The following is a 71,202-nucleotide window of genomic DNA, read 5'->3' as shown; positions in this document are numbered from 1 at the left end:
TCACTGACCGCTGCGTGCAATCTCGAGGTGACCTGCAGCTCTGCACACTGGCTGGGCCCCACGTGGACCCCAAACGGGCTTCTTTCGCAGGCTCCTGTCCTAGCCTTCAGGCTTAGAGAGGCCCCCACTCCAGGGCACTGGGAGTCCTGGCCACTGACTCCGCCGGTCCCCACTGTGCAGCTCGCCAGGCCATTTCCAGATGCCGGCACTTCCCAAGCAGCCCCTCTCCTCCCCACCCACCCCCTGGCCCTCACAGGGGGACAAAGCTCTGAGAATCAGGCAACCCTCACCCAGGGGTCACATGACCCCAACGGACCCCATGTGAAGCCCTTGTTTTCCTCTTCCTGTCTGTCAAGTATTCAAACTGTCCACTGGCCAAGGCTGGGCCAGGTGGTGGCCTGGAGGGTGGGGGAGGAAAGATCAGCAAGTCTCCAACCTGCAACCGGGCAGCCCCTCTTCCCTCTGAGTCACCAGACACCGGCCTGAAAAAATAGGGTTTGAAAAGCAGCATCATACATTATCCTCTACTGCTTTTCTGGTTCCGTGATGCAGTGAATGGGGAGACAAGTGGCAAATCCACGGTACATTTCACACACACACACACACACACACACACACACACTCACACACACACACACACTCACACACTCACACACACACACACTCACACACACACACTCACACACACACACACTCACACACACACTCACACACACACACTCACACACACACTCACACACACACTCACACACACACACTCACACACACACACACGCACACACACGCACACGCACAGAGATAAATCTAGAGAGAACTGGTGATCACTTGGGGGATGTCCTCCACCTGCCTTGGGCGTGACTCCAACTGCCTTATTCCACTGCGGTGGGGGCACGTTACCCCCCTCACCTCAACGATGCCTGCTTCATACGTATGTGTTACATCAGTAAAATAGGGTAAGGAAGATGGCTGAACCTAAGTTTAATTTTTTAGCTTTCCAGAATTTTCTCTATTTGCACTAAAGATGCCTCTTGGAAACACGTGCTCTCCTAGGAGGTCGACATTGGCTGGAAGGGAGACACACTGCTTTGTTATTAGTCTGATTTATGTAGAATTTTTGTAAAGCACATTGTGAACATTTTTATAATCCTCTCAACATTTCAAGGATTGGGAAGCGAGAGAGAGGTCAGCAAAGCAGGGTAAAATCCATAATGCTCTGATTGTTCGGCATTCAAAATGCTAGAGGGGAAGTATTTCCACAGCCTCGTTTCCAGAAGAGCCCGCTGTGAGCCAGCTTTCACTATTCCCAAGCCAGCCAACCTCGCGGGAGAGCATCCGGCATACAACTGCAAAGGCAGAAGCATGGAAATCCACACCCCAGGTCATTAGTACCGCCGGCGTTGTTCATCAGCCAGGGCTGCGGGACATTTTCTGCATCTGAGAAAGCTGCTTAGCTGCCTCAGTTTCCCCGCCGAGGTCGGGAGCAACCAGGCACACAAAGACTCAGGCAGCAAGCGCGGGGCTCTGGGCCACTTCCCAGGCCAGCGAGGACACGATCCTGAAGTGACCCACTCTCCATTCCCAGACCTCAGGCAAGGTCACATTTGTTCCCAACACAAACACATCTGAAGCCGCAAGACAAATGGCCACACCCAGCAGCTCTTGGAACGCCGCCGCGGTCGGATTCCACCCTGAGTCCTGATCTGTGACTTTTGAAGTGTCCTTGAAGCATGCTCGAAGTCCTTGTTTTCCCCTTCCTGCCTGTCAGGTTTTGAATGGGAGGTGGATGGTGAGAGTGGGGACAGAGGAAGAGGGCATGCATAAAGGCGATGAGGTACTGTGCATCTGTCTGCCTGCTGGAGTGTTTCCATCTGGGCTTCTAGTATCCAGGCTTCCACCCTCCGGTCATTCCTTCAGTCAGTAAGTCAGGCAGTTGGGCAGTCGGCAAATTAATGAGTCGTACAACATTTGTTGAACTCCTCCCAGCTCCATGCACTATGCTAAGGTTACAAGAGGAATAGGTGTTGTTTTGGCTCTCAAGGACTTTATTGTCTAATGCAAGAGAAAGACAAATAAATAACGGCAGCATGGAAAAGGCTGCGATCACAGTACAGACAGTACATTCTAGAAGCAATGCACTTGCGGTGTCATTTTGGCATTTTATGTTAATGATATTTTTAATTAAAAATTACTTTTTAAAAAATATTTTTGATTTCTGAGAGGAAGAGACAGGGGGAGATAGAAACATCAATGATGAGAAAGAATCATTGATTGGCTGCCGCCTGCACTCTCCCTACTGGGGATCGAGCCTGCAACTCGGGCATATGCCCTTGACTGGAATCAAACCATGGCCTCCTGGTTCATAGGTCGATGCTCAACCACTGAGCCATGCCAGCTGGGATAAAAATTACTTTTTTATTAGTGATTTTAATAGACCTGCTTTAAAATATGAACACGTGTTGTGAGATTCCTAACGTGTAAAAGTGAAATGTATGAAAACAATATTACAAAAGAAGGGATGGGTAAAAGGAAGGTACAGTTACCGTTGCAAGGTTCTCACACTGTGGAGGTGAACTGGTGTGATGTTAGATGAAGGCAGACTGACGAGTTAAAGGTGCAATAAGCATAACACTAGAAACAACAGGGCTTCCACTAAGTGACAAAAGAATGAAGTAGCGCTGATAAGCCAAAGTGAAGAGAAAAATGAAATACCGAAAAGCGCTCAGTTTAAAATGCTATGTTTATTTTACTTCACACACAAAAAGATGCTTGATGCTCATTTGATCAAAATAAGGGAGGAAAACAAGGAAAAAGGAACAAGATGATAGATTTAAACCCAACCATAGCCCAAATGATCTCAACTGTTAAATGGCTAACATTTCAATTAAAAGGCAGAGACTGTCAAAGTAGACCGAAAAATAGAACCTAAATATTTAAAAAAAAAAAAAAAAACCTTTAAATATTACAACACAGACTAAAGGTAAAGGAATGGAAAAAGATATATTGTACTAGGTGTGAAATTGGCTGGAAAAGTCATATTAATACCAGACAAAGCTGACTGCAGAGCAAGGAGTATCACCAGAATGAAGATGACTTCAGAATGAAAAAGGACTAAGTTCACCACGAGGATGTACTAACCAATCCTAAATGTGTATGCACCTAATTACAGAGCTTCAAAAACACACAAGGGAAAAGATGACAGGCCTAAAAAAAGAAAGAGACAAATCTGCAATTTTAGCTGGCAATTTAAATGTTCCTCCCTCAACAATTGATAGACAGAAAATTAGTAACAGTATTGCCTTTGCTCAGGAACCAATTTGCCTGATTTATGGCTGTAGACACTTCACCAAACAATAGCAAAATACATTCTTTTCAAGTACCCATGGAACATTCAGCAAGAAACAAGTCATAATGATTCACGCAAAGTGATTCAAATGACATAATGTCTGTTCTTCAACCATAAAAATAATTAAACTAGAACTCAATAACAAAAAGTATGTGGGGAAAAATCCTGATTTGGAAATTAAATAACACACTTCTAAAAAAAACCCATGGGCCAAAGAAGAAATCACAAAAGAAATTAGAATATATCAAACTGAATGAAAACGAAATCACAACATATCAAAATGTTGGGATGTAACTACAGTACTGCTTAAAAGGAAACGTACAGTTTTCAGTACTTATGTAAAAAAAAGGACAAAGGCCACAAATCAATGATCTAAGTTTGCAAGTCAATAAACTAGGAAGACAACAGTGAATAAACCCAAATTTAAAAAAAAGAAATAACAGTCGGAAATGATTGAAAAAGAAGATAAAACAAGAACAGATAATCCAATGAAAGCAAAACTAAATTGTTGGGAAAAAATAAATATAACTGATAAATCTCTAGCCAGAAAAATCAGAACTTTTTAAAAAAGTAAAAGCATAAATCACCAGTATTAGGAATTATAAATAGGACTATACATACAATGAACATTAAAAGAATGAAGGAATATTATGAACAACTCTGTCAATACATTTGTCAAGTTATTTAAAATGAATAGATTTCTTGAAAAATAAAAATAAATGACCTGAATATCCCTATATCTATTTTTTAAATTGAATTTATAGTTATACATTTCACTCTAAGAAAACTCTAATCCCAGGTGGCCTCATTGGTGAGTTCTACTAAACATGTTAGGAAGAAATATTAATTCTGTACAAATGCTCATCCCAAATCCCGGTGGTTTCTTTCTTTCTCTCTTTCTTTCTTTCTCTTTTTCTTTCTTTCTTTCTAGAAATTGACAAGCAGATTATAAAATTCCATGAGGAAAAACAGAGAACATAGAAGAGTCAATTTTTTGGAAAATGAATTAAATTAGAGGAAGTATACTACTTGACTTTAAGACTTACTAGAAAGCTACTGTAATCAAGACATTGTAGTACTGATATAAAGATTCATGGGGGGAAATGGTTAATTAATTTTTAAAAAAGATTCCAAAGTAATTCATTGGGGGATGAGAACTTCTTTTCAGAAATGGTGCTAGAATGACAGGATGTCCATATGATAAAAAATAAATAAACCTCAAACCTTACCTCATGTTATAGTTATTGGGTGGACACTTAAAATGGATGTCCTGTTGGCTATGTAAACTCTAACTCAATAAACTTACATTTTTTAAGAGCTGTTCATTTTTAACTGATTATGTCATAATCAAAAAAAATGTCCACAACACTGGATCCCTAGTCTTGATTTTTTTAAAATATATTTTATTGATTTTTCACAGAGAGGAAGGGAGAGAGATAGAGAGACTTAGAAACATCGATGAGAGAGAAACATCGATCAGCTGCCTCCCGCACATCCCCCACCGGGGATGTGCCCGCAACCCAGGTACATGCCCTTGACCGGAATCAAACCCAGGACCTCTCAGTCCGCAGGCTGATGCTCTATCCACTGAGCCAAACCGGTTTCGGCCCTAGTCTTGATTTTTTTTAAAAATTGATTTTAGGAAGGGAGAGAGAAAGAAACATCTATCAGCCACCTCCCCTACACTCCCTGACAGAGGATCGAGCCCACAACCTGGATATGTGCCCCGACCAGGACTCAAACCCAAGACCTTCCAATGCATGGGATGATGCTCCGACCAACTGCACCAGGGCTGCATGCTTAGTCTTATGATGTCCATCTGTGAGCAAATAAATGTTGATACAGAAATATTTACCTGGCAGAAATCGATCTAATTTTTTACTTGACAAAGGAAGATATATGAATGTCTAAAAAACACATGAAAAGATGTTCAGCATTATTAGGAATCAGGAAAACCCAAATAAATCACAAAATGTCATTGCACACTCACCAGAATGGCTAACATGGAAAAGAATGGCACCCCACCCCCTGCCCCCCATTGCTGGTAAAGGCATGGTACAACCAGAATTCTCATCACTGGGAGTGAAATGGTCCATCCGCTTTGGACAAAGCCCGGCAGTGTCTTCTAAAACTAAACATCCACGCACCCCGTGGGCCAAACTTCTACTTTCCGGTATTTACCCATCAAAGGCATCGACAAGAAACAGCAGCTTTATCCAAAGGAGCCAAACACTGGAGTAGCATGGGGGCCGTCATCAGAATGAGTAAACAGATGTTGGCATATTCATACAATGCAATGCTCTTCAGTAGGAGGGGCTGCACCCACACGGCAGCAGCGTGGTTCTTAGAATACTGTGCGGAGTGGAAGACCTCGCACACAAGACTACAGGCTGTGCAGTTCCATTTGTGTGAAGGTCCAGAACCGGCCAAACGAACCGAGAGTGACAAATCGGAACTGTGGTAGCCTCAGTGGGGTGATTGGCCGGGAAAGGCCACGGGGGAACTTCATCTTGATAGGGGATGAGACTTAAATGTTATACGTTTTGCTGTTTGTACATCTTATCATTTACAAAACACCCATAAACTAGTAAGGAGTGCTGACTAATGATATGCACACTGAAGCATTTAAACAGTATGGGTTGATGAATGGGCAGAGGGATGGACAGATGGGTGACAAAACAATTATTTTAAAAATCGCTTATTTTAGATCTAGGGCAGGGGTCAGTCAACCTTTCTGTAAAGGGCCAGGTAGTAAATATTGTAGACTGTTGATCTATTCAACCAATCAATCTATGGGGCAAGAAACCGGCCATGGACGATATGCGTACCCCGTGTTCCCGCACAACCCTATTTCTAAATGCTGAAATTTGAATTTCACATAATTTTCATGTCACCAAATATTTTATCTCTTTTGACTATTTTTCAACCGTTGAAAACATAAAGCCATTCTTATCTTACAAGTCATGCAAAACAGCCAGTGGGTGAGTTTAGTTCCGGGGCCGGAGTTGGCTGACCCCTGACCTGGGGAGGCTGGATATATGAGTGTTTAGTGCACAACTCTTTCAATTTTTCTGAAACTTTTTCGTGGTTAAATATCGGGTAAATTACCCAAAAGAAAAAAGTTAACAAATAAATCACAACAGCTATTTCCTGAAAAACCTCCTATTAGTACTATGCGCTTACATATACTATCTCGTGTCTCCTTTTTTACTTTGTAGCAGTCGAGTCATTTTTGGTACATGAGTATTCATCACTGGGACAGGTTAATGTGAGTTGCCGTCTTTATTATTCTAAAGGACCCTTCTTGGTCTTGCCCAATGCTTTTCAACTTAAACTCAGCCTCCCTTGGCATTAACCACCGTCCTCGGATTTTCAACCTTTTAATAGGTGTAGGCTGTCTCCTGGACGGGGTGCGGAATTGGGTTTCTAAGATTTAAGTTCGTCCCATCCGCATTGCATGACCTGACGTGTGTGAATCGGAGTTCGCCCATGTTTGCAAAGATTATGCTTTCTCCTCTTCTAAGAAGACGTGGTGACACCCACACACGGCTTCCTGGCAGCGTGGTTTGCCAACTAATTCCTTACGTAGCCTCCATGCTCTGCTTCTCAGAACCAATCAGGTTGGGGACACGCCCTGGGCCTGCAGGTGGACCCCCTCCCCTCTTCATTTGGGGGACCTTGCCTGAGCTGTGCATTCTGCTGTGGCCTTTTCTAACCCTCTCTCCAGCTCACCCACGCCCCGCCCCCCATCGCTTCCTACACCCCTCCCCCCATCTCCAGGCCTGAGGACTCACTTCATTACAGATGGAGTGGATCCTGTGTCCTCCTGGCTCCTGCTCTCCATGGGTCTTCCTCGAGGTTAGGGGAATGCTGACTTAGGCCCCCTGTTTGTAAACCGGAAGTCTCGCAGCACCTTCTCCAAGTGTATTGGCTCTGACGTCATTTCCCTTCCTCCCATCTCTCCTTCCATCCACCCCAGGCCGGGAAGTTTCCTTCTCTTCCCAAGACTGGGAAGGGAGGCCAGGAGAGGCCTGCTCTTCGGCGGGCACCGTCCTCGGCTGTGGGGCGGGCATTTCCTGTGTGAGGGCAGCTGGGAGGCAGGCAGCTGGAGGATCCTGCTTCCCACCCGGCCTCCCCACGGCTCCAGGTGGTCTCCAAACTCCAGGTCAGGTGAGAGGAGGAACCAGGATGAGTGCCTCCACCTGGGAGTGGGGCAAGGACGGGAGAGGAGCCCGAGAGGACGTGGACAGAGGCCCTGGGAGCTCAGCAGCCCGGAGCCGGCGAGTAATGAGCAGCTGCATTAACTATCTTAAGACCAAGGGCAGGAAGTCTTCTGTGATCTCAGGGTCTAGGAGGCTGTCCCGGTGCTGACATTCACCAGGTGCAAACTTTAGTCTCCCCGCTGTAAAGAGGGTGTAATCCTGAGAGCTCCTACTCAGGCTGGTGCCAGAAGAGGGCCTAGCCCGGGCCGGGCATGGCTAGGTTCCAGGCAGCACTGCCACCATTACTGCTCCCCGACCAGGCATCTCTCCTGATGCCCTCATCAGCGCCTCCTGCTGTTTGCCAAGGAGCCCTGGTGAGGGTGGGGACAGGGCAGCCCACGAGGGCGGCTTCCACACCGGGGCTGCCTGTGCCGGGGTCCCGGGGCAGCTGTCTCCCTATCAACTGCCTCACACCAGCTCCTGTTTACCCGCTGAGCACACCTGGGGCGGGATCCAGCTCCCAGGGCCCGCTGGGGAGGACGCCGATCTGCCCTGAGTGCTGTGCTCCCTGCCTCCCACGGATCTGCACAAAGAAACTCTTTGTCAGGGATGCCGGCCTCCAGGCACAGGGGGCTGGCATGTGGCATTCCCCAGGGCCCTCCATGTGCCCAGAGAACCCATCTGCTGGGAGCCGGCTCTCTTCAGGGCTGTGTCTGCATCTGTGCTTTCTTTCTCTCTTCTGCTTCCTGCCATGTCCTGGGGGAGATTTAAAGGCTTTGCACCCAGCCAAGAGCAACTCCAGCTCCTTACGTGCGTGTTCTACCCATTCCATGGAGTGGGCGTTCATTGAGCACCTGCTATATAGGAACTGGGCTGTTCTGTACACAGCCAGGGCCGCAGGAAAGACAGAGGGCAGCCTGATTCTGGGTGTGTGTGTGTGTGTGTGTGTGTGTGTGTGTGTGTGACGTGAGCTGAGGTGGAGGGAAGCTGGGGGCAATGAGTGGCATTCCACCCAACCCGGGGTCTCCTGGGCTGTGCCTGAAGGACAAGCAGGATAGGCAGGCGATGGCACAGGGTGGAGTGGGGTGGGGTCCTGCCACCTTGAGAAACAGTGTGTGAACAAGCAGGGAGGATTCTGGGAAATTCGAGAGGTTCAGAGGGCAGAACACAGAGCACATGGTGCTGGGAGGTGAGGCTGGGGGGCGGGAGGGATGGCAGAAGGAAGCTTGTCCCTGCAGCTGCCCATCGGCTCACTCTCCAGTATTGCTATGGAGGGAGCGCGGCATGCAGCTTGCAGATAATCGTGAAACAGTGCTTTTGGTTGTAAATTCCACGTAGCCAACTAATTCACACAGAACCCTTTCATGGATCTTTGCCAAACTCTTGTATTTGTAGCCGACTAACAGTTGCTGTTCAATTATGATTTGACCATTTTTGTGCTATTCACACTGTAGCAGTTACAAACATGACAAATCATTCACAATGTAGCAATGGTGAACATGGCATATTACTATTTTCTCCATTACTTTAAATAATCAGCAACAACAAATAAAAATAAATCAAGCCCTGATCTGTAGTTTGCTCATTCCCATGGTGTGGCTACTCCCATCGTGGCCAATTTCAAGCTGCCACCATGATTTGGAAAGAGATGGGAGGTACTAGAATTCCTGCCACTTAGATATAATAGAGGCAAGTCACCTCCAGAGGGTAGATGACAGTAACATGTAGGAAAACAGTTAGAAAGTGATGAATTGGAGCATTCGTTACCTTTGTTTTAATGCAATTTATTTTATTAATTGTGTGTCTATGTAGCTTTTAATAACAGCTACTTAACTCTTGGCTCCCAAACACCCAGGTAAGCCAGCCCCAGCACATCCCACAGGGAGAGGCAGGGCCTTGGAGGGACGCCCAGCCCAAGTCACGGCATGAAAGGAGGCCCCGGGGGCGCAGACCTGAATGTCTCCCTAATCCTGGAACCTGTGAACATATCACCTTTCAGGCTGGAAGGGATTAAGGTGGCAGATGGAGCTGAAGTTGTTTATCAGCTCACCTGACAACAGCAAGATTACCCTGGTCCCCCAGGTGGGCCCGGAGCGATCACCTGGACCCTTAGATGTGGCAGAGGGAGGCAGAGACCTGGGGGTGATGTGAACTGAGGCTCTGAGACTTATCAGCCCTTCTGCCTTTGAACTTGGAGGCGAGGCCACCAGCCAGGAAACAAGGCACCTCTGGAAGCCAAACAGACAGAAAGGAAGCTCACCCCCCACCCCCCAGAATCTCCAGGCGGAACCAGCCCTTCCTGCTCCCCGGTTGTGTCCCCGTGAAACACAGGTCAGACGTCTGACCTCCCAAAGTGTGAGATAGTGCCGTTGTGTGGTTTTACACGAGCACTAAGTGTGTGGCTATTTGTCACAGCGGCCACTGGTACACCCACAGCCCTGGCCTTCCTATCTCCCATTCTGTGACCTCTGTGCCCCGCCTGGGGTGCAACAGCCAGGGCCTGGCAGGACCCCCGGGGGCCTTGGCAGCCACTTAGCTGCAGGAAGAGGAAAAAGGAGAGCGATAGTGCTCTCAGCGGCTGTTAGGATTTACTAGGATTATGAATGCCGACGAAGCTCTGCTGGCTGTGAGCCACGGCCACCTTTTCCGCCGCGGGACAGGAGGCAGGAAGGGCTGAGTCCAGAGGAAGCCGCTTCCCTGGGAAGCCTGGGGTCCTCTTCCAGAAGCCGCAGCGGTTGGAAGCCAGCCTGGTCTCAGGGCGAGGCCGGCTGTGCGTTGTCTCACACAGATGCGGCTGCGGAATGTAATTCCCGACGGTGGCCTGGCCTGTGTGTTGGTTTGACTTCGTCCTTTGGTGATTGGGGAGAAAGCCCCCTTCGGGCATCCTGTCCCTCAAACAGGTCAGCAAAGCAGGAAACGCCCCTCTCCTCTGCCGCAGCTGGACCACGAGTGCCAGCCTCCAGGGCCACATCTGGTTCCAGTTGAACGCTCACCGAACGCTCACGTGGAGGTGCCCGCCTCCAGCCCTTCAAGTGTCACCCGAGAGAAGGTGCAGGTGTAAGTGCCATCAGAGGCTGGGGCGGGGCCAGCGGGTCGTTTTCACAAACACACCTGTGGAGAGAAGGCGGGATAAAGATCACGGGCCGGACTGTTTCACGGTCTCGAGGTTCCCCCACACCTGCCTCGATCCTTCGCCATCCAGTCCCTACAAGCCAGAGATCCCAGGTTGCTCCCAGGTTCAAGGTGTGGGCGTGGAGTCTGGAGAAATGCCAGAAAGGCCTTGCTGCTGCAGGGCCGACGGAGGGCAAGGGAGGGAGCTGGGTGCCAGGCTCCCCTTTCTTCCTGTGCCTCCTGCTCCCTCCCCCGACCTGGTCTGGCATCTCCGTCTGCTGCCTCTCCCTCTGCGGTCTCATTAGCAACGGGCAGATCCCAGATCCGGGCCAGGAGGACTCGCCTCCAGGCCCACGTGTGAGGCACCAGGGAGCTGAGCCCCTGGCCCCACACCAGCCACCAGAGTGGCTCTCTCCAGGGAAGTTCAGGTCTCAGGGAGAAGACGGAGCTCTATTGCAGACGGAGCTCTATCTGGGGAGGGGGGTCCCGTGTGGCCATCAGACCCCAGCATCCAAGGCCAGGACAGCACAGTGTCCGGGGCATCCAGCAGGCTCGGCGCCAAAGGAAGAGAAACACCCTCCCATCCCTCTGCCCCGAGAAGTTGGCTGCAGCGAGCTGTGCCGTGGGATACGCACAGGCAGCGGGACACAGAAAGCTCGGCTGCCAGTCCCCACGGGGCCCGCGTGCGTGTGGGAGTGAGGGACTCTCAGGTCAGCCTTGGGCAGGGAGATCTGGCTGAGCAGATGGGCCCCTGGCAGGGCCGCCAGGTGCCAGGACACATGCCCTGCTTGCTCACGGTGGATGGGCTCTAGGGCTCTGCATTAGGCCTCCCCCGGCCCTGCTGGCTGTGCCCCCACGGGGCCCCCCAGCACTAGGGCTCCTGGGCAGTATCCTCTCCTAACTCGCCCATCCTCCCTTCTCAGCAATAAGTCCTCAGAGACACGGCTGTGGGTCTCGCTCCTTTTTCTCGCCCCAGAATGTCTCTTTGCTTTGTACATAGGAGGCTCAACAAGCATCGACTTCGCCAGCAGCTGCACAATTTACTCCACTGCGCCCCATAAAGTCCGGCCCAAGGAGCAGGGCCTCGGGGTGGCACCTCCATTCCAGTCCTCAGCAGAATCTACAGCCACGCCCGCCTGAGCTGCCCGAGCAACGAAGGTCCATGTGCATCTGGAAATCTGCAAAGAAGACTCCAGCAGTGCTCAGGCCACTGTGGGAGGGTCCCCTGAACGTTGTAAGGATTGTGGATACAGAATGAGGCTCCCTCCAGTTTATTGTATCAGAACTCTTGCAGGTGGGGCCCAGGAATCTGAGATACAACCCTCCCCCCTCCCCCACTCCCACCCCCTGGGGTTCTAGGGCTGGTGAAAGTTTGGGAAGACCCTTCTCGGGTTGGAGTGCTCCTGCGTCACCGCACATCCCATCCTCCCACAGATGACGAGGCCTGGGGGACCGGGCCAGGCTGCCTCCTGCCTGCGCACACGGGATTCGAGTTCACCGTCCTCACGGTGCCTGTGACACTGCTGCGCAGTGGCAGGCAGTGTCCACGGCCTGGGACTTCTGTCCAGGGGGTTTTCTCCAGGCCTCCCTCATCCCTGCCCCAAGCATCTGTGCTTTATTGGTATTTGTCCCCCAGATCTTGCTCTTCCTCGGGAGCAGCCTGCCTTTTGCCAGCTCGCGTTGAGAACTGAAAAACTGCCTGGCAGCGCCCATGAACAAGACCTCTCCTCCCAGCAGGACCCAGGGAGCCAGCCTCGGTGCATGGAGTGACCTGCACAGGTACCTCTCCCTCCAGAGCCCACCTCGGCTCTGAAGCCTGGTGTGCTCACTCTGGGGCAGTGGTCGGCAAACTGTGGCTTGCGAGCCACATGTGGCTCTTTGGCCCCTTGAGTGTGGCTCTTCCACAAAATACCACGTGTGGGCGTGCACGAACAGTGCGATTGAAACTTCATGGCCCATGCGCAGAAGTCGGTATTTTGTGAAAGAGCCAAACTCCAGGGGCCAAAGAGCCGCATGTGGCTCACGAGCCGCAGTTTGCCGATCACTGCTCTAGGGTCTTGTCCTGTGAAGCCATCGTGGAGATACCCGGGCTTCCCTGTGACCCAGGTCAATTTTGTTGCATGGACTCTGGACTCTTTTTGAATTTGCACAGCCCTAGATACAATCCCTTTTGATAAAAGGTCTTTGGTCCTGATTATAGGAGCGCCGTGGAATATGTAAATATATTTTCCTAATTCCATGTAAAGTTGGTGTACACTCAAAGGCAACCAGCCCACAGTACCTGCTGCTCTCTGTCCAGGCCCATGATGGGTCAGAAGGAATTGAGGGGGGGGAAGGGCGGGATTGGGAATGAGTGTCTGTTCCCTGTAGGCCAGTCAGGGGCTCAGACCCTTAGACTCATTGTAAGTTATCACTGCCAACACAGGAACAAAGCGTGTGACCTGCCCATGTGAAGCGTGACGTCATTCAAGATGCTAGTCTTGGAGTCTAGCCAACCTCAGAGCATTGGAGCTGAGCCTCAGAGCCTCGGGGAGCCGAGCGCGGCCAGCCCTGCGAGAGGGCAGCCAGCTGGGCCTCTCTCGGAGAGCCTGCCTTTGCAATCCTTGGGCACCACCTTTGTGAAAAGGAAACCTGAACGTGGTGGGTCTGGGCTGTAGGCAAGGAAGCCTGCTGGACAGCGTTCTCCCAGACCAGGGAGCTGGGCGTGGCCTTGGGCGGCCGGCCTGGGTGCCAGTGACCACAACCCCTTGTTGGGCTTCAACATTGTGATGACGTAGGGGGACAGACACCTGCGGAGAGAGGAGAGCCACAGCTCACCGGGCACCGTGCAGGTTTTCCATCTGGTCCGTTGCACCTCGCATCAAACCTGGGCAAACGCATTAAACCGCGTCCGCCTGAGGCTGTTTCTGCCCCGCGCCAAAATGCGCGTGTCACCATGGTTACTCCATGTTTGTTTTTGCTGAGCTGGTGGCAATTGCGGCTGCTCTTAAAAGAAGAGGTATAAACACTCGGAGGGAGTGTGAATGTGATGCTGCCTAAATGCCTGAGCACGCTCCTGCTGGACCAGAGTCAAGGACACGGAGCTGAGCCCCGCCCCCGCGCCCAGCTCCACCTGGGTCTCAGGCTGCAAGGCCATCTGAGCTGGAGGCAGGGCAGGGCCGGCCTCCCAGCTGCACTGAGGGCCCACGGGCAATCTCAGACACTCGCTCCCTCCCACAGGCCCCTGTGCAGTGAAGGGTTAACTCGGCCGGGTTGGGCTGTCCAAACCCTGCACCTTCCCAGAAAGCACTGGATCGCGATGGGAATGTCCCACCTGGAAGAGCGTCTCCGCACACCTGGGCCCTGACTGATAGTCCTGCCCAGCAGGTGTCCGTCAGGGGCCCCGATGTCCCAGGAGGCTGCTGGGCACTGAAAACACCTTCAAAGCTACTGACAATTTCATGTAATTATGGAGGATAATTGTTAAGAGACAATTTATTTTTCTTAAGTAAATTCAGCTCATGAATCTTTTACTTATGTGTGTTTTTCTTCCATCTGGGAACTATTAACCATCTTTCCAGGGAACATCTGGAGTTTGATGAACTCCAGTGGTGGAAACCCTCATCACCAGTCCATCCTCTTCACTGAACATCCTTGCGCATGAATTTAAACTGTGTTTACAAACTTTATGCCTTTGCTTTTCTTTGGCAGGCGCTTCGGCGGGGCGGCACCTGCACTTTAAAGAACTCCAGCGACATGGATGACAGAACGTAGGAGCGTGCAGCTCTCGGTTCTAGGGCACAATCCACTGACACATTTCGATTGTTTCTCCTCCATCTTTCAGCCTGGACCCAACAGCCCGTGAGGAGCGGCCCATTTTAAACCGGAGCCAGCTCTCCTGAGGGATAAATTCCGAAAAGCTGCGGAGCCCCTGACCCGCCTTCCTCCCCCAACCTCGTGGACACTGGGAAACAGAGACAACCTGAACCTGACAGGGGAGTGTGACTACGACGGGTTCGGCTGATCACCTGCGTCTGACTCTAAACATTGCTAGAGTGAAAAGAGGCTTCTCCTTGCAAAACAACTTCCCCATTCCAAGCAGGAACGGGCCTGCCCTCTCGCTGTGGGAGCGATTTGGGTCTGGATCTGGGACCTGGATGACATGTTCTGGATGGTTCTATCAGGCTGCTGATGAGACCTTTCATAAGAGTCGCCCTGACACTGGACTCTGTGTCCTATAGAGGAGCTGGTCTCCCAGGCCACCTTCCCGAGCTCAGGGGCCGAGCCAGGGAGCCCCAGGATCTGAAGGCTGAGAAGCCCAGAGCCAGAGTGGACCTTGGACAAGCCCGAGGCAGTGACCTTGATCCTGAGACCACCTCCTCCCCAGCCTCCAGCTCATTCCTTTCCCACCAGGTGACAGGAGTCACCTGGCTGCAGGCCAGCAGGTGAGGGAGGCGCCGGGCAGAGAGCTCCCTTGCGTCATTCCACACCCAGCACCTGCCTCCTGTCCCGAGGGATGCCTTGGGGATGGGGACATGACCCAGGAGGTGTCAATCGAGACAGTTACAGCCCCTTTGGTCCACAGCTGGAGACACCAGCTTTCTTCTGCTAGACATGCATGAAGAAGCGTGCAGCCCTGATTACTGCTCACGGCTACTTGGGGACTAAGAGGGAACTTTTCGTTGAGGCTGAAACCATGGAAGGAGAGCAGAAGATGGACAAAACCAGGTCCTTGAGATCTGCAGGACCGAACCTCACCTGACGCGCACCCTGCCTGGGACTTGTCACTGACAATCGGCCAGAAATGTTCTTCGTTGCTTGTTAAAGCCTGTGGGAGTTGATGTTTCCATTGCTTGTGGCCCGAGGCTCCCTAACCAATGCCAGGACCATCTCCATTTTACAGGCAGGGAACGGAGGCTCAGAGAGATTAAAGGCGCCATCTCTCCACATCACCCTGACAATCAATCGCATGCTACGCTGTGGGGTGCAAACTCTGAGCTTCCTCTGGTGTAAGGAACCCCCAGCGAAGGCCTGACTGCCGATTTCTTTCCATCAGAACTACTTTGGTGTCCAGTCTCCCAAGTGAGATCTGCAGTCCCTGATTAAGAGAATGACCCTCCCATACAACCAAGGCTCAATGTCCAGAGTCGTGGGGCACCCAGTGGGGCTGCAGTTCTCCTCCATGCCCTGCACACCTCCCTCCCTGTGAGACTGTAACTTCCCAGCGCTTATTCCCCCAAAGATGCTGAAGTTGTCTCCAGGCCGGAAGCACTTCTGCTCTAACACTACGCTTGCCTCCTCAATCGGCCAGATCTCCAGCTTTGCTCAGACCCTGAGAACCTGCTGCAGGAGCCACCACTGTCCCTCCCGGAGTCCTCACCCAGGGACCCTGCCACACTCGCAGAGACTGATTCTTGGCAAGGCTGCCCCTTTCCTCCCAGAAACGGAGAGGGAGGGGGAAGAAGGTGACTCCCTTTGGTGGGAAGTTGAGGGAGGGAGTGGCGTCCACACCGGCTTTGCCCACTGGCCAGAGCATCCAATAACTCCTTGTTCTGAAGATGCCGGGTCTGTCCACCCTGAATGACCAATGTCAGTTTCTGAGCCGCTTCCAGGGCACCCAGGACCCCTCCCCTACAGGACCCCAAAGCCCTGTGAAATGATTTCAAATTCCCCTTTGTTTGTTGGCAAAAGAAAACAAGAAAAGCAGGGCTGTGGAAGCTGAGGAAACAGAGCCATCTCCTGCCTGGTCTGCCCGCCATCTAGTGGTCAGAAAGGGGTGGTGCAGTCTGGGCCAGAGATGGGGAGGACCACACAGGTAACTCTCCAGATCAGACTCTCTGTCTCCGTCCAACCCGCCACCACAGAGGGGATCACAGCCTGGGCTCCTGGGCAGGGAAGGACTTGGGGCCCCAGGTGGTGTCTGAACATGAGAACTACCCAGGACTCAGAACCCCAGCTGCCTGAGGCCAACCTGCCTTGGCGAGGGCCCGGGCTATCTCTCCACCTCTCAAATGTACACTGAGTTCTAAGGCCCTCAAAGGTCCTCCCCGCACCGCCCCCCCACACCCCGTCCCTCACCAGTAAAACAACTCCGTCTTCCCTGGAGGAGCAAGAGCTTAAACTAGGAGGAAGGAGATCTGCGTTTCCATTCTGAGCCTCTTGACCCAGTAATTTAAACTTTCGGCCTCAGTTTGCTTATCTGTAAAATGGGATCCGCAACTTCTAACTCACAGGGTTAGTGTGACAACTAGACGAGTGAGGGGGGAACCTTGGTGGTCATGTTCCTGGTCCTCCCTGGGCCTGTGGCAGGAGGCGGAGTGGGAGCACGCCTTCACAGCCACACGGGCGCCGCTTTCATCCCAGCCCCTGCCTTTTACTAGCTGCTTGACTGTGGAAAAGTTGCATAATGTCTCCATTCCTCAACTGTAAAGTGAGAATAATTATACATGAAGGCTGGTAATGAGGATTCAATAAGGCAATAGCTATAAAGTACATGCATAGCTCCTACAAGATCCCCTCCCCTCCACGAGCAGGAGGACCCAGAGCCCAATGGTCTGTGAAGGGGTTTCCCAAGACCCCTGGCTCCAAGTGTGCGTGGCATCTGCACTGAAGAGCAGGAGCCATGAACAGCCTCTGCGGGTGCCCAGGGCACCGGGATCTCTCCCTTCCTCCTTCTGTTTCAGATGCTATGGATTTAGTGCCTTGAGCTCTGCCAGCAGAAAGAGTCTAGGTTAGAGGATTTGAATTGCAAGCACTATGAGTGTATTCCTACATAGCAGCCTGGACACAGCAGCACCCCAGAACCCTCCCGTAGAAGTGGCGTGAGCACAGGAGCATGTGCAGGCCCACAGGCACATACGTGCATTGTTCTGCCTCTCTCCTTCCCTCCCTGGCCTCCCTGGTGGTGGTCTTCACAGGGACTTTCTCCAGGTGGATTTTGGGTTCCTAAGGGCAAGGACTCTACCACATTCCTTTTGTCTTCCTGGTATCACTATAAGAACTGGAACTCAGTAAACATTGCTCTGTTGGATGGATGGATGGATGGATGGATGGGTGAGTGGGTAGGTGGGTGGGTGGGTAAAGGGATGGGTGATGGGTACGTGGATGGGTGTGTGGGTGGAGAGGAGGATGGTGAATGGTTGGGTGAGTAGATGGATGGACCAGGTCAGGGGTACCTCATAGCACACATGCATTTGTCCCTCTCAGCACTTGGCATGGCCATCATCATCGATTGATGTGAGTGTCTCTCTCCCCAACAAGACCATGTGCTCGACGGGGGCAGGGCTCAGTCTGCTCTCCCACAATTTCATCAGTAGCTCTGAGCCCGAGACCTGGAGCACGGTGTGTGCTCGGGAAATACTTGTTAAAGGAGAGATGGGTGACACTGTCCCTGGGGCAGGTGAGGGAAGGAGAGGGGAGACCAAATTCTCATTGTTAAGGAAAACACACATGAATACATGTAGACTCTTTCTTGAGATGCATGAAAACTGTAGAAGATTTCAAGATGGAGTTTTAAAATGCATGTCATCCCTGAAATCCAAGAGCCGCACAGACGTAGGGCTCAACGCCGGGTTATTGCACGCTCATTGTCTCTCATTCCAGGACAGTATGCCATGGGTCCTGAGCTGGTATTGGAGCAAATGGACCAGGTCAGGGGTGCCTCACAGCACACATGCATTTGTCCCTCTCAGCACTTGGCATGGCTGTCATCATCAGGAAGAGCCAGAGACATGCTCCCGGTCTCCCCAGCACAGCACTGGGCCCTCACAGATGCGAGCTGAGCATCTGAACCACAGAGCAGCCGGCACAGGCACGTTTCAATGTCAGAAGCAATTTATTCTACTTGTTCAAAACTGGTTACCCACAACAGTGCATAGCGTAACTCTTTACTGACTCTGAGAAGATACAATACATCAAAAATCCCACTTTTCCCAAATGTTTCTATTAGTGGTCGTTAATTAAAGTCAACAAAATTAATCTCATGAATTAAGAACTAAAGATCATGTTACAATTCCAAGTTCTTCAAGGAAAAACACTATACATTCAGGTGTTAACTATCAAATACAGTTCAATTTGCTTTAAATAAAGTAACGAGCATTACCTGTTAGTGTGGTGTAATGAAGAAAATTCTAAACTAAGCTATTTAGATTCTAGACTGATTTCCTCATGAATTCATGTTGTGACCTTAAGTAAATAACTCCCCCATTTCTTCTCTGGTTTCCCATTGTGTAATGGTTAAAGGGTACCTCCCCTGTAGTAGGATTATATTGTAATGGCTGAGAAAATGGAAAAATATAAAAGAGTAATATATATTATGTTATTTCTACTTATTATAAAGATTTTCATATTAATAGAGTGTCTTTTGAGTCACCACTGTGTGAATAAAATAATATCCTGGTAATGCAGGAGAAAAGTTAAGAGCATGACGTCTACTAGACAATGTATTTATTATTGACCTATTGTTAAAAAACTAACTTCAAGTGTATTGTCAAATATCTTTGAAAATTAGGAATATTACGTATTTGACAAAGAGTACCAGATAGTTGGCTGGCTGGCTGGCAGGATGAATGAATGGATGAGTGAATGGAAAGATGGTTGGATAACTGAATGGATGTCAACGGGGAGCAAAACCAGGAAGGGCCACGTGGACAAAATTAGATGGTGAAGGGTCTGGGAGCTCTGGGGTGGTGGAGGCGACTGGGTGATGGCAGAGCTGTGTCCATGCCGGGTTTGAAGATCCCTGTGTCTGAGCTCCGGGCATCGCCGACACCATGCCCACTTCTCCATCAGCTCCTCTCACCAGCCTGCTTGTCTGGAACCTACAGGCCTCCTGGGGGCGGGCAGAGGTTATGTTTTCATCATCTCTGGGGCTCATCCAAGTATGGGACAGAGTAGGCGTCCGTCAATGTTTGATGAATGAAGAACCGAGCTTGATTCACGGCGACCTGTATAGGAATGGTCAGCTGGATCAGCCGCATGCAGCAAAGGAGAGGCTCATACAGGAAACCCGTGGAGTATGGGAGTGGAGGGTCACCAGCAGCCTGAGGACACGATTCCTTTGCTGGCTGAGAGTGAGGGGCTGTGCACCAATAAAAGGACAGCAACTCCCATGAGGCACAGAGGAACCGAACAGAGGTGCCTGCGGCCTGGCCTCATGCCAGCGGCAGTTGTGCCTGGCGCACATTCCCGAGCTGGACAACACATCCTCAGGGACCTGTGTCTCTGTGCTATCTGTGGAGAACCCCGCTCGGACCCAGGGCTCCTGTGCCAGGTGCCAATCTGGTGTGTGGAGAGGTGGTTGTTTGTTTACCGTTTCTCAAAGAGCTGAGGTTTGCAGAGACCTGAACACTCATTCTAGATGGTTTTCAGTTTGGAAGACACAAGCCCCAGGAGAATAAAAATGAAGAATAAAAATAAAACACTGCCCTAACCGGTTTGGCTCAGTGGATAGAGCATCGGCCTGCAGACTGAAGGGTCCCAGGTTCGATTCCGGTCAAGGGCATGTACCTTGGTTGCGGGCACATCCCTGGTACAGGGTGTGCAGGAGGCAGCTGATCGGTGTTTCTCTCTCATCGATGTTTCTAACTCTCCATCCCTCTCCCTTCCTCTCTGTCAAAAATCAATGGAATATATTTAAACGAAAAAAAGAAGGAGACCTCGCTTTCTGAACATTAATTTAAAAAATAAATAAAACGCCATTTTCCCTTGGTGTTTTAATTTCGCGGGGGGGCGGGGGGGGGCACCCAGCACAGCCGTGGCACCAACATGCAGCTTTCCTGAGACATTTAGGACAAGCACTGGCCGGTTATCGGGATTCACACTTCACACGTTAGGTGAAATCCATGGAAATCCTTTTGGAAGTCTCCCCAGGGGAGTGACTGGCCTAGCCCTCCCATCTATCTGAGCTGTGAGGGTCCCAAGACCCCGGATCACGGGTACACAGCTGTCAGGCGTCCTCGGAGCAGAGGGGGCAGGACAAGCCATGGCAGGATCTCTCTGGCGTCTCCTCGAACAGCTCCCCCATCTCTGCTGGAGACGAAGGGCCCCGGCAGGGTCGTGGGCCTGTGGGGCAGTGTGCTGTGATCCGCCTCTGCTGTGTGACCTTGGGGAGTCCCCGGAGCTCCCTGGGACTGACTTCCTCATGCTCAGGATGTGGCCAGTATCTACCACTCTGTGCTGAGTTGTCCTGAAGATCTGCTACCTCAAGAGAAGGAGGAGCCAAGCACAGGGAGGCGGCCTTGGCTGGGGACGCTGCTGGCCCAGTGAGGAAATGGGGAGCAGGGACCAGCCACCGTGGGTGCATCCACTCGACAGTATCCAGACCGGGCACAGGATGGAACAGGGTCTTCATGGCCCAAACCTTGGGGGTCCACCCAGAGACTAAGGCACCCCACTGCGGCAGGTCGTTTTCTATGATTAGAGTGTCAGGTGAGCTGAAATTGCTGCTGTTCACTCCCCTATCTGGGTCTCTCGGCGGGGGGGCGGGGGGGAGGGGGACAGAGCACCCCAGTTAGCAGGAGGCTTCAGGGATCCCAGGAAAGCTCTTTCCTCCTGACCCCAACAGCTGCTCAGTCCACTGTCGGACGCCTGGTACCCCACCTTGAGAACTGGGGATGTCTTAGATAATTGCTCCTGGACCCCATCGTTTTTGTGTGTTTTATGGATGCTTCATCACATGGGCTTGTTTGAGTAAATCATCGGCCATTGGTGATTGATTCAACTTCCAACCCCTCCTCACCTCCCCCTGAGATCAGGCAGTGGGACCAAAATTTCCAACTCTCCAGTCACATGGTTGGTTCTCCTGGCACCCAGCCCCACCCTTAGGTGCTTTCCAAAAGTCATCTCACAACATAGTAGAAGACACCTTTCCTGCCTCCGTCGCTTAGGAAAGCCAAGGGTTTAGGAACTCTAAAACCAGGAACAGGGAACGAAGACCAGGTATATATGTCTTATTATATATCACAGGCACAACATGCTGACACCCACAAATCCAGCTTTTGCCAAAGTCCCCGAGACACACTGCACAGCCTCTATCGGTGGCGAAAGCAGGTCACGTGCACCAGCCGAGTGTGCTACCTCGCTGCTCACCCACCTTCAGCGCAGCCAGGACTCCTAGTCCTGGAACACCTGGTAGCTGAAGTTGTCCGGCTGGGTTTTGAAGTTGTACTTCCCGGTCACGCTCTGGTAGCGCACAATTAGAAGGGCAGCCGCCCCTGTCACCACGGCAAAGACGGCCACCACGATGAGGACGATGTAGCCAGGTCTCAGGCCCGGCTTCACCTCTGGAGACTCACCTGCAGGGGATGAGACGGCACAGGTGGGAGGTCGGCCCCAAGCTGGAGGAAAGCACGTCCCTGGCGGGTCTCCCTCCGGTCCCAGCATTGAGGTGTTGTTGTGAGAGTAGAGGGGCTCAGGGAGGAGCCTGGGTAGGGCGAGCTCCCCACTTTTTCAGTTACTCTGTAACATGATCGTCTGAGTGTGAGTCGTCCGAAGCCCTGTAGCAGTGAGGTGTGTGCCATGTGCCTGTGGTTCCCAAAGCTGACGAGGAAGGGGTCTGAGGTCGGGGGGAGCACAGCAGCCAGCACAGCTCAGCCTGCTCCGGGCTCTGGATAAGCGTTGGCCCAGAGGAGGAGGCCATGTGGGAGCAACAGGCCCTCCAGGAAGAGGTGGACGGCTCAGCGGGACTGCCCACAGGGAGACACAGGGGGCTCGCACACTCCGCAGTGTGGAGGAGTGCAGGCGGATCCTCCCAGGAGGGGCAAAAACCCACAAAAGCACACAGGAGTGCGGACCCAAAAGACTGACAACAGGGACTCAAATAAATACTTTCCAACCCATGTTCAAAGCAGCACTCTTCACAAGAGCCAAAGGTGGAAACAGCCCAAGTGTCCACCAAAGGATGAATGGATAAAAATGAGGTACACATCCATGTTCTAGAGAAAAAGCAGCGCCTGACATACAGTCGATAGATGAAATAGTAAGTGGGTGGGTAGATGGATGGATGAATGGATGGATGGATAGAGGATGAATGGATGAGTAGGTGAGTGGATGAATGGAAGGATAGTAGATGGATGAATGAATAAATTGATGATGGATGGATGGATGGATGGATGGATGGATGGATGGATGGATGGATGGATAGGTGGGTGAATAAATGGGTGGATGAGTGGATGGATAGAATCCAGAAGGTTCACTAATTTTCCCAAGACCACACAGCTCATAAGTATGACAGCCTAAAATCAAACTCAGGTCTCCTAATGCCAAGCCCATAGCTTTTTCCACTCTGGTTTTTACATCCTCTGTAATATCTACAAATAAACAGGAGGCATGCACAGACATGGCAATGCAATTCACATATGTTCCATTTCACACAAGGGCCCCAGCTCTGCTCAGCAATTTAAGACAATGAGGAGGGGAGGAAGAGCATGTTGTCCTAGGACCCAAGCCCAAGTCACCCGAGGGCCAGTGCCAGCGCCCAGCTCCAGAGCCCGCGAGGCCGGGCGTGGCCTGGGACCTGTGGAAGTGCGCACTGCCCAAATGCTTGGCATGAGAACCAGCAGCTGAGAATGCCCGGGCAAGGGGCCCTCCCTGTCCACGTCAGATCAGCACGCACTTCCCAGCTCAGACCCTGCATCCAAAACACCGACATTCTTGTCCCGGAAAATATCAAGAGGAAGGAGGGCCATCAAATGAGGAAGAAAAACAACAAAAAAAGGAAAATCAAGTAGGATTAAGTGTCGCTGCAAAAAAGAGGAAGACCTAAAATAGCAGTGACAAAGAATATGGAAGCTTATTTCTTTCGTGCATAAAACTGGTTAGGTCAGAGCCCAGGCCTGGCCCAGCAGCTTTGCCAAGCAGTGTCCTCGGGAGCCCGGCTCGTCCAGCTCCTGTCCCAGTGGTCCTCAGGGTCCAGGACGGGGACCGGCGGCAGCCGTCTCACCTGCGTGTCAGGCAGCAGGACGGGGAGGTGAGGAGGAAGACGGGGTGAAGCAGGGGGAAACCCTTAGGGAGTCATCACCGGACCTTCCCATCGGCATCTCATTGGCCAGCACTTACTCATATGGCCACACCTGGCTGCCAGGTCGGTTATATATTTTAAAATATATAGTTTTTATTCCCAGCTAAAAAGTTGGAGTTTTATTATTATGGAAGGAGAGGAGAACCAATATTGGGGAACAGCTAGCAGTTTTTGTCTTAATACCCAAAGCACACAATTTCTCCAAACCATTTTTTTTAAAAAATAGGATAGCCCTGGCTGGTGTGGCTCAGTGGTTGGAATGTCAGTCCATGCACTGAAGGGTTGTGGGTTCAACTTCCAGTCAAGGGCATGTACCTGGGTTGCCAGTTTGCTCCCTGCCCTAGGCCAGGGTGCATGTGGGAGGCAACCAGTCGATGTGTCTCTCTCACATCTAGGTTTCTCTCTCTCTCTCTCTCTCTCTCTCTCTCTCTCTCTCTCACTCTCTCCCCCTCCCTCCCTCCACTTTCTCTGAAAAAGCAATAGAAAAAATCCTCAGGTGAGGATTAACAAAAAATAAATTAAAAAAAATAAATATAAGCTAGATCACAAAGAAAGGAAAATGTTTTCCTAGAAAACTAATGGTGAGTTTCACATTGGCTGATGGAAGTTTTATGCTGAGAGAGAACAACAGTGCCATTTTTTTGTTTTGCATCTTCTGATTTAGCAAAGCCTAAAATTCAACAGCTTCCCCATTCACATGCATTTGCACATGCACACATCACTCACAAACACACACACACACACACACACACACACACACACACACACGTGTGTGCGCACACATGCAAATACACAGAATTTGGCCTGCCTATAGACTGAGTTCCTTCCTGGTAACAACCCACTGCATGCAATTATCCAGTGTCAGGAAAATTAACTGCCTGCCCCTTACCCAAACGTGCATTATTTAAACATGTGCACACTTGCTGAAGCCTCAGTCTTTTCATCTGCAACATGGGCATGGTAATAGCTCTGACCTTGCAGGGCTGCTAAGAAGAGCAAACTACATTCTGTGCGTACAGAACGGAGTGCAGTGCTGGGAGGTCGGGACTCTCCGTAAGCATTAGCTGGCATTGTTACTAAGTATGAGTCTTTAGGGAAAATCTTATGAGCTCTGTGTTCCAAGGAATTGCTTTTTGGTTTACATGCTAATGAAGTGGAATTGGTGGTGTCTTTTCTTTAGTTTTCTAAACCAAGGCACCAACTCACCGTCAGACCGAATGAGGGGTCCCCAGGACATCTGGTGTGTTTCCGATGGTTCACCACTTCTCAGCGACCGAAAGTCATTGCAATTCTGTTGTTTTTGTTTTTTTAAAAGGAGAGAAATTCAATTAGTGCAACAACGTTTATGAGAAATGTACCCAGTCTCTGGAATGGTACCCTGATTCGTAGATTTTTTTCCCTGCTGGAGACATGAAATCGCAATGGATGAGCTCAGCCAGGGAGAAGGAGGGCTGCATAGACCTATACCACCTGGACCGCTGGGACTGCCTGGACCACCTGGACTACCTGGACCTCCAGCAAAACCTGGACCACCTGGACCACCTGGACCACCAGGACAACCTGGACCACCAGGACAACCTGGACCACCTGGACCACCAGGACCACCTGGACCACCAGGACAACCTGGACCACCTGGACCACCTGGACAACCTGGACCTCCAGCAAAACCTGGACCACCTGGACCACCAGGACCACCTGGACCACCTGGACCACCAGGACAACCTGGACCACCAGGACAACCTGGACCACCTGGACCACCAGGACCACCTGGACCACCAGGACAACCTGGACCACCTGGACCACCTGGACAATCTGGACCTCCAGCAAAACCTGGACCACCTGGACCACCAGGACCACCTGGACCACCTGGACCACCAGGACCACCTGGACCACTTGGACCACCAGGACAACCTGGACCACCTGGACCACCAGGACCACCTGAACCACCTGGACCACCAGGACCACCTGGACCACCTGGACCACCAGGACCACCTGGACCACCAGGACCACCTGGACCACTTGGACCACCAGGACAACCTGGACCACCTGGACCACCAGGACCACCTGAACCACCTGGACCACCAGGACCACCTGGACCACCTGGACCACCAGGACCACCTGGACCACCAGGACCACCAGGACCACCTGGACCACCAGGACCACCTGGACCACCTGGACCACCAGGACCACCAGGACCACCTGGACCACCAGGACAACCTGGACCACCTGGACCACCAGGACCACCTGGACCCCTTGGACCACCAGGACAACCTGGACCACCTGGACCACCAGGACCACCTGAACCACCTGGACCACCAGGACCACCAGGACCACCTGGACCACCAGGACCACCAGGACCACCTGGACCACCAGGACCACCTGGACTACCTGGACCACCTGGACCACCAGGACCACCTGGACCACCAGGACAACCTGGACTACCTGGACCACCAGGAAAACCTGGACCACCTGGACCACCAGGACAACCTGGACCACCTGGACCACCAGGACCACCTGGACCACCAGGACCACCTGGACTACCTGGACCACCAGGACCACCTGGACCACCAGGACCACCTGGACCACCAGGACCACCAGGACCACCTGGATCACTTGGACCACCTGGACTACCTGGACCACCAGGACCACCTGGACCACCTGGACCACATGCTCTGTCCTGTTTGAAAGGGAGGAAGGGCTGGCTGCAAGGAGGTGCACAAGAGCAATGAGAGGCAGCAGCCCCTCGAGCTGTCTCTAGTTACCCGTGTTGGTCGCTTTATCCCATGGTTTGGGGATCTTTTTCAACAAAGTTCTCAGAGTCACCTTTGCATCTCTACAGCCTACTGCAACCATGTGTTCCTTTTAATGCCTTTGCCTAAACCCACTGTGGGCTCATACGTCCACAAAGGATGTTGAAGCCCTAACTCCCAGTATTTGTGATGTGACCTTATTTGGAGGCAGGGTCTTTGCAGGTGTTCAAGTTAAGATGAGCTCGCTAGCATGGGTCCTGATCCAATATGACTGTGTCCTTATCCAAAGTGGAAATCTGAACACAGACACAGACACACATAGAGGAAGAAGATGGGCTTCTACAAGCCTCAGAGATTGACCAAACAAATCCTCCTTTTCAGCCAGAAGGAAGCGGCCCTGTCCACACACTGGTCTTGGACTTCCAGCCCCCCAGACTGGAAGACAACAAATTTCTCCTGCTTAAGCCAATCCTTCCAGGGTACTTTGTACAGCAGCCACAGGAAACCAATACAATGGCCAACCTCAAGGAACTTGGGAAGGAATGTGTGGAGCTCATGTGGTAAAGAATCTGGGGACTGGCAGCTCCCTGCAGAGGCCAAGTGCCACTGTGGCTATTAATACTCTCAGCATCTCTGTGGGGCCAGTGCAACCAGGTGCAGACTCCTCCGCGCCCTTAGCTGGCTGTCATCGGGAGCCTGTGTCCCTTTCCTCCAGTGCTCCAGCAGATCTACTGCTTGATAAAAGTGACATCAACAAAACCGACCATCACTGGATTTCGCTCATCCATGACCTACTGACGCTCGGAGGTGGATTGTGCAAGAAAACCTTAGGAAAACCAGAGGGGCAGGCATAGACCTGCAGAGACACGCAGTGGTCCGATCAGCGGCCAACAGAGCCCCCTACACTGTCCTTGGCCCCAGACAACACACAACAGTCACTTCTCATACGTGTCACTGGTATGAAGGGGAGCTTTCAAATCTCAGGACTGCAAAGCACATTTTGGATTCAAAGGTCAAAGAAAATGAGAATGTAAAATTATTCATAATCCCAGCATGAATGCTGCATAGAGGAAAGAAAAAACACCTGATTGAATGTCACAGTGGCTACGAATCAGCAGTGTTCCATCAAAGTAGCTAAAAATAAAGTGAAATTAAAATAACACTTTTGCACCTAAATATGCATTAAATCGCCTTGAGAAGTGCAACAGCCTCATGACAAGGAAGCTCTGAAGTGACGGCCAGCAGAGGGTATGGCCTCAAGAAGGACTAAGGTGACACCCAGCTAAGTCGGTCCTCCCCCAAAGGCTGCCCACTGTTGAAATGCCATTTCCTGCCTTTTAGGGGCCACATCTTCAGGGCCCAGCACCTTTTCTCAGAGCCAACCACACCCTGGATAACACAGCAACCCTCCTCATAACAAGAGGGAGCGAGGACCCAGACAGAAACTTAGAACACCCAACACCTACGATTTTGCACGTGGCTCCGGGGGTCTCCATGCAGATGCGGAGTTTGCAGTGCAGGTAGACTATGGAGTTGTTGATGAAGGAAAAAATTTTCAGCTTAAACTGGGCCTTGTTGGAGTCCCCATTCTCAATCACGTTGGTATGTGTGTTGGGGATGGGGCAGCTGGGAGGAGAGAAAAGGTGACTCATTAATTATAAACTGGCCCTCCTATCCTTGTTCCAAAACGAGAGAGTTACAATACATCTGGCTGCACATGGAGCATCCCCACCAGGCTCCCTGGAAGGCAGGGATGGCTAGATCTCCAGCTCCTGAGAGGAAAGGGTCTCCTGTGGGGTGTTACCTAAAACCCAGGTCCATGCACGTACAAGTCTGGAAATTCAGAGGGCCCAAAGCAGGCCACCAGCAATGCCTAAGGCCCACCCGAACCCCTACCTGTTGTTGATGAAGCCAAACATGACCGGGTCCCTGGCGTTACTGGACGGCGTTGCCCAGCACTCAGTCAGGACCACCTTGAGGTTGCTTTTCTGTTTATAGAGCCCCACTTCGATCTTGATGTCATCGCTGGCAGACACGCTATAATTCCGAGGTATAGGAGAGTCCCCAATAAACAACTGCATCTCTGTGACAAAATTTCCAGCGCCATGGAGGTCCTCAATGATGGTGTAAACCCTGCGGAGGGAGCAGTTTGCTGGAGGGTCCTTCCTGGGATCCCTCTCATCCCCACTCCTCCCCAAAAAGCAACCTCAAAGAAGCATGGAAATAAAACCCAAATGAGGACAAGCGAGAAAGGCTATTTATTCTGAACTGGCGGCAGTGGGGGCTCAGTCCCATCGCCTGACTGATGGAGACTCAACGACAGGCAGAGTAGAGGGGGGGAAGCTGAGGGCAGGCTCGCTATAAGTGGGATGTCCTATGCGGTTGATTAGAGAAACATATATGGCTTCCTTGGGTCGGTCCTGAGTTGGAAGCGGGAACAAGGTTGAAGAAAGCTGGCCATTATTAGCCAAGTCCGGGCACCATCTGTTGTGAATTCAGTCTCTCAGATGGCCCTCAAGTGATTGGAACCCTAAGAAAACCCTCACTGTGGTGCTAGAGAGGAACGCGCACTGGGGAGGGAGGGGGGGGCCTCTCCACTCACCCCCACTCCGGGGTGTAGCCCGATGACGTCAGGAGGTCGTTGCGGAAGGCACAGCGGATGGGGCTCAGGATCTTCAGGTGGTGGATGATGCCCTCGGGGGACAGGTCGTTCCTCAGCGTGGTCCTCACCACCGTGTTCGTCATGTTCTGAGCACAAACCAAGTGGGGCATGAGCGAGCTCCTGCGCCCCAGCAGGACCCCAGCAGGACCCCAGTAGGAGTGCTGGGGAGGGGTCTTCTTAAAAGCTTTTCCCCCCAAAATATAAAAACCCAAATGTGCCCTAACCAGTTTGGCTCAGTGGATAGAGGCCGGCCTGCGGACTAAAAGGTCCCAGGTTCAATTCCAGTCAAGGGCATGTACCTTGGTTGCGGGCACATCCCCAGTGGGAGGTGTGCAGGAGGCAGCTGATCGATGTTTCTCTCTCATCAATGTTTTTCACTCTCTATCCCTCTCCCTTCCTCTCTGTAAAAAATCAATAAAATATTATAACAACAAAAAACCCCAAATGATTTTTTTCTAACGTAAACTGTCATAGAGAGGGTGAAGTCCAGGGGTTCCTCACTGGAGGAGGATAGAGGTGGCCTAGATCAGGGGGTACCCACAATAACACATCTGACCCCCCCCCCACCAGATTATCCCATGAACATTTCTGAAAATGAGAGCACAGGGCCCTCGCCGGAGGAATCTAGTTGACCTGGTAAAGGCCTGCGGCCGAGCCAGCCAGCACTCATTCTAAGTTCTCGAGTCTGGGAAACAACACCGAGCCAAGATCCAGAAGAGAAACGGAAGGAAAGAACATGATCCTGATGAGAACGAAGGTGTGCAAGTGACAGCACGGCTAAATTGTGTCCTTGAGTCTCCGGGGAGCAATGTGAAGCCCGTCAGTGTTAATGAAGTGACCGGGGTGGGGAACCTTTTCTCTGCCAGGGGCCGTCGGGTATTTATTACATCATTCCTAGGCCATACAGGCCATCACCCTAAAGATTAGCCTGCTCTATTGGGTCAAACATTTAATGGCCTCTCTCCTGCTGCCTTGGCAGGGCCAGACCAAATGATTTCTCGGGCCTTACGTGGAGGTTCCCCACCCCTGCTCTAAACAAAGGTGTGGAGCAATTGGTTTCAAGCACAAAGAGGCCTGTTCCCCTGTCTGCTGGGTTAAGTCTGGTTGCTGGCATGTAGAGGTTGAGCAGAAAGAAGAGGACATTGCGGACAGCTGGCCTGGAAATGGGCTTTTCTCAGAGACTGCAGCGAGACAGGGAAACCAGATGGAGGGCCTGAAGGGGACGGGGGGAGGGGGGAGGGGGTGTCATCACTACACTGAAGTCTGTTGTTGGACAAGATACTTGAAGTTCTATTTGTTTGAAGCACTTTGCTGGCTCATGGCCTGGACTCTGACTGTCACGGTGGTGGGTTTCCCGTGTCCCCTTACTGACACCCCTGAAGTTGTCACCAGAACAGAGCACAGGGCCCTCCGAGGGCAGCTGGTCACCTGCCGTGGTGACCAGCAGCTCGCCACAGTTTGCAGTGGGCACTGCCCTGCGGGTAGCTCGCCGGCCTCACCGGTTTAGAACTAGACAAGGGAAATTTTGTGTGAAGTCAGCAAGTCAGAACCATGGACTGAGGAGGAAACGAGGGGCAGGGTTTTTTGAAAATTGGGGACAGTGAAGAAGTCCAATTAGAGTTGTTGAAACAAGCCAAGAACAGTAGAAGCCACTGGACTTCTCGGAGGAGGCGCGAGCGAGGCCGACTGTGCACTATAAGACAAAACGTCTGACCCTGACAAGGCTGTCCGTGCAGTGTTTGCTGAAAGTAAAAATTCCCAGGCTCACCTGCCTCACAGGACCCAGGAATCCAAGAGACAAGGAGTCCAGTGGCCAGCCAGGCTCCAGCGTGAGAGGGTTTAAGAACAGAGCGCTGGAGGGTGCAAGGCTTACGGAGTGTGAGGGGAAGGGGCGGCTCTCAATGGTTCTGAAGAGGGAGCCACTGAAGAGAAGTCTCTTTCCCCTTCTGCAGCTCCGTCATTGCTACTGGACACAAAATTATAGAACGAATAGATTTTTGTTGTGTATTAAGCAGGCCTGGACAGACTTTGGTAAAGTCGATTACATCAGAGCCACTAGCATGTCTTTGAAAGCTATTAGATTTGCTTTAGGATTTTATATAAGGAGCAAAATCTGAATTACTGAAAACCAGGTTCATGTTTAGAATTCATTTCCCTGAGTAGTGGCTAGCAATGCATTAGCTTCCAAAGGTGTACAGTTCTTAACTGATGGGTCCCTCATGGAAGCCTTTCATCCCTTTTGAATTTATGCCAATCTTTTGTGTTGGCTTCTTTAAAAAAGGCCTGTGTTTGTATCTCCGTATTTGGGAGGAATTGCCTGCGAGATGCTTACAGGCCCTGTGGGTTTTCAGCCAAACAAACTCCTGTTCCTCTTAGTTTTATCTCAGTCCCGAGGCCAAGCCTTTGATGGGCCGGAAGAGAGACAGCAGGTACAGGGGGGACTCGGTCAGCATTTTGCAAAGTGTCTCAGGAAAAACAGAGAAGCCCCTTCTATCTGCGTAAGAATCTTACATGTATTTACGAAGATGATTCTGTTCTCCAGCGAAACTTTTGGGGGCATGGAGGAATTTGTGTCTCTTCATAGTCATATCTGCATGACCTGTTTAGAGTCAATCAGAGAAATGTGACCTTTTTCCTGTTTTTTCTTTTTTAATCCTCACCCTAGAGTATTTTTCTATTGATTTTTAGAGAGAGTGGAAGAGAGAGGGAAAGACAGAGAGAAATATCGATGTGAGAGAAACACATTGATTGGTTGCCTCCTGCACATGCCCTGACCAGGGCCTGAGCTGGGAAGGAGCCTGCAACCAAGGTACGTGCCCTTGACCAGAATCGAACCCGGGACCTTTCAGTCTGCAGGCAGACGCTCTATCCACTGGGCCAACTCAGCTAGGGCTGTGATCTTTTTTCTTTTAACCTGGGGGTCAATAAAATGTAAATTGCTTAATAATAAAAAAAAAGGAAGGTGGAACCTGCTGTGTGTAATCCATCAGTTTGTACAAATAAGTCTTCAAGGCAAACTTAGCTTTTGACAAACGTCAAAGAACATCGAGAACTTGTGTGGATTCCAGGGCTGGCATGACTCATAGGAGATGAATTTCCCTCTGCTCTGACCAGGCCCTGAACCCGGCTGGCTGTAAGTGCTAAGCCAGGTGATTGCCCAGCTCAGAAAACCAAAGGGAGCGAGCCCACGTGGCAGCCTTGACTCCGGGCCCCCTCGCCCACCACCGCGGCGGACCCACACTTGGGAACAGCCTGCGGGAGCATCGCCAGCAGGAGCTGGACAGCTCTGCCCATGGCAAATCCTCCAACACATGCCTGCACTCACACAACCATAGCGACATTCACCCGCGCACACTCATACAACCATAGCTACACACACATTCACACACGCACACTCATACAACCATAGCTACACACACATTCACACACGCACACTCATACAACCATAGCTACACACACATTCACACACGCACACTCATACAACCATAGCTACACACACATTCACACACGCACACTCATACAACCATAGCTACACACACATTCACACACGCACACTCATACAACCATAGCTACACACACATTCACACACGCACACTCATACAACCATAGCTACACACACATTCACACACGCACACTCATACAACCATAGCTACACACACATTCACACACGCACACTCATACAAACCATAGTTACACACACATTCACACACGCAAACTCATACAAACCATAGTTACACACACATTCACACACGCACACTCATACAAACCATAGTTACACACATTCACACACGCACATATACACACATACATATTCTCACTCATGGATGCTCACGTACACACATGGATGCTCATGTGCACACATGGATGCTCACATGCACACATAGGCTCCAGCTTCCCTCCCCCTTTCTCTCCCCACTGGCTCTGCCTGCACATCAGACTCCCCAGAGGCTGTTTTGCACCCTGACTCTCAGATGTGCCCCAGGCCCTTTGCACCAGAATCCTGGCAGGGTGGGTCTCTCAGGTCCCTCCTGGTTCTAAGGTGCAGCCCAATCTGCAGTGAGAACTCGGCCCTATCCTGACTCCTTTGCGGGTCCCGCACTTAGAGTCAGGATCTCAGGGTACAGAGGATTTCCGGTCCCCAGGTCAGTGCGGGCCCTCCCCGTATCGAGGTCCGGACAGCTTGGACGGCCCCGCCCAGGACTTACGCTTTGCACGAGGGTGCCACACTCGCTCCACGCGGCCACCAGGAACACGTGTGTGCTGTTGCTGTCACTCACGTTGCAGGACGGGTGCCCCAGGTACAGGGAGGACTCGGGGATGGACTCCTGCCGCAGGAAGCGCCTCTCGACGGCGATGGCCACCTTCTCGATCTCGCAGAGCACCCTGACCGCTCCCGTCAGGTTCAGCCGTGGGGGTGGGTCCTGGGGCGCCGGGCTGGCCCCTTGCACGGAGGCCACCCTGGTTTCTGCGGGGGTGGGGGGCTGCTCTGAGCTGGGGCCCACGGAAGACCCTGGGGCCTGGGTTGTGTTACCAGAAGAGTCACCTACAAGACACGAGGGGACCAGCAGCAGGTTGGTCTGCGTTTGGGGACTGTGATGTGAGCCTGGACTGTGAGGCCGACGCTGAGGGTGGAGAGCCCACGGGGATCCCCTGCCCCTGCAGCACACGCCTGGGAACTGCACATTCCAGCCATACTGCATGCACACACGTGTTACACGTTTCTGCCAACCCAAGTAGCTGGGCTCGGCTTGGCTACCCAGGGGCCCTGTGGGCCAGGGATTCGAGGGGCCTCCTGCCCTCCCAGCCTCTCCCAGCCTCTCCCAGGCCCAGGCTGGGCGGGTGCCAAGCCTATGGACTTGGGACCAGCCGTCTACCCTCGGGAGTCCCCGAGTCCTGTCTCTAAGATGAGTTAGTGATGTTTACTCTCCGGATCCTTGAGTCCCTCGCTCCTGCTCCAGCTCCCTGCTTCCCCCAAAGCACTCTCGGTTTCACCCTCTGGAAGAATGAAGAGGCTCCTTAAAGGCGCCCACCATTCTCCCTGGGCTCCCTCCCTGGCCTGCAGGAAGCAGACCCAAGACGCATCTCAGCTTGTCCCTGGGCCCTCCTCTACAACCTGGCCCCATTACCTGCTACCTCGGCACCTGCTATTTCTTGTCTCAAGGTGTATGTGTGTGGGGGATGGGGTGTCTCAGCCATCACTCTGCCGCCTCACCTAGCTCTCCTGGCCTCCAGCATGCAGTCCAAATCACTGCTCCTGGCGTCTGCAGCCTTCCCAACTGGCCTCACCCACTGCTCTTGGCAGCCTGCCTCCCACTCCTCCCACCCATCTTCTGCAGGCACCCACTTTGAAGCTAGCCCAGCTGCATGCCTGGACCATGCCCACCTTGAACAGTTCTGTTCTCACTGTTTCCCCCACCCACCACGGCCCCCTCTGCCCAGTGCTTATCTTAGCCATCCTTTGAGACCAGCTCTAAGGCACCTCTTCCAGGAAGCCCTCCCTGACCACACACATGGAGCTGAAACAACTTAGTCTCCTCTGGGCCTCCTGTTTCTACCTCAAGCAGTGGGGAACATTCCAGATTCCCTGTGACACTGTGTTTACTCATATAAACGTCTGTCTCCCTCCACTTGACCACAGATCACTGCCTGGCAGGCATCATTTCAGAGTCTGCGCTGAATTCACCACAGCCCCACTGGACGGGGAAAGTGCCGAGTGGAGACAGGGGCTGAGTAGAAACGTCTCGCGCATGGTGCTTGTCTCATGGGCTATACGTTTTGCAAGAAAACACACCTCGGTTCTGAGTGTGTTTTCTCATCTCAGTCATCAGAAGAATCATTTGGGGATATGAGGCACCACCGAGAAGGCTGGAGACAAATGCGAGGATGTGAAGGGACAGCATCACACACATGTACACATGCACACGGGTACATGTGCGCGCACACACACACATACCAGGAAACTTGCCCAGGACATAAAATAGGCCGACCTCATTTGGAAAAGAGGCACTTTGCTACTTTTCACGGGACAGATTACCGACAGCATTCCAGAAAAGGGACCGGGAGGATGTTACCTTCACAGGGTCTTCCAGAATATTCTACAGGGAAGTCGGGGGCAGCTCCCACACAGCTGCAGGTGAAAGACCCGAGAGTGTTGCGACAGGCTGTGCCGGGCTCGCAGTCGTCCTCCCTGCTCTCACACTCATCGAAATCTGTGCGACATTTCGGGAACAAAACAGACCTTCTCAGTGGGCTTGAGGGCTGCGGAGAGGGCTACCCTGCCGGCTGTTTACAGACAGCCGCGTGGAAAGCGCATCTCAGAGAAAGTTAAAAATTATCCAACTTATCCCTTCTGGAGACAGGGATGGGGTGGGGGCAGGTGTCAGCGGGCTGCAGGGGCTGTTCTGGAAGAATTCCTGGTCCCGGGGCTGGGGGTGGGGGGAGACACTGGGCAAAGCAGTGTCAGATCAGAGCAGCCAGGAGGTGAGCAGGCCCCACCCAGCCCCTGGTCTCAGGCGAGGGGCCCCGAAAACAAGACACCTGCCTTTGGTTCCTGCGCTCAGTTACTTTACGTACTAACAGTCGTGCAGGTTTGCTGAACAAAATGGATATGGCCGATGCACGTGACCTCTCTCTCTATTTAGGGTTTCATTCCTCGTCACATTATTGAAATTATGCTTTGATTTGTTGCTTGCGTGACAAGCGAGCCTTTGTTTTGTTTGTTTGACATAAAAGATTTACATTTTCATGGAATCAAATATTCCAGTCTTTTCTTCTGTGGGCTTGTTTTCCTTCCGCTTTTAATCTTGGAAAACACTTCTTACTCCAAAAATTCAGAAAAATATTCACCTACGTTGTCTTTGATTTATTACACAGGTACCTGCAAGCCCTTTATCCCGATTTTCACATGGGATACGTGCTGTGGACTGGCCTGTGCCCCCTGAAAGTTCACCTGCAGAAGCCCTAACCCCCATGTGACAGTGTTTGGAGACGGGCCTTCGGGGGTCATTCAGGTTAAAGGAGGTCATGGCGGTGCGGTCCTGACCTGATGGGATCGGTGTCCTTACGTGAAGGGTCACCCAGGGGCTCTCCTTCCGAGGACACACGCCAGGAAGCGGACCCTCCTCAGAAACCAGGTTGGCTGGCATCTGAGCCTGGACTTCTGGCCGCCGGGACTGTGAGACCATGTCCGCTGTGTGAGCCACCCATCTGCGTGTTTTACTGTGACAGCTGAGCTGACTAAGACCATCTGAGGGAAGCATCTCAGTTGCCCTTTCTCCCTGCTTTTTAATTATTTCCACTAGGATCTCCTTGGCAACCGTGCTCTGGAGGGAGTCTGGCTGCAGAGAGGGACGCGTCTGCCCTGGGCCCATGGCAACAGCAGTGGAGGAGGGGCGGGGGCAGGACGCAGCCTGCGACCAGGGAGCAGCACCCCCGGTTCACCGGAGCTGTTCTCAACCCGTACGTCATAAATACAAACAACAACATAGGGGCAAAAAGCGAGAGGAGGGTCCCGCTCCCCATTTTCATCGAATGCCAGGAAGCCCGGGAGAGGACATCTTTCGGAAACAAAGGCAGTCGCTGGGCGCTGGCTGCCTCGCGTCCCACACCCGGTGAGCCTCCACCAGGCCAGACCGACACGTACCCCCGATGAAGGTGTCCCCTCCGACCACCTCCAGCAGAGAGGCGTTCTGAAAGGCGGCGAGGAACGCGGCGGACACCGCCTGGACCTCCAAGTCCCCGACGATCAGCAGGCTGAACTCCACCACGACACTGCCATTGGCGATGCGGGTCACTTCCACCCGCACCCCGCCCGCGTCCAGGTGCTGGCGCATGGTGGGTGACAGGGACTCGCGCACCTTCAGAGAGACAGAGCTGGTGAAAAGGACTCCTCTTGGGATTGCAGGCAGCAGCAGGGCAAAGCCGCAGGCCGGGTCTGAGAGACTGAGAGGAGCCCTGTTTGCCCCTAACCAGCTGTCCGTTCGGGGCTGGTGCAAAAGCCCTACCCTGGGGCTTCTCTCTTGGCAGGGGACTCACAGTGGCTCTTGGGATCTGCCCCCACCAGCTCAGAGCCACGGGGCGGGGGCCTGCATGAGGGGTCGCTCACTTTGTTTTTCCTAGACTAATCCTTTTGCTCCCGATATGACACATTTCCCCTCTAATCCTCCTCCCCGCCTTTCCAAAAACTGCTTCCCGTGAGCACCCTGCTGGGGCAGGCGGTTCCTGCCTCTGAAAGCCCCGTTTCTTATTCTATCACTTTGGACAGCACCGTACACCACACAGGGTATTACTCCAGTCCAGACCATCATGGCCGAAATGCCCAGGAAGACAGGACATAGTGATGAGCTTTAAGGAGCCCACAGGATCGAAATCGTCTGTGGAAAGCGCACCTCCAGACTTTGCTGTCACAGAGAAAGCCTTGCCGCTTCTGCCCTGCAGGAGGCGCTCAAGCCCAGGATTCACTTCCCAGCCTGGGGACAGTCAACCCGAGCAATCTAGTGTCGCCCATCAGAGGCTGCAGAGGCCCAGAGACCAGGAGCTGCCTGCAGTCACATGGCTGACATTCTTATGATTTTAACAGTCAACTGTTATCTATCTATCTACCTATCGTCTATGTATCTATTATCTATCATCCATCTGTCATCTAGCCAGCTAGCTAGCAATCATATATCTGTAATGATCTCTCTCTCCCTCCCTCTCTCTGTCTCTTTTGCCCTTCTGGGACTTCCTAAGAGGGATCTGTCACAGTCTTGGATCAATGCCACCTTCAACTGCTTTCAAACCCATCTCAAACCAAGTTCCAGGCTCCTGGCTAGGCAGTTACAAAGAACAAGGTACTGAATTAACCCACAACTTCCCAAAACTTGTCTTAAAGTCCTACAAATGAGATAGGTGGCACCCTTATTTGCTATCCTGAAATTCTAAATAAAAAACAAACAAAAATCATCCCCTCAAAATTGACAAATGAGGAAATGGTTTAAAGGGGAAATGTTAACCAAGAAACTCGGGGTGGAAATGGAGCGCCCTCACGTGACCCCCAGAGCTCTCTGATGTGGACTGATTTCGGTGTTTGCTCAATCTCAGTGTAGCTATCTTTAACCTAAAGCAGATGGATACATGAATGAGTCAACAGCTCTGGAACCCACGCACTAGGCCAGGAGCTCGGGGCCACAGGATAAATAATGTGGAGTCCCAGAATCTGGGGAGCCTCAATCGGACAGTTCCTGGAGGCTGTGTGACCGTTTTATCACTAAGTGATGCTGACAGGGTTGAACAGAATCAAAGGTGAGGCCACCTGCATTGCTAAGACGCCTGCATGTCTTCACACTCCACCACTAGATGGCGCTGCTAAACTCTGGCTATTCTGTATCTCAAATGCCCAGGATACGGAAAAGCTAGCATCGGTGAGATTTCTGTGCAAATAAGTCACTAGGTCATGACAAGTGTGTTCTCTATTCATCAAAGGGAAGTCTAACTTCCATCAAAAATAACATTTAGATTGCTACCCTGACTAAGTCGTAACAACATACCATCCCAAAGAATGCCGACGAGATGGCAGAGGAAGGGCAAGAAGGAGCAGGAAAATAACTTTTTAAGGTAAAATTTGGAAACAACCTAAATGCCCACCAATGAGTGAAAGGATAAACAAAATGTGGCCCATCCACATGCTGGAATATTCTTCAGCCAGTCGGAGGAAATGGTTTCCTGAATGAAGTTCTGCACATGCTACAACATGGGTGAGCCTTGAAGACAGTATGTTCAGTGAAATAATCCAGACACAAAAGATCACATATGGTATGATTCTGTTTCTATGAAATGTCCAGGACAGGCAAGACCATAGAGACAGAAAGCACATTAGTGGTTGCCAGGAGCAGAGAGAAGGGGGAATAGAAAGTGATTATTAATAGGTAGGGTTGGGGGGTGGGGGGTGGGTAATGAAATGTTCTGGAATTAGAAGGTGGTGATGGTTGCACAATTTTATGAATACAGTACAGTCCAAACTACTGAACTGTGCACTTTAAAACCCTGCGTCCTGTGGTATATGAAATAGATCTCTCTTTTTTTTTTAACTGTTCTTTTTAAGGCAGGGGAGGGGCTTTCTGCTTCAAGGGGCCCCACCTGGATAAAGTTGCACTGAGCAGGAAACAGTGTGAGGCAAGGAGGCAGCAAAGGACAAGGTGTGTCTCCCATCTACTGATGTGTCTATTTAATTGCAGACCCAGGGACACCCAGGCCCCACGCCGGAGCCAGAAGTCCCAGCTTCCTTCCGAAAAGAGGGTCTAAATCCTGCTGGGCTGCAGCTAGGATTCCACCCGCCTCCCTCCTTCACATCCGCAAAGAAGTAAGGACGATTTCACCAACTTACCATCCTGAAGAATAGCTCTAGGAAATCCTGGGACTCCTTGCTGCTGGCGTTGCGGAAGGATTCGGAATACCTGACGTTGGCTATTCTGACTTTCCCACTGAGCTTCTGGGCGGCTGCAGGGTGAAGAAAAAGCATGTTTGGGACAGGAATGTGTTAGGGAACAGATGACCACATTTTTTTTTTTAATCCTCACCTGAGGATTTTTTTTCCATTGCTTTTTAGAGAGAGTAGAGGGAGGGAGGGAAGGAGAGAAAGAAGGAGAAAGAGAGAGAGAAAAAGGGAGAGAAAGAGAAATACATCGATGTGAAAGAGACACATCAATTGGTTGCTGCCTGCACGAGTCCCAACTGGGGCTGGGGATTGAATCTGAAACCCAGGTACTCGCCCTTGCCCGGGAATTGAACCCATGAGTATTTGATGGGCTATTGCTTTAACCACTGAGCAACACTGGCCATGGCCACTTCTAACTTAATAATCGTATTTTCATGTTGGCCGGGCAGAACATCAAACTAGGCTGACTTGGACTCTACAAAGAAGGAACAGCGCCCGACACTCCCAGACACGGCCCGCAGACTGGAGGACACCAGGACAGAGCCGGGGCACAGGGGAGAACCTTGTGGAGGCTGTGCAACCAGCTCAGCCCCGGCAGCTCTCTCCTCCCTGCCTGTGTCACTCTGTGCACAGCCTGTCCAGGTAATTTGCCAGCAAGTGGGGACAGCTTTGAGAGTGAAAGGAGTCATGTACATAGTCCATTGTGCCAGGGCCTCAGGTGCACACCGGCTGTCCTGGCAAACCCGGACATGAGGTGGCCTTGCCAAACCTCTGCTTAGAGCCCTGTGCCCAGGACAGAGCGCCCAGAAGTCCCGACACAGACAGCTCTTCCTCGCCCCTACAGCCCCGCCCTCTGCGGTCTAGGCCGCCCTGCTTCTGCACCGCCCAGTTCCACTGGGATCTTCCTCCGCACAGGACTTCCAGGGGCGTGGGGTACAGAGCTGGTCCAGGATGTCACCTGGCCGTATCCCACTCCTGCACAGCAGCCGTCTGTTCTCATGCTTCCCCGAGTGTCTGGGAGGCCCCTGCTACTGGCCAGGCTTCTGGGCAGCGAAGGCGGAGGACAAGGCTCTCCCCCTGGAGCTGAGAGGCGCCCCCTCAGAGGCTTGCTGCCCCTCCCCCCGCGTGTAAGACAAGCCACAGCGCCATCTCACTCCACATTCTGGATGAGCCTACACTCCAACTGCTCGGGGTCACTGCTGCATCTGAGGCCACCGGTCCAGACTCAGGACAACAGGAGCGTGCGGCCTGACCTAGAAGCCGCCAGGAGCAGGACAGTGCACAGGTGAGAGTGGCTGCTGACCCACCTCCGGCACCGGCAGCTCCTCCCTCCAGTGAAGGTCCAGTGGGTGAGGCCTTCAGAGGCCAGACTGATGCTGACCTGAGGCCACCCTGCCGGGCCATCCGGCCGACAGTCACCCCCTCTCCAGGTCCCACCAACTTGCACAATAGCATCATCAAACACCTTTTCTCCATTTCCCAGCCCATGGCTAATTAGGACTTTAAAGATATAAACAAAAATTCTAAACTTTCTGACTGCATTCGGATAGGTCACCTTAGGCATCTCCCAAGGGGGTGCACCCCACCTAGAGACGCTGCCATCACCTCCCGGACAGCCGCCCGGGATCTGAGGACTGACCGCAATATCCGGCCTGCCCTTTGGCTGTTCAGGTAAGTTCGACTTTCCAGAAAACATCCGCTGACAGCTGCCAGAGAGGAGAAGAGAGGAATTTTATCTGTATACTAGGTGCCCAGTGCATGAATTCATGCACCTTGAAAGGAACTATGGGCCATGAGTCTGTGGTGGGCACAGGGGTGGGTCTCAGCCCATCCTCCACACCATGCCCAGCCCCCCTGCCGTGGCTCACCGCCTCCCCCCCCAGTGCCCTGTCTGCCTGCAGCCCTGCTCCTGCCACCACCACTCCCTCAGGGGCAATCGGGGCTGGCAGCCGCCACTCGCATCCACTGATAGCGCTGAGCGATTAGGGCTGGAAGCAGGTATGAGCGTGTGCTGGGCGGGACCATGGCACATGGGAGCAAAGAATTTTCAGTAACCACCAGAGGCTTGTCCCAATGACACCAACTGGTGCCTCACCTTGGTCTGGCACCCCTGCTCACCTGCTCCACCATCCCACTGCAGCTGACACCGGCCATGTTCCATGCGTGCCCCCTGGTGGTCAGCGTACATCATAGCGACCGGTTGTTCAGTTGTTCCTCCGTTCAGTCTATTTGCATATTAGCCTTTTATTATATAGGACTAGAGGCCCGGTGCACAAAAATCTGTGCATTCGTGGGGGTCCCTTAGCCCAGCCTGTGCCCTCTCGTAGTCTGGGACCCCTCGGGGGATGTCCACCTGCTGTCTTAGGCCCGCTCCCTGGGGGATTGGGCCTAAGCTGGCAGTCAGATATCCCTCTGGCAGCCTGGGAACTCTCAGGGGATGTCCACTTGCCAGTGGGGAGCAGGCCTAAGCTGTAGTCGGGCATCCTTAGCGCTGCTGAGGAGACAGGAGAGGCTCCTACCACCACCGCTGTGCTGGCAGCCGTCAGACTGGCTTGTGGCTGAACAGAGCTCCCCCTGTGGGAGCACACTGATCACCAGGGGGGCAGCTCCTGCATTGAGCATCTGCCCCCTGATGGTCAGTGTGTGTCATAGTGACCAGTCATTCCCAGTCATTCTGCTGTTAGGGTCAATTTGCATATTACCCTTTTATCATATAGGATATGACTACTGGAGGCCCAATGCATGAAATTTGTGCAAGAGTAGGCCTTCCTTCCCCCAGCTGCCAGCACCAGCTTCCCTCTGGCACATGGGACCCAGGCTTCCCTCGGAAGGACGTCTGGTCTAATTAGCATATTATGCTTTTATTATTATAGGTGGTCAATGATCAGCGGCAGCTTATCAGAGTCTGTGTGTGATTTTCTCAATTCTATTCCCATCCCTTTTACTCTGCAGCCCTAGGCTCTGGGGGCCATTCATAGGCCCACTGTGTGTCCATCTGTCTGTTGTCCTAACTCCTGAAAACCAAATGCAGGTCCTGACAGCTGACTGTGTCAGGACCTCTGGGGGCTCTGTCACTGGGAGTGAGAGTGAGAGTGAGAGTGATCAGGAGGAACGGCTGATGCCTAATAGGCCTGCACCACCCACATCGGCCCACATGGAGGGCACAGGTAGGCTGGCGTCCATAACCTTGCGGCAGAGCCTGGAGCTCTTTGCAACTCCACCTCTAACACCTTTTCCCAAAATGAGCCGCCTTCTGTCTGGCTGTCCCATGCCGAGCATGAAGTGAACCCCATGTTTCTATGGAAACCCAGCAGCCTGCACGTAAATGCAGCTCTTTCAACCCTGAACCCACGGAAACCCCTTTTCATACGTCTCCCCTCCCTTAAAGAGCAAGTGGCCACCAGCGTTCTGGAAGCCCATTACCTGTCCTCACTTTCAGGTGTGCCCTGGCACTTTCCTCCCCACACGCTCTGGCCACTATCTCAGCCAGGTGCAAGACACCGGGCTCCAGGCCCCACAGCTGCAGACTTGTGTTCCGCGTCTCCAGGTGCACGGCGGGGCTCCGCGTGGACATCAGGGTGAGCTGGAAAGTGGGGCGCGGGGCGAGATCTGTCACCCACGCCACGTGGAAGCCGGTGCTGGTCACATTGGAGACAGTGACCCTTCCGATGGGGGCAGGAACTGGGAAGTGGATATAAACGCTGAGATTAAAACCAAACATTCCAGTGCTAATCAACTGCACAGCTCGCTCGGGACGTCCTCAGGGGACGCCAGCCCAGGGAAGCCCTGTGAGGCCTTGCTGCAAGCAGAGCCCAGGGGGCAGGTCCCCGGACAGCACCCCTGCCCCTTCGTTTGGTGTCTGCCTCTGAGGTCCCCGGACTTCCCAAAACGAAGGCCTCTGGAACAGGTTGTGGGAGCGCCTCCAGAGGCTTCATGCCCCTCACCCTCTGGGCAGCCTTTCCGAGGAGTCAGCACAGTGGCCACTGCTGGCTGCAGAATCGTTTCTTACAGGGGGCCCCGGGGCACGCAACAGCACTGGGCTACGCGGGCTGAACAGTTCAGTCTTAGAAGCTGCCGGCTCAGCAGAGGAACTGCCTCAAACAGCTACTTCCACTTGGATGCCGTCCAGAGGCGGGCCAGTCGAGCAGGCTCACAGAGGTGCCAGCGTGGCCGCCATGAGGGAGGCAGCACGGCCAGGCCGTCTCCTGCCAGATCTGTCTCCTGGCTCCTGAGCTGTCACCCGTGGGCCTTGGCGAGGCTAACCCCTCTACGTGGAATGGATAATGTGGAGCTGCTGGGGTCAGCGAGGCTGGGGAGGGGCAGAAATGTGGGGGGGCCACACAGCTGGGGGAGGTGCCCCACAGTCTCCTCCAGATGCCTGAATCCCTGCCCCAGGTGTTGGCAAATGGGAGGCTTCGGAGGAGGGAGGAAGGGCTAGAGAGAACACGGAGACCGAGTTCTCGTCCTAACTAGACCCAAAGCCGGCCGCCCAGGGACAGGGCGGCTCTGCACGCAGCTTGCGGAGCCTTAAAACGAGAGATCCACCTGAGTGTTGCTAAAAGGTCTCTGAGCCGACAGCTGTCTGAGCCTGTGCCACCAGAACGCGCGCTGACCACGTGGTCCCAGTGCCCCTGGGACACACCATCCCAGGCACTCACCACAGGCCAGGGTCTTCAGAGACGTGGGGGTGGAGGCCAAGGGCAGGTCTGGGGAGCTGGAGTGTCCAGGGTCTGTGTTCTGCGGCCATGTAGGGTCCAGAGGTGCAGGCGCTGTGCCCCGCGTGGGGAGGCTGGTGTGCCACACGTGGCCAGTAGGGCCCTCAGCGGGGCTGGGCCGGGCGTGCGACTCTGCAGTGGAGTTTCTCAGCAACCATCCAGAGGCCTCCAACAGGCCGCCCATGGGCCCGGGAAGGGAGCTGCGGGTTGGCCTAGGAGCCCTGCTGGCCGTCCACTGGCTCGTCCCCAGACCTGGGGCCTCGCCGGGCGCCGCCTCCTCCACGCCTTGCCCTGTGCTGTTCCTGTCCTGCCCGACCACGCCACTGTCCCCTCTCCTGGGCGGGGGCCCTGGGGTCTGGGCCTGGCCTGCTGCAGGGGTGCCCCACAAGTGCCCAGGATTGGGAGACAAGGCAGGGGTCTCCAGGCCAAGGGCTGTTGTTTCTGTGCTGACAGCTGGGGCTGTTGTCCTTGCCGCCAGGGACAGCGCACCTTCCAGGGGGCTCGCCATGTCACCTGCTGGGACACAGGAACTCTCAGATGGGGTGTCTGGCCCACCAACATCTCAGCAATGCCCCAGATGCCACTGATGAGCGAGAGACCCCCAGGTGGACCCCAAGTGGGGCCACAGGCTGTCTCGGTGACCAGGAATGTTTAATGTGGCGTCACCCAAGCGACTCTCATGGAGGGCCAGGAAGAGCCTTTCCACTTAATACATGAGGGTGCTGGGGCACCAAGAGCAGGTGTTGGGGGCCCAACACAGCTGGGGGATGTGCCCCACAGGCCCGGCGGGGGCAGGGGGGGGCGGTTACCGAGCCAGGACCTAGATGCAGGGCTTGGTTCCTGCAAGTTCACACAAATCCATCCGCCTTTGGGAAATGGAGTGATTTCCCCAGATGTGTGCTCAGGGGGCGGGCTTGGCGCTGGCACCGTTGCCCACCTGCTGGACACATGACTGAGAAGACGGAGAAGGGAAGGCCTGCCATGTGGGGGGGTGGGACCAGGGGCCCAGCGGGCAGGGAACAGAGCTCCTTGCTGAGGACAGCTCTCTGCCAGGGCTCCCAGCCAGAGCCTGAGCTGGGACGGCAAAGGCGGCCGAGCCCTCCACGGCCCACCCGCGTCCAGGGCACACACAGCTGGCCCATCACAGCACCTGCATCCATACGGGCCTCCTCCTGCTTCTCACTCGGCCCTCCAGGCGCCCCAACCAATCAATCAGAACTGGCCCCCCCAAAACTCAGGGCAGATGTTTGGGCCCCACATCAGGGCCATCTCCTCACTTGCCTGGGCTTCCCTAGCCTTGGGCTCCAAGCCACCTGGGGAGGGCCCCCTGCTGGGTGAGCCCTTTCTTCCATAAAAAGATGAAACATTATATTTTAAAACTGCACTGGTATGAAGATAGGCTTCATTATTGATAGTCACTATTATTATTACATTCATTCCTTTCCTCTGATTTAAAAAAAAAATGAAAACATTTCTGTGGTTCCTAACTGTATGAGGAGCCCTCGACGCTGTGCCTAATGGAGAAGTGGCCTTATCCCACACCCAGGCCCGCAGGGTGGGGGCCAGCCCCGCACTGGGGAAGGGGTGGGTGGAGGACTCACCCATGCAGGCCCGGCCAGCTCGGGAGGGGTTGGCGTCCTTGGCCGTCAGGCACCGGCAGGTATAGGAGCCCTCCAGGTTGAGGCACTGGGCAGCCGGCGAGCAGTCGTGCTCCAGGCTGTCGGCACACTCGTCCCAGTCTGTGGGAGGGAGGGAGACGGACCGGAGCCCGGGAGAAAGGCCAGAGACTGGTCAGGAAATGGACGGAACAGAGCAAAGTTCTTCCTGACGGTCTTTCAGGGAATCGCCCAACGGCGAGGCCAGGGTGAGTGAAGTGCCCGGGTGTCCCGCACCCTTGGGAGGAGGCTCTGCACAGATCCTTCCCCAGGGACCTGCGCTTGCACCAAGGCCACGGGCTAAGCCTGATGCGCTGACCCTCCCCGCTGGCTGGCTGATATGCAGCAAAGATTAGAGGATGATGGTTACTGTTTAAGGCAGTGATGGCGAACCTTTTGAGCTCGACGTGCCAGCATTTCGAAAAACCCTAACTTAACTCTGGTGCCGTGTCACAGATAGAAATTTTTTGATATTTGCAACCATAGTAAAACAAAGACTTATATTTTTGATATTTATTTTATATATTTAAATGCCATTTAACAAAGAAAAATCAACCAAAAAAATGAGTTTGCGTGTCACCTCTGACACGTGTGTCATAGGTTCGCCATCACTGGTTTAAGGTATGAACACCCACAGATGTGAATATATTTCTTCCTTGTTTATTCTTTGTTCCAGATCTAAATCTCTCTAATGTGTCAACGTGCCCTAATACTTGGTATTCAAGAAAGAAATAGGCCCTAACCGGTTTGGCTCAGTGGATAGAGTGTTGGCCTGCAGACTGAAGGGTCCCAGGTTTGATCCCGGTCAAGGGCATGTAATGGTTGTGGGCACATACCCAGTGGGGAGTGTGCGGGAGGCAGCTGATCGATGTTTCTCTCTCATCGATGTTTCTAACTCTTTATCCCTCTCCCTTCCTCTCTGTAAAAAAAAATCAGTAAAATATATTTTAAAAAAAAGAAAGAAAGAAATAGGACAATGACGGAGCCAGATGCCCAGTTAAGTATCATGTGAGCTTTCTCTGACATGGACAGGAATGGCCCCGGAGCACCCCCTCTGGGAAATGACTCTCAAAGTCCCCATGTCACCAGGAAGCCCTGAGGCTTCTGATTCGGGCAAGGAAATGTTAGGTAAGCCCCTGTCCCTGTAAACACCCAGTGGCCCCCGGCCCTGGCTCACCCACCCACACCCAGTCCAGCCCTGCCTTTTCCCATCGGCCGCAGCCAGGACTGGCATCAGGCCAGAGTGAGAAACAAAATTCACCAGGAACACCACTCCCTTCTTTCTCCCACCCTCTCTGCTCCCCTCTCCTGCACCCCTGGGACCACCACCCGTCCTTCCCTACCTGCTTAAGAAAGAATCTGATGGTCTCATGCGTTTGGACACATGGCTACGTGCAATAAGCACAACAAACCTCCAGGAATGAATATCTCAAACTGCTTTCCAGGCTGGGGGGGCACAGCTTTACCTGGCCCTGTATTAAAGCCCAAGGCCAGGCGGCCCTCCAGGTCCAAGGGAGAAGGCAGGCCTGCAGCAGGTAGAGCCACCAGTGACCTCTGGATCTCCTCACCTACCTTGCACCAGCGTCCCGCTCTGGTCAATCTGGAACACTGTGCTTGCCCACAGCCGCGGGAGCATGGGGGCCAGCGTGGAGACACCCACGGGGAACTCAGGGTCCTGCACCGTCACTCTGAGCTTCGCAACCACACTCCCGGCCTGGAGGGACACGATCTGCAGCCTCAGCTTCCCCCGTTTGCACAGGTCCGACACCACCGGCGGGAAGGCACTTTCAACCTGGCCAGGGAGAGGTGACAGCCCTGTGAGAGCCCATTTTCCGTCAGCATCCTTCACACCGCCAGCAGGCCCAGGCGTGGCTGCAGACCGGGCACAGGATCCATGTGTCCCCTCCAGGACCAAGAAGAGGCACCCAGCAACCAACCTCTTGGGGCAAGCAAAGGTCCCCCAGCTCACTGCACCCCAACTGGGCTTCCCCTGGGACAGCGGACCGGGCGTTGGTGAGGACGGGCAGTGACCGCTACAGTCCGGCTCTCTGTCGTGGAGCATGAGAGATGCAGTGCCCTCTGGGGGCTCTGAACATCAGTGTGAAGGCAAATTGTGTGTGAGAGAGAGAGAGAAGGGGGTTGCTGGATTGACGGATGGATGGGTTGACTGGCCAAGGGGCCGCCAAGGAACAATCTCATGGCTGTTTGGCACTGTCCCCCACTTACAGGGCTGTCTCCCCCAGGCAGAGCCAGGGGCTCAGGGCCAGCCCTGCCGGAGCCAGGGAGACAGCAGCCTTGTCCCCAGCTCCTGCACACACGCCAAGCCCAGTGCAAAGCAGAGGGGCTTCTCTCAGAAAGTTCAAAAACCAAATTTCCCTGTAGGTGACTGTGGAGAGACAGCCCTCCTCTGATCTCTCGCATTTCTACACATTTTGCAAGCAGAAGCAGAAGCCATAACTGCCCTTTTGTTCCAGAATATCGTTCCGTTTGTGTGATGAACAGCCTTAGGGGAGAGAGATCACGGCACAAAAAGGGCAGATTTGTTCCCTGTCGAAGAGAACAAAGGTAATGTCTCCTTACGGAGTAAGGTTTAGTCGGGGTTGCTCACGGCCCAGTTACAAAGGTTCGGGCTCCGCAAGGTTGGGGATTCCCTGCTGTGATGCAGACCTACTGCGTGCATCACCCACCTGGGCCCCTCTGAGTCACCCCTGTGGGACCCGGGGGCAGAGGGGGTACTGGCCCCCGCGGGACGCTCACACTGCCTGCTGGGCTGGACAAAGCCCTCTGTCTCTAACCCAGGCATCCCGTGTCTTCGGCCAGCACCCAGGCAACAGGAAGAGGCTAACTTATTCGTTTGCAGGGAGGGTAAAATCTTAGCCCTTTCATGGTTCTTGACTGTTTATGAAGTCACTTCTTTCTTGGTCCTCCCAGGCTGGGTGCTAACGTGCCCCTTTAGCCACAGGGGGATGGATGCCTGATCCCTGCTTAGCGTTCCTGATGAAGCCGCTCCCAAGTGGGAAGACCGAGCCCCCAGATCCCAGGGAGGAAGTTCGACAGGAAACCCAGCTGTAGGATCAAGTGGTGTAGACCATTTGCATCCAAAACACGTATTTCAAAGACGGTTTGGCCCCAAATCTAGATTAAGTCCCCCATAAACGAGGAGGGGGGAGTGTTGGAGCAACAGCTTATGTGGGCTCCTCGCTCGGAACATCAGGGACAGCTCCCCGCGCCCGCCCTTGGCTTTACCTCCTGAAGCAGCTGCCGGGAGAAGTCCCGGAACTCGGGGCTGCCGCGGTCCAGCAGCGGCTCGGTCACGGTGCGGTTCAGGATCCTCACTGTGACTCCAAACACACGGGCCTCTGAGACAGACAATCGTGCACATTAGCTGAAGCCCAGTGACCCAGCATCCCACGGTTTTCTGTCAACGCTTTCCATAAAGCCTGTGCTTTGAGGGAAATTTAAAAATATCGATCAAGGCCTGCACCACCCAGGTACCCCCGTGACCAGGCCAAGGGGGGCTCGAACCATGGGGCCGGGCAAGGGTCAGCCACCTGGCAGAGTCATGTGGCCACGCCAGCTGCCTTCCGGACGCCAGAATTCCCAGTTCATTCCTACCCGTGTGTGTTTGGGGAAAAGTTCTCTCCTGGCAACAACACAGTGGGTGGGGCATGCCCTTGAAACATGCACCGTGTGGGAAATGAAGTGCACCTTCTACAGGTTTTGCATGGCACTCAGGTCCTGGTTTGGGGAAGTTACACACTCAGCCTGAGGGGTTAAGTGTCACAGAAGGTCTTTCCATGCCTGCAGGACGCAGGGAGGGGAGCGAGGGAGCCATGAGGGCCGTGACCCCCAGACATTGCTCAGAGGACACGGAGCGCCCGCCGCCCCACTAGGAAGGTGGGGCCAAGCCCAGGCCTGCCCCTGCCTGGTTAGAAGAAGAGCCACAGTTTGAGTTTCTGGGGCAACAGAATTGGGATAGAAAGACCAGCTCACAGGTAACACACGGTGTTCAGACGAGGGCCTCACCGGTTCTGACGGTCAGCGTGGCGGTGACATTGGTCCTGCAGGCCTGGTAGCTGGTCTTCACCCAGTACAGCACCCCGGCCTCCAGCCCCGTCACCTCCAGGGTCGTCGCCTGGGTCCTGGCGCTCCTGGGCGGCTCCTCGCCCCTGGAAACCTGCACGTGGAAGGTGCGGTTCTGGGTGGAATTTAAACCCCAGGACACTTGAAAGCTGCTGCTGGTGACATTGAGGATCATGTAGTCTGTGATGGGAGGGCCGTCTGTGAACACACAGAAAGAGAAGAATCGGAGGACGTCAGAGAGGCAGCAAAGTCCACAAGTGAAACCCCTCAAACCAAAACGTTTCTGCACAGCACAGGAAACCACCCACGAGACACAAAGGCAACCGAGGGAATGGGAGAAGATATTTGCAGATCACACATCTGGTAAGGGGTTAGCATCCAAAATATGTATGAAACTCATACAACTCAGCGGCAAAAACAAAACAAATAATCTAATTACAAAATGGGCAAAGAAATCTGAGTACACATTTCCCCAAAGAAGACATACAGATGGCCAGCAAGCCCGCGAAAAGATGCTCAACATCACTCATCATCAGGGAGATGCAATCAAAACTGCAATGAGATATCGCCTCACACCTGTCAGAATGGCTGTCATCGAAAAGACAAGAGGTAAGTGCTGGCAAGGGTGTGGGGACAAAAGGGAACCCTTGTGCACTGTTGGTGCAGCCACTGTGGGAAACGGTACAGAAGTTCTCAAAGAACTAAGACTACAGAGCCGCCACACGATCCAGCAAGCCCATTCTGGGTACTGTCCCGAAGGAAATGAAAGCACTATCTCCAAGCAATGTGTGCGCCCCAGAGTTCACTGCAGCATCGTTCACAAGAGCCAAGTCATGGAAACAATCTAAGCTGTCGCTGCAGCTGTGGTCATTATGGTGTGTCATGGGCTGAACTGCATCCCCCAGTATTCACAGGGTGAAGTCTTAACTCCCAGTACATCAGGATGTGACAGCATTAGGAGACAGGTCTTTAAAGAGGTGACTAAGTTAAAGTTAGGTAATTAGGCTGGGCCCTACTCCAATCTGACTGTGTCCTTTTTTTAAAAAAGTGTTTTGGTTGATTTCAGAGAGAGGGAGAGGGAAAGAGAGTTAGAAACATCAGTGATAAGAGAGAATCATTGATCGGCTGCCTCCTGCACACCCCTTACTGGGGATCGAGCCCACAACCCAGGCATGTGCCCTGACCGGGAATCAAACTGTGACCTCCTGGTTCAAAGGTCCATGCTCAACCACTGAGCCACACCAGCCAGGCTGACTGTGTCCTTTTAAGAAGGAGAGCCAGATTCAGAAACCAGGCTTCATACATTTTCATGTGAAAATCCATGTATTGGGGAGCAAAACTGTAAGTTTACACTTTATAACATGTAATCTATAATAATAAAAGGGTAATATGCTAATTAGAACAGACATCTTCCGGACGTCATTCCGGATGTCCTTACTGACAAAGCCAGGGCCAGAGGGAAGCCAGACCAGGTCCCAGGTGCCTGTGGGTAGTCCAAGGGAAGCCAGCCTGGGTCCTGGGTGCCTGCAGGCGGCCAGAGGAGGGAAGCTGCATCCTGGGTGCTGGAGGGAAGCTGGTGCCTGTAGCCAGGGGAAGGAAGGCCTACTCTTGCATGAATGTTCATGCATCAGGCCTCTAGTATTCTAATAAAATCATTAACATATATTTTTATATTCAAATATAATTAATCTCTGTTTTTGAAGAAAAATTCTGGCATACAACAGGCACCTAAGAAATATGAATTATGTAAAAAGTAGTTTAGCCCTCAGTCTAGGCACAATAATTCTTATATCAGAATCTGAGTGCTATAAAAAAGCAAGTCATGAGGATTTTAAAAAAACCTTTTGCAAAACCATAGTAAAAGGACACAGTTAAGAAGTGACTAAAGTTTCCCAAAGCCCTTCATGAAAGGCTTCATAAAACATGTTTTCTAGGATCATGAAAAAAATTCCATCTTTCCAAACAAATGTGTATGTTTCCTTTCAGTAAAAAAAATAAGAATAAAAACCAGTGTAATTCAACCCATTTTCCTTTTTGCCTTGGCTGCCAAGAGGCTCAGAATCAAGGTTAGTGCCTCACCCTAGTCCTATGACTCAGCCCTGCTGTGTCTTCCTCCAATGGAGCACGGAGCTGCCTCTTATAAGCGGGGGTGCCCCGTGGGTGTGTGCTTCCCTCCTGTGAGCCCCTGTGGGTCCCCCTCAAAGCAGGTGGAGATAAATGACAGTGAGCCCAGCCCTCCCTCCCGGCCTTACTTGAATGGGACTGGGGACCTCCACCTAAATTCTCACTGTGCCCTGCCAACTCTGCCAGGATGGGAGGTAGAGTGTGTCTGAGGAAGGCACATCTGTCCTTTTCAGACTTCTGCCCTCCAGAACTGTGAGAGGATACATTACTGCTCTTTTAGCTTTTTTAAAAAAATAAATAAATAAATAAATTTGATCACCTTCTTTTGCTTTTCTTTTTACCTTTTTTTCTGCTGGTTGACACCACCAGGTGTGTGGCCCTTGGTTACAACAGCCACAGGAAACGAACCCACCTCCCAGCCTTCTTTAATGAGTTTTCAAGGCAGCTGTTGGCTGGACAGCCACTTGGAAAATGGTTCGTGTTGCTGCAGAATCAGCCAGCTCCCTGCCACACTCGGCCCAAGGCCTCTGCTATAATCAGAGCTCCAGGCCTGTTAAACTGGATGTGATGCCTCTGCCCCTTGTGCTCGAACCCGGGTTTTAGTCCTTCATTAGCCAGGACACCTGCTCTCGAGGCCCTTTAGCTTTTTGACGCCCCTCGTATAATGAGGCCCCTGAGTCTGTGCAACCCGAGGACACTGCTGCCATGTGCCTCCCCGACCTTCATGTGGGAACGTGACCTTTATCTCGGTGAGCACATTGGAGTCCCTGTGTCCCTGGGTCTGGGCCTTGTTTCTTTGGGGCAGCCCTGACCCGCCTCTGGGGAAGCAGGAAGGAGCCTGCCGGGATGCTGCCTTTCCCAGGGTACCCCGGTCAGGCTGCTCCTCTTTTCCCTGGGGCCTGTCACCCTGAGACCTGACCCCCTAAAGGTAGAAATGCTGAGGATGCGAGCCAAGAGCCTGAGCATTCAGGTAGGGATGAGGGGACTTGGCTCGGTGAACGGCCTGCCAGCCTGGCCGCTCTGGAGCGGACAAGCCCTGCCCTGGTCAAGCATGCGTTCAGGAGACCGTTCTTGACGGTGCTGGCCAGCTATGCGGCTCCAGCGGAGAAGGGGACCGTGGCAGACGGAGTTAGGAGGGTCCGAGAACAGTTCCACCCCGTCCGAAAAGCAGAGTGTGTTCCTGGAACGTCACATGCCAACCAGGCAACATTTCCTACGGTCTCTGTTCTGTGCAAGAATCCAGCTGCCCGTGTGTCATTAATCGAATGACTAATTTCACAAGAAAAGCATGTGAAATTTGTGCTGTATTTTCCACGGGTTTGTACCTCTAAACCGTTCCAGCAGATTGCTCATTTATATTAGCTTCTAAATTTAAACCATGTGCCGCTTCCCTTAGCAATATGCGATTGGAATTCACCCTGTTTCGGAGCTGGCCACGCTGGGTTCGCCTTTCCCGCCCGGTAGGGAGTGAAGCCGGGCAGGGCAGCCTTCCCTTCACCTGTGGGACAGCCCTTTATCTGGACGGAACCTTGTAACTCAGTGTCCGGGCAGCATGGCAAAGTCTGGCTGACAACATCCCTAACTATAAATAGAACCTAATGTCTTTTTCAGATTACTGACCAGAGTATTTTCAAGAACTGATTCCAGTCTTCTACTCTCAGTGACGGACAGGACTCTCCCCCCAGAGGCCACAGTGCAGATCCAGGGTGGTCTGCAAGGGAGTCTGTGCAGGCCCAGTTGTACGTGGAGGGCACGCACAGTTCTAATTAGACCCGCATAGTGGAGGAGTGCCCTGTTGCTACAGGTGGGCTGGTATGTTCACCACTCAACACTCAGAGCTCCTAGGAACAGCCACCATTCAAACCTCCCTCTTCATTCACTAATATTAGATACTAGAGGCCCAGTGCATGAATTTGTGCACAGATGGGGTCCCTCCTGGCCAATCAGGGCCATCTCACCCAGTCCCAATCTGGGCCCATCGGGGCCTGCCGGCTGCGGGTAGAGACCACAGTAGGTTGGCTGGCCCTGGGAGGTTGGCTGTGAGAGTGCACTGAGCACCAGGGGGCAGCTCCTGCATTGAGCATCTGCCCCCTGGTGCTCAGTGCACATCATAGCTACTGGCCAGTCCTCTGATCGTCTGGTCATAGTGGTTGCTTAGGCTTTTATATATAGAGATGTGTTGAGTGTCCGCTATTTGCCAAGTACAGGACTCACTGGCAGTGATCAGGAGACCTGCTCCGTGGAGCTCCATCCTGGAAGAAGTAGAACATTCCAGTGATGAAGACTGACCCTCCAGTCCTCCCTGTGTCATCCCGCAGCCTCCACCCTCACCCCTCCATGGCAAAGCGGGGAGAGTCAGCAAGGACCCTGCACTCATTACCCCACTGAGCTCTGGGTCACCTGAGGAAACAGCCCACAGCCCTAGAACCCTGGTCAGCTCCCGATCCTCCACATGAATGGGGGAGGAAAGGGCACGGCCACCGGGTGGCACAACGCTGTGCGAGGGCAGCCTCTGGGGGGTGCACCGTGGGGCAGTTGCCTGGCAGGGCTGTTCTAAGGACTAAATAAGGTGATGCTGCAAAGGCGCTTATTGCAGAGCCCGCGTGGCTTGCATGCTAAGCAGCTCTTGACTGTGTTATTGTGAACTGTTCCATTCCTTTAAGGGGATAGGACATGCGGATTAAATGAAGTGATTGAAACGGGAGTATGACAGTATTCTCCATAACCGCTCACACCGCTAATGGAAGTACTAGTTTCTATAGCAGAATGTTGGAAGCCACCTTAATGCCCCCCATGAGGCAAATAGCTAAGACATTATATCACTGCCATACGCCATCACTATTGCTCAACCATCGAAATTAGGATGATGAAGACCAGGTTGCTTCTTGGAAGCCTTTACAAGACATAATGGTGAGTGGAGAAAGCAGAATACGAAACTGCACGCATAGCAGGATTTAAATAGGGTAGAAAACCTGGAAGAGAAGAGGGAAAAAGAAAACTGTTCGCTGGCGCGCTGGGACCGGGGGTGACTTATCTTTCCGCTGTTGCTAGAATGTTGCTAAAGTAATAAATCAGATTCTGCAATAACAAGAGAAAGTTTTCGTGGCCAAATTGAATAAGCAGTATCTGCTCTAGGCTGAACTCTGAGAGAGGTACCGAGTCCATGGAGTCCCATCCTGCAGTCTCCTGCCCCACTAACGCCCAGTCTGTCGTTGCGTCCGTTGTCCTGGGAGGCCTGGTGTTTGTCTAGCAGACACACCTCCCCGCCACACCCACTACCTCGCCACCAGCCACCTGCTTCCGGGACCCTGCCTGCACTTTCCTGCCTTACCCCAAGCCACTTGCATTGGGATAAATTGTTCCATATAATAGGAAACCCCACCACATAACAGGGTTTGACCCCCGTCAGGTGGACCCTTTGTGTAGGAAACATCTATGGTACCTCAGGCCCAGGCCTCTTCATTGTCTTTGCTTCCCCATCACTAGTGTCTGAGCCTTATCCTCAAGGTCACCCTGTGGCTCAGATGGCCAAGGGGGCCTCAGCCATCATATCCTGTGCTCAGCCTGGTCTTAGCAGGGCCTATACATTAAGCCGTCTTCCTCATTCCCATGGAAACTTCTGCCGTGTCTCATTGGCTAAGACAAGTCACATGGCCACCCTGCCTGCAAGAGAGGTAGGGAAACCTATCTCTTCAACTAACATTTCCACACAAAACGCAATCTAACTTCTGTCACTAAGGAAGGAAAGAGTGGATTTGTGGTCTGCCATGACTCCTCTAGTCTGTTCTTTACCCAGCATAGCCGGCACCACACCTGGCGCATTGCAGGAACTCAGTAAAATGTGTCCTATAAGTGAATGAACGAATGCTCACTAACTGGCCCCTTCCTGTCCAGCTCACTGTCCAGCTGCACCCGCAGCCTCACTCACCTGCAGACAGCCCTACAGGCTGTGGCCACCGAGCTTCCCCTGACCACACGCTGGCCACCAGAGCAGCTGCAGGTGACCGTCATCCCAGCTGGGGAAGCCCTGGGGGGGGGGGGGGGAGACGTCCAAGAGCAGCTTCCCAGAAGAGAGAAAGCTTGACTGGGCGCCGGAGCTGCAAGAACCGACCAGGGTCTCTCCCGTCAGCACACGAGCCTGCTCTGGCATCAGCCATCTTCCATCTTCCAGAAAGGCCCTCCTGGGAGCCTGCCCTTCCTCCAGGCTCCGTACCTCCTCCTGTAAACACTCCTGAGACTGTCTTTCCTACTGTTCTTCCCATCTCACTCCGTCTCTTTGCAAGCCCCTCCTCCTCCTGTACTGAATTCTAAATAGCAGGGTTCCTCAGCCCCAGGCACCAGGCCCCCCTCCCGGACCCCCAACCATGCCCATAGTGAAATGCTACCTGGACGCTGATGACCCCAGATTCCCGTATGCAGCTCAGCCCCCTCTGAGCTCCAGCATCCAATATGCAGCTCAGTCCGCATCCTGGCCTCTCCACTCAATTTCAACCCCTTCTCAATGTAAACAATTATTGTTAAAAATAATAATTATAACCCTAGCCTTCCCCCAACTCGTTCAGGAATTGCCATCTATTACACTGTTCGGCCAAAACATCTGCATGCTGCCTCATTTCTCTCTTTCTCTCGTACATCTAATTGATCAGTAATCCCGGAGATGGTCCGGGTTACTCCTGGGCCCAGTGTAAGTATTAATGAGGCCCCTTCACTCTCAGTGTCCTGATTTAAGCAATAAATTCCACAGGCATCCTACTCATACGCATCACGCCTGCCTAGCATCTGGCATGCTCTCCACCGAGTTTCCTGAGAGCAGAAATGACGATTTCCTCATACGTGTTTCCATTACCAGCATCTCGCAGATTGGTTCAATTGAAGAAAGAAGGTGAGAATAGCTGGGTGTGGGAGCCAGAACAATCTACAGAACCAGGGACTGCTCTCTGCCCATGAGCCAGCCGCTCATCTTTGCGAGAAGAGAGGATGTCTGTGTTCCACGGTCCATCTGAAAAGGTTCCTTAGCCAAGACCTGTGACATCTTACCTTCACACGTGCCGTCCAGCTTCTGCAGAGAAGAGGCCGGCACCTCTGGGTGGCGGACACACCGGTATGAGCCCTCCGTGTTTAAACACAGTTCCCTTCCAGAGCAGGTGTTGAGCTCCTCATGCAAACATTCGTTCACATCTATGGAAAAGAAGAGCAGGTGAGTGGCACCCACTGGTCATTCTCACTAGCCTCCCAGTGTGTGTCCTCTGAGCTGAGGAGTGGACGGGGCAGTGGGCCCCGGTGTATCAGAAAGCCTGCAGAGCAGCTGGCCCGCGTCTCCGGACACGTGCTGCCCTCGCCTGCAGCCGTCACCTGCGCTTGGGTGGCTGCAGTCGCCTGAGCCCATCGCTTTAGGGCTGTATTCAGTCTGAGGGTCATGAGATGATGGGTCCAAGCATCCTACCCGAGAACTGGTCTGGTGGATGGGCTCCTTTCTGGACTGAGAAAGGGAGCAGAGCAGCCCCTGGCATTCCGAGGTGGCCTGTCCCTCACAGCTGGGTCCTTCCCTCTCCTACTGACAGAAACCATCTCAGAACACACCAGGCTACCCCGCGACCAGGATAAAGTGAGACAGAACCATGCCTCTGCATGGTTTTACCAAAGCCAGACACACACACAAAAAGACCACCTTGTTATCCACAGAATGTCACACACACCCCTTGGGCACAAGGAGTGGCTCTTCGTTGTTTTACCAATTATAGCTTATCTTCAGGCAAATTTGCTCCTTGTTGAGATACCCAATCATAGCATCCCCACTTTCTGACAGCATCCAATCTAGAACAAAGCCCTGGATCAAAGCTACACACACACACACACACACACACACACACACACACACACACACCAAAAAAATACCCCACCCAGTCAAAGCCCACATCCCATAACAGATTCTCCCACCTGACCCCTCCTGCCCCACCCGGTGGCCTTCCCTCCCTCCCTCCCTCCCTCCCTCCCTCCAGTGCTACCCCAATCTGTTCACCTACAGGTGCGTTCCTGTCTCCGGCTGGGGGCCTTCACAGACCACCAGGCACTTCTCTTATTGGCACGAGTGGGTTTGGTCCTCAAGCACATGTGTGGATTTTCAGGGGAATTAAAGATCCAGGGCCTGGCATCCTTGTGTGTGACCTTCACTGTCCTGGGAGGAGCTTCCCACAGCAGCAGCCACCCTCCCAGGGGAGCAGGGGACTCAGGTCCTCCTGCCCTGGGACAGGACGTGCTGCTGGCGCTGTGGGCGCGCTCACACCCTACCACGCTCCTTCCACGACCCACAACAGCTGAGCCAGAGGCCATGTGGTCCACCGCCCAAAGCACTTACTGCCTGACACTGTTCAAGTGTTTGCTAACCCCTGATATAGACCAAAGGGAAAAAGGAAAAGAAAAAGAAGGAAACACCAGGTCATTTCTTCCAGACACAAGTCCACATCTGTGCGCTTCACCAAATCCAACTTCGTGCGAGTTCTGCTGACAAAGCCTCTGCGTACAAGGCTGTCCCGGCGAGGGTGGGAAAGGGGCAGGAAGGGGAAGTGTAGGGACCCGAGAACCGAAGGGAGAAATCCTGGTGTGTCCTGGGGTCTGTTCACAGCGCCCACCTGGATGGGAGGAGAAAGCCGGGAGCGGGAGCGTGTGGCGGAGACACAGTTTAACTCGGTTTGGACCAGAATGGCCTGAGGTGGGTCAGCCCGCCCTCACCTGCCGGATTGTTTTTCCACTCCTCTCCCCACCCCCGCCCCAAGGAGAGGACCAAGGGGAAGCACACCTTGCACCTGGATGTTGATCACCTCATAGACACGCTTCACGATGCCATCCAACACTGTGGACACGTTGGCCACGGGCACCGGCCGCGGCAGGCCCAGCAGCAGCCGCGACACTGTGGTCGAGGTGTCCCCACAGGCCGAGTGCAGGTGGTAGACGGTGGCGTCCATCGGCCGCAGGGCACTGGTCACCTGTGAAGCCAGAGTTAGAGCGTCGCCCAGGGGAAGTGCCCCATCAGACAGACAGGGAGACGGAGGCCCGGAGAATTTAAGTTAATTGCGCATGTGGCATTCTGGTCTGCAGAAGAGAACCCCTACGGTAGTTTATTTCTGTCGTCAGCCCAGTGAAAGCCTGCAAACCAGATTATAAATACTTCTGCAACGCTGGTTGCCATGGGCTGAATAGTGGCCACCCACCCACCCCCACATCCTTATGTTGAAGTCCTCCCCCCCGGACTTCAGAATGGCCCTTATCTGGACATAGGGTCTCAGTGGATGTAACCAGACTACAGAATGAGGTCATTCAGGTGAGCCTTTGCCCAGTGTGACTGGTGTCCTTACACAGAGAAGAGATTTGGACTCAGAGACAGACACCGATAGAAGGAAACGCTGTGGGGACACAGGGAGAAGACAGCCACCTACAAGCCACGGAGAGGGGCCTGGGAGGCACCCTTCCCTCACTGCCTCGGAAGGAGCAGCCCTGCCCACACCTCTATCTCAGGCCTCCAGACCTGTGGGACCCTAAGTGTCTGTTACATAAGCCCCCCAGTCTGTGGCGCTCTGTCATGGCCACCCCCGGGAAAAACACCGGTCAGCCCCCGGGCCCCGCGGTCCCCATCCTCACCGCTCATGACAGAGGGTTATATCAGGAATTAGAGAACTGGACGTCAAGCCATGGTCTCATGTGGCACATCTGACATTTTTAGCTTTCATGACCCCTTTTCTCATTTCATCCGAATCCTTCTTGCTCCAGCCTTATATCTCTTTAAGCTCTTTCCATGCACTGTTTAAACCTCACAGCCACTGTCTCCGACAGGATTATGACCACTTCTAGTTCAAGGAAGTGGTATCTAAGACACAGAGAGGTTAAGTAACTTGCCCAAGGCCACACAGCTGATGAGTGGCAGCACCGGGATTTGAACCCAGGCAGTCTGGCTCCTCAGCCATGCTCTCACTGGCTATTTGGGCCATCTTATCCTCCCACTGGGGCAGGTAAGGAGGTTTCTGGGGGGTGGTGACCTTTCAGAATGTCTCTCAAGTCACTTTACTGGACAGCCCAGAGCAAGGTAAGTGTGTGTGCCACCTGTTCAGTGGGAAAGGGACCCAAGTCCGGGTCTACCCCTCCCCGTCACCCATGGGACACATCTGTGGGATCTGAAGGTCAGGCAAAAACCAACCACAGAGTGTGTGAGGCCCAGTGCAGAAGCAAAATTGAGGGCCTTGCTCAAAAAGTATGAAGCGTCTCAAGAGGCAACGCCAGAGCATTAAACACAGTGTGGGACCTTCTGAGCCTGGGCTCACTCCAGGGGACACGGGCCCACGTGGCCCTGAGGGCAGACCACACCCTGGAGAGACCTCCATCCGTGAGGATGGGCAATGGCCCGGCCACCGCCGGGTAAAGTCATCCTGGCTGGAAGGCTCTGCAGTGTCGGCAAGTGTGAGCTGTGTCTGCAGCAGGAACAGGTTGCCCCTCAGGGGACATGTGGCCTTGTTCAGAGACATGTGTGGCTGTCAGAGCTAGGCATGCATCTGGGTGCGTGTGCAGAGAGGCCAGGCATGCTGTGCAACCCCATGATGACAGGCGGCCCCCACCACAGAGAGCCATCCAGCCCCGAACAGCGATAGCGCCGGGTAAAGGTCCCCATCCAGCACTTTCCGGCACACTGGGGACCGAGGGGGAAGCCAGTGAGGGCACAGCTCTGGGGCCCAGGCCATCTACACTGGACACCCTTTGGTTTAAGCAACAGCCCGTTAGAAGATTAGGGGTCCCGTGTTCTATCCCATGATGGTGTACGGCTTCAACGCCATGTGTGTCAAACTTCAAACTGCACACGTTTGTGTGTGCCCTTTGTTGCACATAAATCACACCTCTTCAAAGCTTTGTTTTTAAATTAGGAATTGACATCTGCTTCAGAGCCGGGCATTCTAAGTTCACTCGTGGAACCCCTCCCCAAACCCTGGTTTGCGCTGGCGCCAGCAGGGCGGCCGGCAGGCTCGCCCGCCCCTCACCCACCATGGAGTGCAGCAGCCGCATGTGATCCAGCAGCCTGGCGTCCACCTGCTGGAGTTCCCCGAAGTCCATTTTCACCAGGACGGTCACGTTGTACCAGGAAGGCACCGAAGTCCCCTCGGGAGCTGCAGGGGCCACAGGCTGATGAGCTACAGGCCCAGGGCCAGGTGGGCCACCAGAGGCCCTGGGTTGAGAAGGGGGACAGGAGGCCTGGGAGGCAGGAGCTGGCCCATCTGCATTCACCCTCCTGCGGGGGGGGGGGCTGCCGCATGGCCAGCATGGGACACCTCCCCCACCTCCTGTCCCGCACGTCTCTTACATTGTAACATTTGTAATCTTATATATACTACATACTATACTTTTGGAGATAATGTATACTAGATAATAATGTGTGTAATATGTATTTTATAGGATATGTATACTGTGATATATAGGAAAATAGCATAATTAATATATGTGATATATAATACTTTACATTATACTATACTAATGCTAGACTATAACATATAATGTATATGATATTTTCTTTTTCTTTTTTAATCCTCACCAGAGGATATGCATTGGTTTTTTTTTATTATTGATTTTGAGAGAGAGAGAGGGAGAGAGAGAGAAACATTGATGTGAGAAAGAAACATCCATCGGTTACCTCCCATATGCGCCCCAACTGGGGATCAAACCCATAACCTAGGTATGTGCCTTGCCCAGCACATACTTAGGTTATGGACTCAAACCTGCAACCTTTTGGTGATAGGACAACATTCCAGCCAACTGAACCACCCAGCCAGGGCAATGAGTACGATATATGTATCCTTAGCTCTGAACCTTGACCAACCCGTTCTCCTGGGGGCAGCCACGGTCAAGGAGAACCTTGCAGACCAGACAGGCATGTCCTGAGGGCTGGGCCACGGGCCTGCCAGGCAGGTGCTATGAGCAGGATTTTGGGCCCCTGTGGCGTTTCAGGAGCAGCTACCAGACAGTCCGCTTCCAATAAGCACCACCTGACGCTGACTCTAGGGCGCCCCAGGCAACTGGGGAAACGGGTCACTGCTCTGCCAGGAAGGCCTGTGAGCGCTCCTCCCCCTCCGTTCCCTGAGGCGTCAGTGTCAGAGGCATTGCAGAGACGTTGCACCGAGTGGGATGTGCCCGCACACAGCTGTGGACTCCCCGTGAATCATGACCTTGGCTGAGGTTCCTGGAAATCACTCCCCCGCCCCCCCCCCCCCCTCGACCTTCACCAGATCGGGACCGGGCCCAGCCCACGGGCGGCTGCCTCACCGGGAGCCTGCTTTGCTGCAGGTCTCAGTCCCACCTTGGGGTGCAGGAGCCACACAGCGGTGGCCCCACGAAAAGGAACAGCATTTCTGAAGTCCAGGGCAGTCGGTGTCCAGGGTACATGGCGCGGTGGATGCTCCCTGCCCCTCCTGCGGGCAGACGCCGGGTCTTGATGCAAACTCCCCGGACCGATTCAGGGCTGGGGGAGAGCAATTAGCAGTTAGTGGTGTCGGCAACAAAAACCAGGTGAGCCGCTCAGGCCGCACCTCCAGGTGCCTCCAACACTCATTCCCTCTGTGGACCGAGGAGAGCACAGGGCAGCCGCTCGAGGGAGACGGCCAGGTCTGGGCAGCGCCATTCTAATATCTAAAGTCCTGGAGAAATTGCCACACGGGGACTGGCTTTGGGGACATAAAAAATGGGCAAGTGGTGCCACCCAGAGAGCCACTGGGACAGAAGTTCCAGCGTCCCTGTGGGGCCCAAAACCAAGGATTGCTTTCTCCCCATCCTAAACGCCAACAGCCTTACAGTTAGGGAGACATGAGACTAAATGTGAGGTGGCTCCTGGGACAGAAAAATGACATTAGGAGGAAAAACAGGGAAATCCAAATAGTGTGCAGTCGAATGAACAACAGTGCACCAAGGTGGGTTGCTTCGTGGGGACGTGTATACAATGGTCACACAAGACACTAACACAGGGGACCCTGTTGACGGGTATGGGGAACTCTACCACCTTTGCAACTTGTCTGTCAATCTAAACTATTCTAAACTGAAAGGTTTACTTAAGTGAAAAGAAAGTATAGGCCACCAAGAAAAACAGCAGCCAAGAATGGCTGTCAATCACAACAGACGTGTTTTCCAGCTCGAGTTCATCTTGCCCTGACTGCTATGGGGACTCCCTTCCTCCCTCCCCACAGGGCTGGTGCTCGCGGAGAGCCCAAGAGTACAGTCCACAATCCCAACTTGGTAGAAACTCAGAAATCCGCTTCTCTTTCCACTATCTCAATACGGACAATGAAACATGACTGCTTGGTGCCTGGCAACCCAAGGTCCGTCACGGTGCTAGGGGACGACCCACAGAGGTTTCTGTCTGAGTGGCAGCACCGAGGCCGCCTGGGCTCAGAAATGTGATCCTTCTGGAATGTCATTCCCACTCCCACCACTTCCCAGCTGAACTCCTTCCCCAAAGGGGCCCTGGTCTCAACCTGGGGGACGGGGATTTTGGGGTAGTCTCTGGGAGCAGTGGGGTCCTTCTGCCACAATGATGGGCCCGTGGTGAAGGCAGGCTGAGGGGAAGCCAGGGTGCCACTGCAGTTGGCTAGCATCGGCTAAGATGCTCAGTTCATGCCACACCCAGCTGTGTGTAGTGGTGTTTGCACCATTGGACACTCATGGCAGCATTATGTACAATAATGAAAACTTGGAAGCAACTAGATGTGAAATGGTGGGAGATTGCTACATGCTGATACATCCATGTGAGGTAATGCCATGTGGCCGTTGAATCATGCTGCAGGACAGTATTTATTGACATGAAACATGGCCCAAATACACTGCCAAGTGGTAAAAGCCTGTTACAGAAAAATCTCAAACCGGGTGACCCCCCTTCCGTAAAATGCCTGCCCTGATGGAGATAGAGGAGAATGTTCACAGTGGCTCTGCTTTGGGGAGCAGGGCAGCTGACTGGTGATGGCCCTGTGATCTCTTCTGTGTCCCAGATTTTCTGCATGGTGTGTGTGTTCTTTTTTGTGATGCTAGCACAAAGATACATTAAAAAAAAAATAATGTCTGAGTTATCATTGCCTTCCAAAGGCTGGGTTTCCAGAAATCGAAAGCCATTTAGACCGAAAGGCATGTCACTGTGTTCTCATAACGCTCTTCCCTTTTTAGTGAATCGGCTGTTGAGTGGGAGGGGAAAGGAGGAAGCTCCTCTAAGTCTCCCTGCTGCCTGGAGATGAGACCTGTGAACTGAGAGCCCTGGGTTGCCAAGACACAAGTCTCCCCAGGCCCAGGGGGACCTGGAGGCCCACCTGTCCTCCCCAGATGCCCAGGCTGTCCCCATAGCTACCACATCCAGGGTCTGGCCTCTGCCCCAACCTGTGCAAAGTAACCAGTGGGTGGGGGGATCCCTTACAGAGACTGAATCGCTTCAGTTTCCAAAGAGCCAGCCTGTTGCTAGGCTGCTCCGAATGAGCGCTCATCGAACAGTCAGGCTCTGAAGAAGGAGCTTCAGGAGGAGGAGGAGGAGGTGTGCTGCCAATGCCCCTGGTGTAAATGCTTCCACCACGGGCAGTTCCAGCTGCCCATGTGCTGGCCCTGAGGTGCTCAGCTTGTCCCCCCCATACCCCCACTCTCCTTATTCTAGCCACACCTCTACTGTAACTCCCCAGAGCAGCCCTGCCCATGGGACTCTCACCTGGTGAGCTTCTAATTAAAGGTGCTAACACTTTAAAAGTGGGGTTGATGTCCCATGAGAGTCATTTCCTGGTGGCTGGTTTGCTTCGGGGAAGAAAGATGAGAGGCAGGTGGTGGGGGAGGAGCACCAGCCCTCCCTGCCTCCTCTCCTTTGGGACTTGACTTGTTCAGCTCTGCAGGGCAACAGCCCTTACAGAAAGGTCACCCTATGGTGGGCGGGGCTGGTGTGGCTCAGCCAATCCTGGACCTTCCTCCAGACCACTGGACCTGTGACCTCACTAGCCCCGACCACAGCCAGCAGGTTTTGACCTGTGTGGCCTTCACACGTGAAGACAAATGGAACAGGGCCACACCTGCCTTTTCTCTGTGGATTCTGATGCTCCATACCAAGGTTCGTGGGCCCCAAGGTCTTCACAAACAATGGAACCCCCGCCCCCCCAGGAAGAGAGGGGCTCCCAGGGCAAGGGCAAGCAGCCCAGCTGGCCACCCCTTCGCGCATGTGCCCTGAAGACACGGAGAGAGGAGAGGGGGCAGGTGTCAGCACAGGAAGAGACTCCTTCTACCCAGCACCCCGGCGGGCGGGATCTCCAGGGGATAGCCCCGCCCTCCCTTCAGCACCCCGTTAGAGAATCAACGGGAATGTGCAACTGGCTCTAAGCCATTGCCCTGAGGTCAGCTGGCCCTATCTGGTTTTTATTGGTGGTGGCAGTGTTTGTGACAATGGTTTCATTTGAAGACACAGCCCTGAGCTGTCAGGACATGCCTGTGCCTGGCCCTCTGAGCAGGTCCGTGGGAAATGGCATCCCTGTCCCCTGGGAGATTCGTCTTTGTTTCCAGAGTTTCCACATGGCTCGTGTACTCATATTTGTAATTATAGAAAAAAGATACACCTCAATAAAGTGATGTCTGAGTTATCGCTGCATTCCTAGTGCTGAGTTTAAAAATAAAATTTAAAGTCACTTAGACTGAGAGGAATAGCGTACGTGCCATCAGTGCTCTTCCCTTCTTAAGGCCTTGGTTGCTGAGTTGGGTAGGGGACCTGCGGGAGGGGGCTCGGCATGGCTCAGCGGGCCAAGCCCACGCAGCCTTCTGCAGGTCTGCAGGACACAGGCTACATCCTGTGGCCCCTGGGGTGTGATGGCCACGCCTTAGCCTCTCGGGCCCAGGATGGATCAAGTGGGATCCCCTCTCAGACCCACCTGAGTGGTGCCTTCTGCACCCTGGAGACGGTAGCCCTCACCACTCAGGGTGACCCCGTTGGCACTCACTGAAGTCACACCCTTCCCACGTCCCCTCCATGACGGATGGGGACAGAGGTACCTCCGACTGCTCAGAAACTCATTTGAGATCTGGTATTGACTCAGATGTAACAATCACCACTACCCACACACACTCACATATGCACCCTTTCCCCTGGAAGAGGTCTTCTGGAAAGTTCACTTCCTGCCAAGAGGCTGAGCCCTGAACCCCAACACAGCACAGCCCACCTGGCCTCAGACACTGGCCCAGCGCACTCGCACCGGTCACCCTGGTAACCGCCCCGAGAACCTTCCAAACCACACCGGGGAAGTAAGAGGGCTTGGGGCCCCTGAGCAGGTAGGGGGTACTGAGGGGACCCCTTCCATCGCTTTCATATATTGGAGTTCAGATTAGGATTTCAGATTTTAAAAAGGGATCCACTACCACTTTTAAAAAGAAAAGGTGACTGCAACATTGGTTCTCAAATTCAGCTATGAGTTAGTACTTGGGGAGCTTTAAAAACATCCCACCACCCAAGCCATGCCCCAGGCCAAGTCCATCACAATTTCCAAGGGCAGGACCCGGGCAGCTGTGTTTTTAAAGCTGCCCAGGGGCCTTCCGTGTGCAGTGAGGTCTGGGAGCCACGGCTCCTGAGCAAAGGTTCTCAAACCAGAACCCTGGGCCGGCAGCATCAGCACCACCTGGGACCTTGTACTTCACCCCGACCCGCTGGATCCAAAGCCGGGGGTGGGCCAGTGATGTGTGCTTGGGCAAGCCCTCCACACGATCCTGATGCTCAAGGTTAGGAACCAGTGTTTCCCAAAGATCTAGTAAGTTCAGGGCTAGTGGATGTGATCAGTAACCATCCCAAGACTCATCAGGACGCCCAGGGAGAAGGAAGTGGGGGAGTGGCCCACAGCCCACCCACAGCCCTGGACTCACGCAGGACGCAGTAGAGGCCCAGCTGCTCGTAGCCCTGGCAGCAGTCGGTCACGTTCCTGGACTCAGGGACGTCCACGGCCATGTACCGGGTCTTGTAAATAGTCTTGGGGCACCGCCTCCATGGGATCCACCCGCCGCAGGGGGCGTAGGTCACATGGGACATCCGGACGGCCTCCACTTTCTGGACATTTTGGGTCACGCTGTAGTTGCACAGCTGGTAGCTCAGCAAGGACAGGCCTTTGTCTACGAGGGAGCAGGGAGGATGCAGGAGCCAAAGAAAGAACAAACACCAGAGTCAAATCGAAGTGAGGGGTTATCTGGCTTCTGCAGAAGCGAGTGAAACAAGATCTCTGCATTCGGGTACCCTCGGAACCTGCCCACCGCCCCACTGAGAAGTCAGTGCAGCAGCGGAAACTCAAAGGGATAAAGTGTAAACAAGGACCTGCCCACTGAGAGACCGTCCTCTACAGAACACGGAGCAGCCACAAGGCCGAACCGCGCTGTGCCCAGCCCCCGGGACACAGGAGGGAGACACGGAGGAGTCAGACTTCTAGGGCTCAGGGCCCATTTTCAGCTTCATGCTCTGTGATCCTGCAGCCAGGAGAATCTTGTGCACATCTCAATCTCCATGAGCCACAGTTTGTCACAAGAGAAGTGCATCAGTAACAATTCGCACAATAACTATATACTGAAGGCCTACTATGCACCAGGCTCAGAGAGCAATCACACCCTTTTAAGGAATGAGATGGAAGATAAGTAAAGAGAAATCTCAAACACACATGAGGAATCATAGATGGTCAAGTTCCGTCTGACTGTTACTGTCGTCATTGAGAGATGAGGGCATTGTGCCCGCTGTAGGATGACACTGGGCTCTGTGCCCATGGCCCCTTCATCAGCATGATCACTCCAGGCTCTGACCCTGTGGTGCCCACTACCATCTCCAGTCCTGTGCCTCTTTGTCATGGACACTGTGGCCTTGGGGCATCCCATCTGCCCAGGGAGCTCTTGTTGTCTCACGTAGCAGAGACTGTTATGAGCTGAACTATGTCCCACACCCACCCAAAGTTCATATGCTGAAGTCCTCACTCCCAGTACTTTAGAATGTGACCTTATTTATAAATAGGGGTTTTGCAGATACAATTAGTTAAGATGAGGCTAAATTGTAGTAGGGTGGCCCCCATCCAATAGGACAGGAGAAATTTGGACACAGGGACAGGAATGGGCACAGGGAGAAGGCCACATGAAGATGAAGGCAGAGATCCTGGTGATACTCTACCAGCCAAGGAGCCCCAAGAGGGCCAGCAACCAGCAGGAGCTGGGGAGAGGGTGGGCAGGGTTTCTCTCGCAGCCAAGAGAAGGAACTAGTTCCACTGACACCTTGATCTTAGACTTCTGGCCTCTACAACTGTGAGGAAATAAATCTCCACTGTTTTAGTTCCCAGCCTGTGGTACTTGCTCCAGGCAGCCCCAGGGAGCTCAGGTCGCCAGCCCCAGGGCGCTCACGCAGCCAGCATGGGGCTCTCAGGGCAGGATGAATGCAAGGTCTGAATATACTTCACACTTTCAGATTCTCAACCTCTGAGCGCCAAACTCTATGAGACTGTGCAGCCAATGGGTAGGTGCTCCATTTGATAGTGTACAACCCTCAGGGAGAAGCTGGGTTTCTGGAGAGGAACTCAGGGATGGCGGCATAAATCATCTTCATCCCCAGCAACAGGCAGCACCCCTGGACGGTCTGCCTCACAACAGTGCCCAAGTGTGCAGAGAGCGAGACGCAGCGGGCTAGCGATCCCCGGGAAGAAATGGACTGAGCCGGCCCTTGGCCGGGGCTGATGGGAGAGCCCACAGCCTTACTCTGGGGTGAATGCAGTGCTGACTTACCCCACCCCAGAGCGAGCCCACCCCACTGGCTGCCTCCTTGTCACCTTTGGGGGTGGCAGGGCCTCTGGGAGTGGAGACACCTGCTGCCCGTCTCCGCCAAAAGGGTGGGCGACAGTAAGCTTTGGGAAGGGATGGGAGGCCCCGTGGTAGGTGGGTGGGGCAGGAGAAGTCAGCCTCTGAGACCAAGGTCACCTAGCCCAGAGCTTAGAGATGACTTGGGTGAGGGGCTAGGGACAATGGCCGCCGTGAAAGTGATGGACGAACAGGACAAGGCACAAGGACTTCCTGCACGGAGAATTCGGCAAGGCGGACCTGGATCTTGTTTTTCTCGCCTTCACCCGAGACAAGATGCCAACCTTCATTAGTGGTTGGCACCTCGTCCTTATCTCCAGAGAGTCACCGGTCCCAGCTGGTCATGGCAAGGTCCCAGCTGGTCGTTAGCACACATGCCACACGCACACACATCTCCTGTGAAGCTGCACTTGGGAGCGACTTGTTTGGTTCTGCTGTTTACATTCTCCCGGAGGCCACCGGGTCCTCTCGGAGCCCGGCTGCTCGGCAGAGCCCGGAGTAGACACCCCTTAGCAGATCCTGCCATTCAATAAATCCCTTCGGCCCTAACTGGTGTGGCTCAGTGGATAGAGCGTTGGCCTGCGGACTGAAGTGTCCCAGGTTTGATTCCAGTCAAGGGCATGTACCTTGGTGGCGGGCACATCCCCAGTGGGAAGTGTGCAGGAGGCGGCTGATCAATGCTTCTCTCTCATCAATGTTTCTAACTCTCTATCCCTCTCCCTTCCTCTCTGTAAAAAAAAAAATCAATAAAATATATTTAAAAAATAAAAATAAATCCCTTTGAGAGCCATCAGCGTGGGAGCCGGGGGTCCTGGGCTCTAGTCTCAGAGACGGGACCTCTTCACGCTCCAGAGCCTGGGCCCTGGGGTCAGAGGACCCAAGTGCACACAGCTTCACAATCACCAGCTGTGTGGTACAGAGCCCGCTTCATGCCCTCCCAGTGCCCCAGTCTTGTCACTTGTAAAGTACTAGCTATGCCCTGGGTTGTAGGATTAACCGAATGAATGCCTGCAAAGGCTGTATCCAGCACCTAAGACCAAGTAGATGGGGACTCTGAGCATCGCTGAGCTTCTGTCCCCGGGTCCTCACATGTACCATGAGGGGTCACGCAACACCTCCCAGGTCTCCTCTAGCTCTGCGTTAGTCCCGCTCCTTCTGGGCTGAGCTGCGTGGTTCACACATTAAACCCATTCCAAAGGGGAAATCGAGTAAGAACATCCACAACTAAACCAAAATCCTCTTATGAGTCAAAAACTTTATACTAGAACAAACTGCAGTTGATTATGGGAACAGAATGGACCTGTTTGAGTTCCCAGCTGAATGAGACAGATTTCAGGAGGACAATGATTTAAAGGTTGCTGATCTCAATTCTTTGAAATCTGGGGCTTCAGAAATCAATGTTTTTTAGCAGCTGGCCCTGTGCCTGGCAAAGGCTTTGGACAGGCGCCCCGACTCAGCTCCTCACTCCCCGGTGGGCCACCTCTGTCCTCACTTACCACTGAGGAAATGGGGGCTGGCAGAGCCCAAGGTGAGGGGCAGCTGGACGGAGAGCCCCCTTCAGGGCCCCCTGTCAGGTCCCCCGTGGAAACCGCCCTCCACCGGCTGTGTGGCCTTGGGCGAAGTCCCGACCCCCTGGGCCGCCGTCTCCTCTGTAAGCCGAGGACCCAAGGCTCAGAAACCTCATCTGCACCTCCTCTCGGGGTGGCTGTGGCCCTGCATCCCCCACCACCGGCGGGAATGCACAGTTCCGGGTCCCAACCATTGACTCAGAATCTGCATTTGAACCACGGCCCCCAGAGGATTCAGAGGCACACATGCCACCTCTTTTGTGGCTGCAAGAAAGTTTGGTGAGAAGAACAGATGCTACCCGCTCCAAGCCGCTCTCAGCGGGGCTGCCCGTACTCATGGAGACCCTCCCCCGGGGAGCTCCCTCCTCCGGCATCACCTACACTGTGAAGCCGGGACCCCTCACCTGTGAAGCTGCTGGCCTGGCTGGAGCCCACGGTGCTGAGCAGGGGCAGCAGGGCCAGCCCGAGGGTCCTGAGCATGGCCGGGCAGTGGCGGCGGCTCTGGGCCTCTCCTGCGCAGAAGCACAAAGGGGCCTGGGCCGCTGGGCTGGAGAGAGGGCCCTTCTGCTCCCTGTGCCGCCGACAGTGGCAATGGCTTCAGAGGATGCGCTCCCAGGGAGCAGTCCCTTATGCCTTCTCGTTAGCGCCTGCCGCTGCCACGGCCGCGTCCCCGGGGGCGCCTGCATGTCACAGCCCATTCTCCCTCCAGGCTGACGGCATCTTTGAGGAAAGGCGAGTA

General features: G+C 53.3%; 1 protein-coding gene across 1 annotated transcript; it reads right to left on the bottom strand.

The window, feature by feature from the left end:
- Positions 1-18,463: 18,463 nt before the first annotated feature.
- Positions 18,464-70,943, bottom strand: UMODL1 (uromodulin like 1). The gene is made up of 22 exons (XM_059686519.1): positions 70,868-70,943; positions 66,943-67,185; positions 62,387-62,548; positions 61,081-61,202; positions 58,853-59,039; positions 57,094-57,234; positions 49,876-50,130; positions 49,096-49,208; positions 47,422-47,641; positions 45,796-45,933; positions 44,138-44,707; positions 42,903-43,160; positions 39,429-39,541; positions 36,708-36,921; positions 35,137-35,274; positions 33,271-33,608; positions 29,006-29,151; positions 28,300-28,536; positions 27,870-28,029; positions 24,860-24,944; positions 21,728-21,929; positions 18,464-19,580 (listed from the first exon to the last, which is right to left on the bottom strand). The coding sequence occupies exons 1-21, from the start codon at positions 70,941-70,943 to the stop codon at positions 21,748-21,750; spliced, it is 4,098 nt and encodes a 1,365-aa protein (XP_059542502.1). The 3' UTR covers positions 18,464-19,580; positions 21,728-21,747.
- Between the last annotated feature and the right edge of the window lie 259 nt (positions 70,944-71,202).

The sequence above is a fragment of the Myotis daubentonii genome, chromosome 3 (genome assembly GCF_963259705.1).
Source record: "Myotis daubentonii chromosome 3, mMyoDau2.1, whole genome shotgun sequence".
In the NCBI taxonomy this organism is placed as follows: Eukaryota; Metazoa; Chordata; class Mammalia; order Chiroptera; family Vespertilionidae; genus Myotis; species Myotis daubentonii.
This window is presented reverse-complemented; position numbering and strand designations above follow the sequence as displayed.

Excerpts from the sequence above, each read along its gene's own strand:
- UMODL1 (XM_059686519.1), bottom strand. The coding sequence starts at position 70,943 with ATGCTCAGGACCCTCGGGCTGGCCCTGCTGCCCCTGCTCAGCACCGTG. Across the intron at positions 59,040-61,080 it reads TGCGGCTGCTGCACTCCATG|GTGACCAGTGCCCTGCGGCC; the intron begins GTGGGTGAGGGG and ends CTGGCTTCACAG. Across the intron at positions 36,922-39,428 it reads TAGAGCTATTCTTCAGGATG|GTGCGCGAGTCCCTGTCACC; the intron begins GTAAGTTGGTGA and ends GTCTCTCTGAAG.